General features: G+C 36.5%; 7 protein-coding genes across 12 annotated transcripts; 4 read left to right on the top strand and 3 right to left on the bottom strand.

Moving 5' to 3' along the window:
- Positions 1 to 10,579: 10,579 nt before the first annotated feature.
- LOC140009450 (inositol oxygenase 1-like) lies at positions 10,580 to 13,225 on the top strand. 4 transcript variants are annotated; one of them, XM_072054966.1, is made up of 11 exons: positions 10,580 to 10,728; positions 10,883 to 11,018; positions 11,213 to 11,294; positions 11,477 to 11,681; positions 11,844 to 11,903; positions 12,020 to 12,072; positions 12,220 to 12,342; positions 12,453 to 12,522; positions 12,641 to 12,719; positions 12,817 to 12,898; positions 13,003 to 13,225. In XM_072054966.1, the coding sequence occupies exons 1-11, from the start codon at positions 10,695 to 10,697 to the stop codon at positions 13,027 to 13,029; spliced, it is 951 nt and encodes a 316-aa protein (XP_071911067.1). In that variant the 5' UTR covers positions 10,580 to 10,694; the 3' UTR covers positions 13,030 to 13,225. The 4 variants fall into 4 exon arrangements, with proteins under 4 accessions (XP_071911067.1, XP_071911065.1, XP_071911063.1 ...); XM_072054964.1 differs by having other exon boundaries at positions 11,213 to 11,372; XM_072054962.1 differs by having other exon boundaries at positions 10,603 to 10,728; positions 10,880 to 11,018; positions 11,213 to 11,372.
- A 1,019-nt stretch (positions 13,226 to 14,244) lies between these two features.
- On the top strand, positions 14,245 to 32,738 carry LOC113691387 (uncharacterized). Of its 2 annotated transcripts, none has more exons than XM_072054960.1 (22): positions 14,245 to 15,478; positions 16,180 to 16,295; positions 17,797 to 18,005; positions 20,274 to 20,393; positions 21,366 to 21,494; positions 21,607 to 21,732; positions 24,320 to 24,375; positions 24,508 to 24,607; positions 24,870 to 24,987; positions 25,149 to 25,358; positions 26,481 to 26,808; positions 27,194 to 27,287; positions 27,760 to 27,868; positions 28,134 to 28,405; positions 28,542 to 28,669; positions 28,864 to 29,098; positions 30,283 to 30,471; positions 30,596 to 30,885; positions 30,979 to 31,162; positions 31,292 to 31,534; positions 32,110 to 32,201; positions 32,295 to 32,738. In XM_072054960.1, exons 1-22 carry the CDS (start codon positions 14,628 to 14,630, stop codon positions 32,440 to 32,442), a joined length of 4,347 nt encoding a protein of 1,448 aa, XP_071911061.1. In that variant the 5' UTR covers positions 14,245 to 14,627; the 3' UTR covers positions 32,443 to 32,738. The 2 variants fall into 2 exon arrangements, with proteins under 2 accessions (XP_071911061.1, XP_071911062.1); XM_072054961.1 differs by having other exon boundaries at positions 15,272 to 15,483; positions 16,175 to 16,295.
- Positions 32,739 to 35,817: 3,079 nt separating this feature from the next.
- Positions 35,818 to 39,793, top strand: LOC113697555 (glutathione hydrolase 3). The gene is made up of 7 exons (XM_027217232.2): positions 35,818 to 36,079; positions 36,922 to 37,262; positions 37,485 to 38,003; positions 38,306 to 38,541; positions 38,629 to 38,893; positions 39,059 to 39,196; positions 39,284 to 39,793. Exons 1-7 carry the CDS (start codon positions 35,965 to 35,967, stop codon positions 39,554 to 39,556), a joined length of 1,887 nt encoding a protein of 628 aa, XP_027073033.1. The 5' UTR covers positions 35,818 to 35,964; the 3' UTR covers positions 39,557 to 39,793.
- Positions 39,794 to 39,847: 54 nt separating this feature from the next.
- LOC140003966 (AP-4 complex subunit sigma) lies at positions 39,848 to 42,296 on the bottom strand. The gene is made up of 4 exons (XM_072054959.1): positions 41,985 to 42,296; positions 41,223 to 41,309; positions 40,345 to 40,413; positions 39,848 to 40,229 (listed from the first exon to the last, which is right to left on the bottom strand). Exons 1-4 carry the CDS (start codon positions 42,123 to 42,125, stop codon positions 40,095 to 40,097), a joined length of 432 nt encoding a protein of 143 aa, XP_071911060.1. The 5' UTR covers positions 42,126 to 42,296; the 3' UTR covers positions 39,848 to 40,094.
- Positions 42,297 to 43,166: 870 nt separating this feature from the next.
- Positions 43,167 to 48,519, bottom strand: LOC113694528 (ATP-dependent 6-phosphofructokinase 3). Its single transcript, XM_027213358.2, has 13 exons — positions 47,925 to 48,519; positions 47,055 to 47,101; positions 46,909 to 46,948; positions 46,470 to 46,532; positions 46,243 to 46,380; positions 45,989 to 46,147; positions 45,857 to 45,910; positions 45,633 to 45,701; positions 45,381 to 45,510; positions 44,742 to 45,007; positions 44,493 to 44,541; positions 44,241 to 44,395; positions 43,167 to 43,593 (listed from the first exon to the last, which is right to left on the bottom strand). Exons 1-13 carry the CDS (start codon positions 48,159 to 48,161, stop codon positions 43,408 to 43,410), a joined length of 1,593 nt encoding a protein of 530 aa, XP_027069159.1. The 5' UTR covers positions 48,162 to 48,519; the 3' UTR covers positions 43,167 to 43,407.
- Positions 48,520 to 54,856: 6,337 nt separating this feature from the next.
- Positions 54,857 to 57,783, bottom strand: LOC113694566 (nudix hydrolase 8). Of its 2 annotated transcripts, none has more exons than XM_072054958.1 (9): positions 57,532 to 57,783; positions 57,156 to 57,406; positions 56,545 to 56,610; positions 56,298 to 56,435; positions 56,065 to 56,139; positions 55,918 to 55,968; positions 55,768 to 55,802; positions 55,555 to 55,663; positions 54,857 to 55,376 (listed from the first exon to the last, which is right to left on the bottom strand). In XM_072054958.1, exons 1-9 carry the CDS (start codon positions 57,641 to 57,643, stop codon positions 55,239 to 55,241), a joined length of 975 nt encoding a protein of 324 aa, XP_071911059.1. In that variant the 5' UTR covers positions 57,644 to 57,783; the 3' UTR covers positions 54,857 to 55,238. The 2 variants fall into 2 exon arrangements, with proteins under 2 accessions (XP_071911059.1, XP_027069203.1); XM_027213402.2 differs by having other exon boundaries at positions 54,857 to 55,419; positions 57,532 to 57,779.
- A 1,928-nt stretch (positions 57,784 to 59,711) lies between these two features.
- LOC113697025 (mitochondrial-processing peptidase subunit alpha-like) lies at positions 59,712 to 65,398 on the top strand. Its single transcript, XM_027216443.2, has 13 exons — positions 59,712 to 60,039; positions 60,859 to 61,098; positions 61,200 to 61,496; positions 61,582 to 61,749; positions 61,890 to 62,057; positions 62,160 to 62,240; positions 62,422 to 62,488; positions 62,816 to 62,913; positions 63,686 to 63,758; positions 63,897 to 63,967; positions 64,082 to 64,131; positions 64,890 to 65,002; positions 65,093 to 65,398. The coding sequence occupies exons 1-13, from the start codon at positions 60,001 to 60,003 to the stop codon at positions 65,137 to 65,139; spliced, it is 1,512 nt and encodes a 503-aa protein (XP_027072244.1). The 5' UTR covers positions 59,712 to 60,000; the 3' UTR covers positions 65,140 to 65,398.
- The last annotated feature ends 3,500 nt before the right edge of the window (positions 65,399 to 68,898 follow it).

The following is a 68,898-nucleotide window of genomic DNA, read 5'->3' as shown; positions in this document are numbered from 1 at the left end:
GAGGCACGCTTACTCCTCTATCATGAGTGGCATTTTCTGCTTGTTGACGGGGCATGTGGTAGCTATCAGTGACAAAATATGAAGGCGACATTTGATTTCTACTGACCTTGTTTGGCAGATCTCTCATTTCATGTGTCGGGCTTGGTTCGGAAGTAGCGAAGGAAATTGGCGTCGGTCCAACTATTAAAACCTCTTGAATAATTTTGGGTTCCATTCTTACAGTTTTGTTAGACTGTCTTAATTAGGTTGGTAAATTCTTAAAGAATCACTTCTATTGAACCTTTCAAAGCAAAAATAGAATCCAACGTCGTGGAGTTTCAAGAAAGAAAGGTCTGGAATTCTCTTTCTATATATGCAACAACATGTTGACCTTGGACCTGAGGTGTTACTACTATTTACAAGAGTGTGTTTGAATAGTAAAATTATTCTAAATAACATTTCTATTAGCATCATAAGCATGATTTCAATTAATCATCTTTCACCTCACATATATTACATTTCAAAAAATACGATGATCTAACGGGATTCTATCAAAACATGTTCAACATGTTTCTTTTTCCTATAAAAAATAAATCTGAAACTTTAGATGCCAACAGGGATTCTATAACACTTTTGAAGAAAAAGTTGAGAAATTACGGTTGAATTGGCAAATCAAAAATTTTTTTTAACACCTGAAAATATCAATGCGCACAACATTATCGTCTCTCTGATCGATCAAAAGCAAAAGACTAGGGATGGTTTCCTAGCGGAGCTATATGCTTTGGGCAGAAGATTGGAACTGAAATAGCGCATTTCCCGTGAATTATCATTACATTGGAAGGATAAACTTTTCCGGCCTATCATGAGATTGCACGCGTTCAAACAAATTGAAGTGGCGTAGATGAGTTAACCATCATGTTTCTCTAAGTCGTGTCACATCACTTTTGACTCCCAGCACTCCCAATTATTTATTGGGTTAATTCCACTTTGTCCCCCCAAACTTTGGACGATTACCCACTTAAGTCCCTAAACTTCAAAATGGGACACTTAAGTCCCTAAACTTATAAATACCTCCCACTTAAGGAAAATTATTAACAAATCTTGAATGCCATTGGTGGTCGAAGTGTCCCATTTTATAAGGATTTAGGGATTTAAGTGTCCCATTTTATAAGTTTAGGGACTTAAGTGGGAGGTATTTATAAGTTTAGGGACTTAAGTGTCCCATTTTGAAGTTTAGGGACTTAAGTGAATAATCATCCAAAGTTTGGGGGGACAAAGTGGAATTAACCCTTATTTATTTGACGAGAAATTCTGGGGGGTTTTCTAATCCCTTTCCAAAATTCCGCTCTTGGGCTGAAATTATGCGCACCTCGCTCTAAGAAATTTGAATAGTTTAATCTAGAAATCGCTAGCTCTAAAAGCAAGTAAATGTTTGTTTGAAAACAAAAAATTACTATACTCTTTAGGGGACCCAATTTCTGTTAACAAATCTTCAATGTTTCACCATTTAAACACTCCAAATTGCTTGAGACTAGGGTAATTGCTGTTTAGACTTTGAATGTAGGAAAGAACCATATGTCGATGGCAACCATTTTAGAAAAAGAGTGATATACATAAACGAACCATATGTCATAGCAGAGTATTTTATTATTGCAATCAGACTATAGAAGATGAATAGATTATTTTCTCTTCTGCAGATCTTCCTTCTTGCGTGTTCTCCAGTGTGAAAATGATGGATAAGGTAAAATTTTAATAAACCACTGGGCCAATGGCTCAGTGGCCACCAGTGAGGGGCTTAAGTCCTTCCTTGGGCTGTAGGTGAGGGTTCAAACCTCACCTACAGCGAAAAAAATCTCACCTGCAGCGAAAAAATCTAAGGGTTGTGCCAGAGCACTCTCTTGGTCTAGTTGGGTCTGTATACCCTCTAGCCCCCTACCACAGCCTCCTTAGGCTCCCCCTCCCCCTAGATTAGAATAGAGTAGGTTATACAAAATGTATCGTTGCTGACAAAAAAAAAAAAAAGGTAAAATTTTAATAGAATTGTAAAGTCCGTTGCCTATGATGTGAATAATTTACGTTGGTTTGGCCCAAAAGTTTTCTTTTTTTTTTTTTTTGGTGGGGGGTTGGGGGGAGGGCTTGGCCCAAAAGTTGATTGTGAAGATAATGCTGGTCCAGAATGAAGGTCTAGCCGTCTAATGGAGCCTTAGAAGCAAATCGTTCTTGGAGCTGGAGGACACTGATTGGACTTAGTATACAAAGTTGATGACGCAGAAATCAGAAGCAATTGAATGAGAGACGCATGGGGATATTGATTGATGTTTGCCAATGTACCTTGAGCTGTTTCGGAGCCCATGACGCATCCAAATCCTTTTGCCGACATTGGAGCTCAATTATTAAAGCATGAAGCATCTTAGATGATTTATTTTTTAATTGTAGCTTTTTTTCTTTCTTTTATTGAGAGTACAGCTCGATCAGAGGATCATAGGACAATTGTCAACACATTTGTTTATACTTTTGTACTTATTTTTTTTGGATGTTATATATATATATATATATATATATATATATATATATATATATATGCGAAAAAAACTTGCACATCTTCTGGGCGCTCCAGGTGGAAAAAAAAAAACAAAAGGGCTTGTACTTATTTTGGACTTCCACGCTAAAAAAAAAAAAAAGAGGGCAAATTAAACGCCACTTGCACAACCCATTACTGAGAGCAACTAAGCCCATAAATATTTATTAAAAGCGTAATTACACATAATCGCAGTTGCCACATTGATTTCCTACCATGAAGCAGTTCTAAATGATTGACAGCTAAATATTTATTTATTTCTTACCATGCATCCATTAAAAGCCTCATTTGCTGATCTAAGAATTTGTCATTTGTATTTCTATAGTATCAAGATGCCAAGAATGCCCTTGGCCTTCTCATACATTAGGTACAGGAGGAAAACCCGGAAAAAAAAAAAAAGAAGAAGTCAAAGATAAGGTGTCTGATTACGTATACAAATTTGTAGCATTCTAAAGTATCCAACCTGTTCACGTGAAAAATGTGAAGTGTATATGTTATATGTTATATGTTGCGGTGCACCTGCACCTTACTTTAGACACGTTTTCTAAGAATGTCCATAAATTACGTGCAGAATTCATAGCTGACAATAATGTTAAATGTTGTTCTCTACACTAATTTATAGCTCCTGAATTGAATTGAAAAATCTCTACTTTTGGGTCTCCCTAATACTAGCATTTGCATGGGACATCCCAAGACAATAGAATCTATTCTAAATCTACACATACTCTATATTAAAGAGAGGCGAACTTTAAGAGATCAAAATTACGTGCAGAATTCATAGCTGACAATGTTAAATGTTGTTCTCTACACTAATTTATCAGCTCCTGAATTGAATTGAAAAATCTCTCCTTTTGGGTCTCCCTAATACTAGCATTTGCATGGGACATCCCAAGACAATAGAATCTATTCTAAATCTACTCATACTCTATATTAAAGAGAGGCGAACTTTAAGAGATCAAAATTACGTGCAGAATTCATAGCTGACAATGTTAAATGTTGTTCTCTACACTAATTTATCAGCTCCTGAGTTGAATTGAAAAATCTCTCCTTTTGGGTCTCCCTAATACTAGCATTTGCATGGGACATCCCAAGACAATAGAATCTATTCTAAATCTACTCATACTCTATATTAAAGAGAGGCGAACTTTAAGAGATCAAAATTACGTGCAGAATTCATAGCTGACAATGTTAAATGTTGTTCTCTACACTAATTTATCAGCTCCTGAATTGAATTGAAAAATCTCTCCTTTTGGGTCTCCCTAATACTAGCATTTGCATGGGACATCCCAAGACAATAGAATCTATTCTAAATCTACTCATACTCTATATTAAAGAGAGGCGAACTTTAAGAGATCAAAATTACGTGCAGAATTCATAGCTGACAATGTTAAATGTTGTTCTCTACACTAATTTATCAGCTCCTGAATTGAATTGAAAAATCTCTCCTTTTGGGTCTCCCTAATACTAGCATTTGCATGGGACATCCCAAGACAATAGAATCTATTTTAAATCTACTCATACTCTATATTAAAGAGAGGCGAACTTTAAGAGATCAAAGGAGAATCCGAAAAGGACTGAACCATCACCGATCTAGTCAAGTGCCTATATATCCGTTGATGAAATATCCAGAAAAGCCTAAGACTTTGTTTGGATTGTATTTTTCTGGACTTTTTGTAGAAAAATTACTGTAGCGATTTGATATTTATGAGGTAAAAAGATGATTGGAAAATGTGTTCATGAAAAACGTAACAATTTTTTTTTGAAAAATTACAATCCAAACACACCCTAAATTTTTAATATGCAGGTCAAAAATTTTCTTAGTGGCAAATTACTTGGATGAATGTTCTAGCTTGTTGAGCGCTATTTTACACACATACACAGACACGCACACAAAGAGAGAGAGAGGGAGGGAGAGAGAGCCACTGACACTTGTGACGTGTTCTTTGTACTAGTAGATGAGTTGCATCGTGGTAGTCATGCTCTTTACAAACCACGGAGCTACCACCACCAAAGTTGGTGGGAAGGGAGGTCAGGGTATCAAATCCTGCCTCCCACCATTGGCCAAAAAAATGTGGCAATGGCTTCCTTCGAATGCGTAGTGCACTTGTTTGGATCGATAAGTTGTTCAGTCCCTTTCAATTTTTTCTCGACCTTTGCAAGTCCTCTCTTCTCTGTAGCATAGAATAATTGTAGGTCTATCATATCGACAAAAAAAAAAAAAATCATGCTCTTTACAGCTTGTCAAATTCACTTCACCACCAAACTGCTATTACACATGTTAGAAAGTTGACGAAAACAAAGTGCACGACGCAGCAGCTCACGCTGAAAGCGCAAAGGAAACCTTTATGGTAGGAACCTGCCTATGGTAGGAATGCCGGCAGAGAGCGACACGTGTTGGGGGCAAAATGGTCCAAACGGAGACGTTAAATTGTTGGAGAGCGCGTGCATAGGGAATCAAGTAGAAGCGTGTACGGATGGAAGCAAACAGCAGACTGACTTCCGTACTATGTTATTGCAAGTCTTTCCTTTGTACCAAATATTTGGTGACCCCACTTCTTCCCCATAGCGTCTGAAGTAAGCTTCAACTTTGCCTTTCCATTATTGAAGTTCGGCTTCCACTATGGACCCGAATACCGGATGACACAATGTAACTACATTCATTTTATATTCATTTTTACATTACATATGCATGTCATTCTTTTTAGTGGTTGCACCTTATATTCGTGAACTATCTGCAGAAAAAAAATAAAATTTTAGACTATACTAAATTTGTTATACCAAATATGTTATTCTTATTATTGTATTATTTGTTACGCCACTTTTCTCATTTTGTTAGGTCTACATTAATGCAAGTTTAATTCTTATTATGTCTCGTGTATCAGAAAATACATATTATCTTATTGACGTTGATACGTCCAATAGATAATCAAATTGATGCTAAAATTTTAGAATGAATAAGTTGCTTTTGCATAACGGTTGTAAAGGTTTCTTGAGACTTTATGAATTATTCTTCTTGCGTTTGCAAAAACAATTGCAGAAGATTTTTTGTAGTGGAAACGGAGTTAAAACTTGCTATAAGTTACTTTCCTGTATTTCAATTTTATCCTAAAGGGTAATTTGCTGTTCAACCTAATTTTATTTCAATTTTATCCAACTAGTAAATTAACTTATGAAAAATAGTGAAGTGGATAATTTATGGAGGCAAGTCGTAAATAGCGACTGTTTTATTAGAAAACGGGCTTATTTTCTTTTTTTTTTCGAAAAGAAAATTTGTTTTTGGAAAAATGAGTGTTAAAATAAATTTTCTTTTAATCCGATCAATAAATTTTTTCTAGACATCCATACAAAAATTTATTTATCGGATAAAATAAAAATAAACCTGTTTTTGAATACAACACTAGCTCTTTATGGCTTTCCGCCATTATAAGAATAGAGTACACATTTTTCCATAAAAAAATTTATGGATAAAATAAAATTCTGCATAAACCCATTTTCCAATAAAACACTACCTCTTTATGACTTTCCTCCATTATAAGAACACAGTGCCCGTTTTTCTCATAAAAAATTTTATTTATCGGATCAAATAAAAATAAACCCGTTTTTCAATAAAACACTAGCTCTTTATGACTTTTTTCCATTATAAGAACAGCGTACCCATTTTTCTATAAATAAAACATTTTATTTATCGACTAAACTAAAAATAAACACATTTTTCTATAAAATACTAGCTCTTCCTGACTTTCCTCCATTATAAGAATAGAGTACCCATTTTTGCATACAAAAATTGTATTTATCGGATAAAATAAAAATAGATCCTTTTTGAATAAAACACTAGCTCTTTATGACATTCCTCCATTATAAGAACAGAGTACCCATTTTTCATAAACTAATTTATTTATTTGATAAAATAAAAATAAATCTATTTTTCAAAATAAGCACCAGCTACTTATAGCTTTCCTCCATAAATTATCTATTTTCTTAAGTTAATTTATTAGTTGGATATAATCAGAAAAAAATTAGGTTCAACAGAAAATTACCCTTTACGATAAGATTGAAATACAGGAAAGTAACCTATAGCAAGTTTTAACTCCATTTCCAATACAAAAAATCTTCTGAAATTCTTTTTGCAAACGCAAGACACCTAATTCATAAAGTCTCAAGAAACCTTTACAACCGTTATGCAAAAGCAACTTATTCATTCTAAATTTTTACCATCAATTTGATTATCTGTTGCACGTATCCACCTGAATAGGATATTTTGTATTTTTTGGGACACGAGACATAATAACAATTATACTTGTATTAATGTAGACCCAACAAAATGAGAGAAATAGCGTAACAATTAATACACTAATAAGAATAACAGAGTTGGTATAACAAAATTAGTATAATCCAGAATTTTTTTTTTCTGCAGATAGTTCATGAATATGAGATTGAACCACTAAAAAAAAGACATCTATATCTATCTATATATATATAAATTTGAGAAAGAATTTTTAGCAACAAGCCTTCACACGTCTTCCCACTACCAATTCTATTTTTCTAGCATTTCACATTTAATTTAATTTATAAAATATATTTCTCTTAACTTCCACATCTACTCTTCACATTTGAAATTGTTAGTTACTTTTTAAAATCATTTCATTTCAAATTGTTGGTTAATGTGCATGTTATCTTATTTGTACTTCAACCTATCACGTTTTCGATTACCTTGCGTTATTTATGATTCTACTCAAATTAAAACTTCTATAAGACCATAACAAGAGATAACAAATATGACATCCTTTCATGCTTTCTTATTAATTTAAATAAGTAAGATTATTTACACTATATTTTTGTTATTCACACTTCAATAATCATTTTGATCATATAGTTTTCATTAATTAGACTATATGATAAAACAAATGGTGGAATTACAAATAATAAAAAATGGAGTGCAAATAACATTTTTCTAAGTAAGAAGTGCCTTCCATGCCTTTCTAATTTAAATAAGTAAGAAGTGGCTCCACTTATATAGGAATTTGGTTTGAAATTTATTAGTGGGAAGGTAAATAAAGAGAAAACATTACCAAACTTAGTAAAAGTAAAAAAGTAAAAAATAAAATTTTATCTTTTAACTTAGTAATCCTAACTAAAATAGCAAAATTATACAGAAAACAAAAGGAAATAATATCGTGGATTTAAAAAATAAAGAATGGTACCATTCATGAAATCTTTTTTTTTTTTTTTTTTTTTTAAGGCGTGTCCCGCAGGGAGTGGACCCCGCAGACTATTCACCACCCTCAACAACTTGCTGGCAGCAAGGTTCGAACCAGGGACCTGAAGCCCCATCTTCAGCAACCTCAACCACCAGACCAAGCCCCTGAGGGCCCATTCATGAAATCTAAATTATGAAATCACTAAATAAAAAAAAAAGTACTACTGGCCTTTTAACGTGGGAAATTTTTTTTTGATAAATATGATAATAACAACACCAATTCTACCAAAAATTTTAAAAAAAGTAACATTATAGTTTAAGAAAAAAATATAGAACATTCGACCCTAAAATACTACTTAATTTGTATATATCTAACCCAAATTTGACCTTGATTAGATTTGAATAAGAATGTAAAACCCAAACGCTAAGGATAACTTTTGGTATCATTAATTATTTTATGTATTCTTATTACCATCTTCATATGTAAGTATGTATTTGCTATGTTAAATAAAAGTTATCTTTAATTAGTTGGCAATATCTAGGCAGACAATTGAAATTATATGAATACAATAGTCTTTCAAAACAATTGACTATTGTATTCATATAATAGGCAATATTCGAACCTGTGCTTTTACCTTGCAGCCGCGGACAACATGTTAACGTTGCATCTCCACGCGCGATTCCACGGCTTAACGTCTCCGTTTGCAATCCATCCACCTGCAACACGTGTCGGCCTCTGGAGGCCTTCCTACCATAGACACGGTCAACGGGTTCCTACCATAAAGGTGTCCGCAAAAGCACAAAAGATTGAAAACAATGATAATTGATACGATGCACCGTGTCGCATCAAGATTGAGATCCTCAGCTGTTGCAGAGTGAACTACAGAAGAGAAACTCAATCCGTAGTATCATGATTAATTTGGTTATTACCAGAAATACCAGGGAAATAAAAAGATTTTATATTAGTACAGGGTTTATACATATTTTCGTCTTGATAGTAATTAAAAGCTTCGTAGATCGTTTTGTATATTTGCTTTTCTCATGCCGATTTTGAGTTTTGATTTTGTTTTATTGAAAAAGTTAGTTTACACTGGCTAAGTAAAAGATGCACCACAAATGAATGCCAATCATAAATTTAGTTTACTTAAATTAATTGATTAAATTATCTTGTAATGCATGATAAGCCTTTTATGTCTTACAAAGAATTTGTAACATTACCTAACCTATATTTTATGCGAAATTAGATATAAATGAAAAATAAAAAGCATCGAAAATTTGTGGATTACACTCAGTTTTTTCACATAATAAAAGTCTAACAAAAAGAAACTCAAAAACTTTCAAAAGGATGAATTCATTAGAACTTTTTTAATAGTTTGCTAAAAAAAAATTTGTGAACATTTATTTACCAAACGAGGTCACAACCATTATATATTGCACGAAGGCAACATTCTTTGCCTTCAAAATTATATTCTTGTTGATATCTATAAGGGATTGGTACTTGATTGACGAGACATTCAACATTTCTTGACTTATATTGGCTAAATAAGACACCAAAAAAAGAAGAAAACGTGGCTATATGTTCACTAGATGAGTTAATAAGATGGGTTTTTGTCCCTCTAAATAGTGGAGAAAAAAAAAAGAAAGAGAAACAAAGGACGAAAAGTTGATTTGCTTCCTAATTAACATTAGAGAACTAGATTTAATAACTTCACAAAAAAAAAAAACACAAAAATAGAGATCTCATTTGGAAAAAGTGTAAAAGTTAGGCAAAACAATTTCATACGTTAAAGATGAGTTGAAATATATACCAAAAGAAAATAACCAATTGATTCTAGATTATTTCCTTAAAAAAAGAAAAAGAACTATAGATTAAAATAATTAGATAACCAATATTGCATCTTAAAATTAAATTGCTAGATAAGAATATAGCTAATTTTATCCACTAGGAATGAAGCATTGCCCCCCTTCCATTTGATGATGATTGAACAAGTTAATTGGGAAAACCAACTTTTTGTATTTAAGAAAAAAAAAATGAAAATCTGTGAGTTGCGATAATGATCAAAATAAGTTGTTGGTTTTTATAGTCATTGGGAGTCAATTAAATTGCTCCATGTAGAAATGCGTTATTACAAAATTTTCTGTATATGGAGTAATATACTAATATTTATTGTTACGTGTTATTACAGCACGAGCAAATTCTCAGTAAATGATGCTATATAATTAATGTTTATTATTACATGTTACAAAGCTATTAAGGGAAGAGTTTTAATTCATAGTTTTTGTTTGCTAACTTTGTGAATCCTCAAGGTACAGTTGTGTGTCGGTTATTAAAAGTAGGACGCTGGGTGCAGGCCGGCTGAATTGAATAATGCAATTTGCTGGACGGATTGACTTTTGTATCAGTCGAGCGATGACGTGTCGAGTTTGTGGACGTCGATAACGCGTACTTTGGGGTCAAAATGATGATGTAGATGACACCAAGTTGCAATTTCCCAGCTCAGTCAGACGAGCGGTAGCCATTCCCATTTCCCACCAAAAAAACAAGTCCAAACATCGTAGGAGATGACTGGGTTCCGCGTCACTCGGCCCCGTATTTGCAGCAGATTAGATTTAATATCCACGTATCCCTGACTCATCCTCCGTTTGTTCTCTCTTCAAGATAAACGAGGTCAGGTTGCACCAGAAGTTTGCCCGATTTGGCGGGATAGAAGCCTAATAAAATAGCTGGAACAACAAAAATTTCCAGTCAAGGACTCCGAGTGGTTTTTCAGTTAAGGACTCCAAACACTCCAATTCCCAAGCAAGGACATTTTTTTGTCCGACTGTATAAATACGTTCATTCCTCCGCCCTCGTCATGCATCCCAGTGATTTCCATTCTTCACTCTTTTCTTCTCTTTTTCTCGTGATTGTGCTCATATTATTCAATTGTTGGTGGGAATATGACGATCCTCATTGAGCAGCAGCCTGACCTCGGTATTTCTTTCTTTCTTTCTTTTTTTTTTTCTGGGTTGTTCAGTCTAATTCTTGATTTCCTGTGCTTTCTCAATAATCCTTCATGCCATTGGAGGCCTATTAATTATACCGCCAGCATTTGCTTTTCTCATCCTTAAATAATTAAAACCAGCAGGTTTCCCAGTGGGTGAAAAGAATATCCCTCGCGATACCATTAATGAACTTGTATTGGATGGAGGATTCGTTATGCCCAAAACGACCTCAGACGGATTTGAAGCTCCAGAAATCAACTCCTTTGGTCACTCCTTTAGGTTTGTACTTGCAGCGTCAGTCGATGTTGTTTGTACCTCGAAGATCACAGTATAAATTTGCTTCTTGATATTGTTTTCTCTGGAGACTAAAACAACTGCTCCTCTCTGGAGTCTGGATCACATATATTCAAAAATTTTTTTTTTTTATTATCAAAACACAAATTTAATTTCGTGGCATGCCGATATGTTTGCAGGGACTATAATGCAGAAAGTGAAAGGCAGAAAACGGTGGAGGAATTCTACCGCGTCAACCACATTAACCAGACCTACGACTTTGTAAGCATTAGTACCATTCCGCGTATACTGTCAATAATCCACGAAGTGAAAATCAAGTCGGGATTATTAATAATTAATGTACGTAGGAGACTTCAGAGGATGAGATTTTCAGGTATTATTATTATTATTTATTATGAAGGGAAGATTAGTAGTAGTAATAAGTCTGCATGGAAATGCGGCAGGTGAAGAGGATGAGGGAAGGGTATGCGAAGTTGGATAAAGCAGAAATGAGCATATGGGAGTGCTGTGAACTTCTCAATGATGTTGTTGATGACAGCGATCCTGATTTGGATGAGCCCCAAATTGAACATTTGCTGCAGACTGCGGAGGCTATCAGAAAAGATTACCCTAATGAGGATTGGTTGCATTTGACGGGACTTATTCACGGTATATGCCTACTTATTATATTCGGATCCTCCTCTCAAATGATACAGTGCGATGTTTTGTCATTGACTTATTCACTACAACTTCTCTTGATCTCTATCTTAATACTGCAAAATCTATAATTAAGTTTTTTTTTTTTTTGTGGTTTCCCTTCGACAACAACAGATCTTGGAAAAGTTCTTCTGCATCCCACCTTTGGAGAGCTCCCGCAGTGGGCTGTTGTCGGTGAGTGCCGTCTGAATCTGAATAATCATCATCATCAGCGTTACGATTTATAATTTTCAGCCGTAAATTTCTATAAGCACAATGCTCTAAGTACATTTGCCTTCAACACTTTCCAGGTGACACGTTTCCTCTTGGTTGTGCTTTCGATGAATCCATCGTCCACCACAAGGTACTCTTCTAAAATTGAAGCTTGGCTTAATTTGGGCAGTTTTATAATGAACATGCCGTGCCATTTATTGTTAGGTAACTTATGAATTGGATCATAAACAAATGGAAAATAATCACTTTTTTTTTTCTCTTTTCTAATTTTTTGCAGTATTTCAAGGACAATCCCGATCACAGCAACCCTTCCTACAGCACCAAGAACGGGATTTATGAAGAGGGATGTGGATTGGAAAACGTGGTTATGTCTTGGGGCCACGATGATTACATGTATTTGGTATGCTTGATCAAATCATCTTCGGAGCTTGAGACCTTTTTCTTGGTTTATTTTCTTTGGCATCTTATGGTTAACGAAGTTCTTATTTATTTATGAATATATATATGCAGGTCGCTAAGGAAAACGGAACAACATTGCCGCCGGCAGCTCTTTTTACCATCCGCTATCACTCTTTTTACCGTAAGCAGTCTTTTTTCAATTTACACTGAAAATTCTACACATTTTCTTAATTAGGTAGGGTGGTTAGATCGATGGAGGTTCGGTTTTATTTCTTCATTGAGCTGTGAATGTTCTGCAGCACTGCACAGGGCAGGAGCATACACGCACTTGATGAATGAGGAGGATCATGAGAGCTTGAAGTGGCTCAAAGTTTTCAAGTAAATATCCCCTTTTCCTCTCTATACAATGGGATCTTGATTTCTTCGTACGACAAAATCATATAATTAACCCCATCTGGTACTATGTTTTGTGCAGCAAGTATGACCTTTACAGCAAAAGCAAAGTCCGGATTGATGTCGAAAAGGTGAAGCCATATTACCTCTCCCTCATTGAAAAGGTGGGTGCCTGATAAAACAACAGTTTCTTCAGCTGATGCTATAGCAGTTTCTGTGTTTTGCTTGCGTTGATGCTCTTAACATCGAAACTTTTGATTGTGCGCAGTACTTCCCAGCAAAACTCAGGTGGTGAACAGATCGATGTAGGATATCAACTGCAAGAAAAACAGTGGGAGCAGGAGATTGGATGATGGATTCTGTATCGAGAAGATGTGCAGAAACCTTCTCAGATTATTTTACCATTCATTTGAAAATTTGTGTACAACTCGCTTTCTTGTATTTTTTCCACCATTAATGAAATCGCAGCATTTACAATTTTAGCTTTTTTATTCTTTTTAAAGCTTTAAATCTTCAGCATTTGGCAAATTAATGGGTGATTAAGCAACAGCATTTTTTAATAAAAGCTTCATTCATCAAGACCAGCCATTATTGATAAGAGTTTAAAAGTCAAGTAAATATGATAACCTGATTACCTACTTCGTTTATTTAAAATATGCAAAGGGCAAATGGGAAGGCAATCTAAAGCTAGCTACAGGGGAAACTTGTCATTGCGGTTGTATAATAGTCGCAACTTTTAGTTTGTTCCTTTTATTTGGGGCACGGGACTACAGTATAAACTTAGAAAGTCAATATTAATAGTACTACATAATTTTTAATGCTGACAATCTGACTTTCCATGACAACTTCCAACATCCTTTTTGCCGCAAAGTGTTTGGATAGGGTATTATTTGAAATATTATTTGGAACAATTACTGTAACACTTTTTGTGATGTGATGTATGTGAGATAAAAAAGTGGTTGGTAATATAAAAAGGTGGATTGAAAAATGTGTTTACGATGCAAGCGAAATAATCTTTGGGATAAGTTGACTATCCAAACGTTTTTTAAATTCAAAAATATCAATTTTATAGATCATTGTCACAAAAACGTACAACTTATTTAAAAACTTTGATTGAGATTCTTTACGATCACAGTTTGGTAAAAGAGAGAACATTTCATGATATGAAATAAATACATTGACATTCGATTGTTGGAATTGAGTTTTAGGCATAAATTTTAATATGTCTTAATATCTACTTTTGTTGTTTATGCGTCTATGTTTATTGTATCATTATCTACATTACATGCAAAAAACTGATAACATAGTGGCAATTACACATGCCTTCGCAAACACGAACATACAACTGACTTAATTAGTAAAAACATTAATCAAATGCAATTATGCATGATCTCACTCTCAAACTTTCCCTCGTAGGGTTTGGAATCTTCCATTGAAGAGGAAAAAAAAAAAAAAATCAAATCTAGGGCACGGTTCAGATTTTAGAATGCGATCGTTCCCGCCCCAAACTTGTAAGTAAATGGAGTGGTAGAAATGTGGTAAGATCCATGGCAAACTGGGCCGCAAACAATCCAAACTGTAGCGGGTCGGTTTTACTCCGACCGGGCAAACTGCAGGAATCCAAAAGAAATCAAGCGAAGCGCACAAGCAGGACCTCTTTCAATTTTCAAAGCCTCTCTCTCTGCTGTGTCCACCGATTCCGAACTCGTCGCCTTCTCTCCACCCATCGTCCTTTCTCTGCCATTCGTCTTTCTCCACCACCATTCAACATTCATCCATCCCCTCTCAATTCCACCTCCCAGAGACGATTTTCTATAGACATACTGCTGCTTCATAAAGCTGCATGCATATAAAATACATGCATAACGTTCATGCGCATTGTACCTCTCTTTTATGCACCTTCTTGTTTTCCGACGATTGTTCGAAATGCCGCCGCCATTTTTTCGCCGTTTAACATTTCTCCTAACTTTTCACCTTACAATTTTGAACCCTAGCTTTCCTTCCGCATCCGCTTCTCCCTCCGATTTCTCGATTATCGATTACGACGCAGCCTCCGACTTATTTCACCGCGATTATTCCCCACCGACGCCTGCACCGCCTCACCCTCCCCCGCTATCATGCGAAGATCTTAAAGGTATCGGCTCACTCAACACCACCTGCCAGCTTAATTATAGCTTGAACTTCACCAATGATATTTATGTTCCTGGAGATGGCAATTTATTCATTCTTCAAGGGGTAGTTCTAGCTTGCCCCAGCTCAGGTTGCTCGATTGTGGTTAATATAACCGGAGAATTTAGATTAAACCCAAGCGCTAAGATTGTAGCTGGTTCCGTTTATATTGAGGCCGGAAATGCTACTTTATTTACTGGATCGGTGATTAATTCAACCGCATTGGGAGGTGAGCCATCCATAATCACAGGGACTCCGACTGAGGCTCAGGGTGCCGGTGGGGGATATGGAGGGAGAGGGGCAAGTTGTGTGATGGATAATAAGAAGTTACCTGAGGATGTATGGGGAGGGGATGCGTATGGGTGGGACTGGTTGATGGAGCCGTGGAGTTATGGGAGTAAAGGAGGTACTACTAGTAAGGAGGATGATTACGGAGGGAAAGGTGGAGGGAGGATTTGGATACAAGTGAAGGATAGTGTGGATGTTAGCGGAGTTCTATTAGCGGATGGAGGAGATGGTGGGACTAAAGGAGGAGGAGGTTCTGGTGGCAGCATTTACGTCAAGACTCGGAAAATGTAACGTAATTCTTCTTCCTTTCCTGTTCCCCCAAAATCATTTTTTGGGTGTTGACTAATGTAATTCTTCTCCACTTTTTTGTACATAGATGGTGTTGGATTTTTGTTGTTGTTGGGGCTTGGGGGTTGGGGGGGGGGGGGTTTACACTTCCCCTTACCTTAGCACTTGCCACGTCTAAGTAGGTTCATCTTGATACTTGGAGTAGTAGTCAACATTTTTGTTTTGAGAAAAGTCCGAGAACAAGAAAGGGCAAATATTTGTATCATTTGCAAATTTGTAATATGTTGGGTAGCATTAGTTGCACATGGGAGGGCTATCATGGTGAAATCTTGCCAAGTTATCTACGTATGGATCACTCCAATATGGTTCCACTTGTTAGGGTCACTGAGATGAGTGACCCAAGTTGGTTCGCCCGGCCACTTCAGTACTGAAAATCTAGCTTGAAAACATTCAACTGCACAATTTTCTAGTAAAATTTTGATCAATATGCAAAAGCTGGCTCTAGAGCTCGAATTTGACAAACCTCATGGTGAATTAGGTTTATTGAGTTCTTAAGCTTCATTGTTGTCACAGTCGGACTACTTCAAGGATTGGAACTCCCTAGCCCTTTGTTTTTGTAGTTTGAGCATGATTTAAATTTGGTTGTGGACATGGTTGCTTGGAACATATTATGATTCTAACTGTGTACCGTGAAGAGCAGGACAGGAAGTGGAAGAATAAGTGCTTCTGGAGGTAATGGATTTGCTGGGGGAGGAGGGGGAAGAGTTTCCGTCAATGCTGTTAGCCGGCATGATGACCCTACATTGCTGGTTCACGGTAGGTGTTAATAGTATTTGGTTGTTTTTGCTATTCGTTTAACATCTGTACCTATACATAATTGCTTACTGGGGCAATCTATGGTTAGATTGAGCGGGATATCTTTCTTATAGTAGCTGTTTTTAATCCCCACCAGGTTATGGGTCAAAATGGTTGTCAAACATCTACTTTAGACTCGGGAATCAGGGACAAACGCATCTGAACGATTTTCTGCTCATCTGATGACTTTTTCTTTTAGTCGTTCCTTACACTAGTCTATTTATTGCCAAATTGTTTTCTTTTGATTGTTCTTTGCAGCCCTCTGATATTTACTTCTTTCCTTCTCCTGATCCATGATTACATACAAAGGGAGATGTAAAATTCTCCTGACATATCATTTGATCCACTTCTTATAGTTCTCTGCTTCATGGAAGTTTGTCTTACCATGAACAAAAAGATGGATCTTCAATTTATCTGTCTTCGACTCTCTTTGGGTATACACATACATTCTCAACATGCTTTGATGAAGCCTTATGCTAACTTTCTATACATAAGTATTTTTGCATTCAGCTTCATCCTGCGTGCAAGTTTAAACTGCAGGTTATCATTTCCTTCCGATCTTCCTTACACTTTTCCTACGATCATTAGGTATTCATGAGTTGTCTTATAATTGCATTCATTAACTACTGTTGAATGCTTCCAAATTATCTTAACCTAATTTATCTTGGTTGTTCTGGTTACTCATTCCTGATTTTTGGGACATCAAGCCATCTCAACTTACCTTGTGCTATTATAGAGATGCATCAAGCATGTTAGGATTTCAACACATGGCATAGTTGGACAAGTACAATGGAAGTGGAATAACAACAGAGATTTCAGTTGAAAGCATGACGTGATTAGATAATTTGTTTTAGTGGAGCATATAATGAATATTTCCTGATAATCAGATAAGCTTGTTGAAAAGATTAATACAAAATTATGAAACCATGAACAAGCACTGTTGGTTAAGTGGGGTATCTTTGTTATTATTACTTTTTACCTTTTCCATAAGTCTCTCTGTGTTAAATAGGATATCTGATATCTTAAGTGAGTTACGTACTTAATGATTGTTTCTTTGGTTTTCACGCGTACTTGTACTAGACCATAATCTACCAATAAGTCCAAAGATGTTTATTCTGTGTATCTGTGTGTTGGCAAAGACACCATTTGGCTATATAAATTCGTTTCCTTCTTTAAGGGCTGTATCATGCATAGATTATTTCATTACATCTCTTCTTCAGTAAGCTCCCTGCTTAGACCTGTCTATTTTAGTGCAGTGAGTGACGTAACTTCCTTTTTTCTTTTTTTAATATTTTAATATTCTGCTAGTAATCAATTCTCCCTGAATGTGTTGCATGCAAAAAGTCTTTGTCATCAGCCTTAGGAATTCATGCATTGCATGTTTACTTACTAAAAATGCTTCATAGAGCAAGGTCGATACTTAAACCTGAATAATTTTGTCACAATTCACTCATTTTTGCAGGGGGAAGAAGTTTTGGCTGTCCAACAAACGCTGGTGCTGCTGGGACATTTTATGATGCTGTCCCTCGAAGACTAATGATCAACAATCAAAATATGTCAACGGATACTGACACGCTTCTTTTAGCATTTCCAAATCAGCCACTTTGGACAAATGTTTATATTCTGAATCGCGCTCGGGCTACAGTTCCTTTGCTTTGGAGTCGTGTACAGGTCATTGAGTAGTCAATAATTCGTTTGCCTCATAATCTCTTTCCTGTTATTTGCATTCTTTCCCATAGTGAATTATTATTTGATGCATATGTGTATTTGATTCAGGGATGTATCCTCATTCCTTTTGCGTCGGTCATTATTTTTGAAACTTCATGAGCCAAACTTATTCTAGTTGGAGCTGCAAGTTAATAATTAAAATATCAACACTGAATGCAAATGCTTAGAGCAATCATGATGCATATGTACGCCTGTAGGGTTTGTTTAGATAGTTGCAGATTACATGGTAAGAGTAATCTGTTGAATGAAGAACTTTTTGTGGTTTGCAGTTTGCTAAAATTTTTGGGGAAATTTCTTTCTCTTTAAGCTCATGAGAGTACACTAGACATAGTAGGTTTATGAGAGTACACTAGACATGGTAGGTTACCTTAATCTAAGGACGAAATTTGGAGCACAAAGTTGTGGTTTATGGAGGCAGGTATTACATTTTAGTGTCAAATGGTATAAGATTGTGAATAAAAATATGTCTGTTAATAATGCTTTTCCAGTTCTGGAGTCAAAGAACAGTTGCGCCTAGAATTTACTCTTAATTAAGTTGTATTTCGTTTTACCTTCTTTTCCTTCTGTTCTATTTTTTATCTATCCTCATTTATTCTGTCTGGCGGAAAAGGAAAAGGAAAAGGAAAAAAAAAAAAGAAATTCTCTTTTCTTTCATCATCTTCTGCACCCTGAACCTCAAAGAAGAAAAGGATCCTTGTACCTATCAGTTGTCAATGGAACGAATTGCCATAAATCGTCTTGTTAATATAATCCTGCTTTATTTCTTTTGGATAAAATTTTATTTTCGCCCCTGTAGCAAAGGATCCTAAACCGTGGTCACCTTATGGTTGAAACAAGTGTACCTTTTACGCTCTTGTCCATTACGCCAACCACACATCGTTAGATTTTCTAGTAAAGTTGATTGTCAAAGTTTTCAAATGAAAACTAACAGGTTAGATGGCAAATGTGCCTTTGAACTTTTTATGAGGCCTTTGAGTTTCTTTTAAGTGCTTCTATTTTTTGTTTTGCTGTCTTTTGCACATCCTTCTTGTTGTTGCTGTTGTTGTTAAGGATTGTAAACTTTGCCATCTTATGGTTCGAAAGTGCACCTTTTACACTCTTGTTAAATATGCAAATGGAAGACCATTAGATTTTCTGGTAAAGTGAACTGTTAAACTTTTTGAATTAACTAACTGGTAAAATGACATATGTACTTTTTCAGAATCCTTTGTGGTTCTTTGAAGTTGTTCTATTTTTGCCTTTTCCTTTCTTTGATACATTCTTTTGCTTCATCCTCCCGCTTTCTCTTTCCAGAAATCCATCTTTTCAGCGTTCTCAGGTTGCAGGAAAAGTTCCATCAGCCATTGATCACCGCAATGACTTCCAACAAGCATCTTTCTGTCTGGATTATGTAGCCTTTTCCTATAATCCAAAGCTGCCAGGGTGAATTCTGATTGCTTAGAAAATCATTTGGGCAATGTACATCAAAGGCTAAAACCAAAGCATGAAACGTTAATTGCTTTTTCAGCCATTGCCCCACCTTTGTAATTTGAGTGGCAGTGATGTGGAGAAGAGAAGTGATTGAAAGTAGGATATTGAGTTAACTCTTTGACTTTTCATATCTAATTTCATCAATTCTAGTACCTGGAATTGTAGTAACTGGAATTGCACTAGTTTATATCCGGAGAATTCCTTTGTCATCACTTAGCAGCCTTTCCGTTTGCCTATATGTCAAATAAAACAGAAAATTTTCTGAAAAGCAGCTAAAGCACACTAAAATGCACCTTCAAGGGGCAACACATGCCATTTGTGTTATACATCAATTGGCATGGCGGCACTCCATGAATGCTAATACAAAAACATTGCCGCTCAGACATCCAAACACCAACATGCCACAAAATGCCTCAAACTCTTGTCAAATTGTGGATTTGAGTGTGAGCTGGGCGCTTCAGAGTAGGTTATCTTTGAGGTGATCAGAGACAAGGTTGGTCGGTCAATAAGTGAGAATTGAGACCATTGAGTGAAAATATGACATTTTTTAAATCAAAATGATCATCTGGCCAAACTTAGTCTTTTGGACCTTAAGTAGTGAGACGAATCTGTGAACTATCTTTTTTGGAGTAACAACTTATTCATTGTGGTTTTTCTTGATTTATTTGCTCATAAGTGTTGACTTTACTTAAAACCATTTATTTGCATTTACATTGTTTAAGACTGCACGCTTTTGTATAGGTTCAAGGACAACTTAGTTTGTCATGTGGCGCAGCTTTAACCTTTGGACTTGTACATTATGCCTTATCAGAGTTTGAGTTGATGGCAGAAGAACTTTTGATGAGTGACTCGGTGATTAAGGCAAGTGATATCATTATTTTCTTCTTTGAAGCATAAATTTATAGTTCATTTCGGTTGAGGTCTCAGATGACTACTAGGTCAGTGCTTGAAAATACAAATACGTCATTCTTTCAGCCAAAATTGGAGTTTATTATTAAGTGAAGTGTCAAGGTCCCAGTTATGGGGATCACTTACTTCTGCAGAGATTTTCTTTCTCAGGTTGAGTAGAAGTAATTGCTATTTCAATTGACAATGCAGTGTGATTGTACCTCTTTTTTAACTCTATGACTTCAGTACTATTTTTGTGCCTAAAAGATTTGGAGTCCTGACAAAAAATAAACTATGGTCATTAATCTAATTTAGACACCTCATAATATCTACTTGCATGCATAATCTCAATGCAGTTGTCAGAGCTTGTGGCATATAACATGATTATCTTTTCTGCTTTTTCTTCCTTAGAAGTTAGAGAGAAGTTTAGTATTTTGGAAGAATCTTTTTTGAAATTCTTTTGTATTTAGGGTCCCGAGTGAAGAATCATCTTAGTTCATGCTCAATGGTTGCAGTCAGATCAAAAAGCTTGGTCATTTATGTTGCCAGTTCAGGCATCTTAATGACTTTTATAGAAATCTCTATGTTGTGGTTGTCTATGTATATGGATTATGCAAAACAGTGATCACGGGCACACCCGATGCATGTACACTTGGTGAAAAATGACACTCAGTTTTCATGCAATAAGAGTCGTGCTGAATATCTTCAAGTTCATGGTGTTGTTGCTTTGTGTTCTTGCACCATTTTACCATTCTGTCCTAACTAATCATTCTGAATAATTCTGCAAAGTAGAACTGCTTAGTACACTGTTAATGGTTGGACATGTGTGCTCTTCCTTAATATATATTATATAGGTGATTTGTTATTTATCCTTTTTAGGTGTATTTTGTAAATTTTTCTTAAGCCCTATTTCTTGTCCTTCACTTTCATTTTTGGTTATCATAGATCTATGGGGCATTGCGAATGTCTGTCAAAATTTACTTGATGTTGAACTCCAAAATGCTTATAAATGGTGATGGAGATGCAATTGTTGCAACATCTTTGCTTGAAGCCAGCAATTTGGTGGTACTTAAGGTAAATTTCTACCAATTTTTTTTAATTAATTTTTTTAATTTTCACCTTAAATAAAAAATTGTTTGCGTCCACCTTTAATTTCTTGTGTTCGATAAAACTTATTAACTACCAGGGATCATCTATGATACATTCGAATGCAAATTTGGGAGTCCATGGACAGGGTTCATTGAACTTAACTGGACCAGGAGATCTTATTGAAGCCCAGCACTTGGTTTTGTCACTGTTTTACAGCATAAGTGTAAGGATCTTGATAATTATTCCATTCTTCTGGGAGGCTGTAACTAAACTAGTCTCCTGTGTTTATAGCAGCATGGTTTAACTTTGCTTTTAGCAATTTTTGATTATGAACATTCTCTTAATCATATTTCTTTTCCTATTCAAGTTTGCATATTGACTAACCCCCATGGGTATTCGTCCAGAAAATGTATTCAAAAAGTGTTTAATTTAATTAATCTGAGCTGCTATTATTTTTCATCAGTTTCTAACTATCTGCCAGATTTATGTTTAATTTGACTACTGGCTCTCTATATATGCACCTTTCACGCTTCAACATTTTGAAATAAGCAAAATCTGAACATGCCATGAGGGTTAACTGACCAATCAAAAAATTCTTGTTTATATTTGATTTTCTCTTATTTTGTCATAAGTGACATGTCCTTTTTTGGAAGACTTTGACTTATTTTGTCATAAGTGACGTGTCCTTTTGTGGAAAATTTTTCTCTTATTTTGTCATAAGCTATCTGTCCTTTTTTTGGAACTTAGGATACTTCACCGATTTTGGTTTCAGAGATTATTTTTACATAAAGCGCATATCAAATAATTTTGAGCTTTTACTATCAATATGTCCTCATATATAACCTAAGCATTGGGTACATTGTTTTTGAAGAACTGGCTTTTGTTGGAAGATGTTTTGTCCTGCATTTGACCCAAGATCTTTGCCTTCTGCTTTTTATTCTTTTTGTGGAAAGTGATGCAATTTGAAGTTTTCTAAATGGGCAAAAAGCATATCTGTTGAGGCTTGTTGTAGTTTATGGATGAGTGACTCTCATGCTGTTGAAAAGGGTTTTCAAACATACCTTTGTGATTGCTGACACTTGCTTCCACTTGTTGATAGGTCTTTGAACTTTAGTTTCCAAAATGTTGTTACTATGCAGTTTTTTTTTTGTTTTAATAAATTTAAATCAGTAGAAGTACATTTGCACACTTCTTGGTTTTTCCTGTAGCTAATCTGTTGGCATTTTTCTATTGGCTGGTCAGAAATTTTTTTCTTCAAGTTGTGGAAACTAATTCCATTAGAGATTCTTTTTTTTGCAGATTAGAAGCACAGCTTGATTCATCTTTTATGTCTTCTTAGTTTAACCTATTTGAGATTATTTGAGAGTTCAGTTTGGTTAGATTTAATTAGTTCCTGCTTTATTTGGACCCCAATAACTAACTAGTTTTTTCTGTGATGTCAAACAAATAAAATAAAAGCAATTTTCAATGCGTTCATTAGTTCAAATTCTTGGGATAAGTGAAAGCTCAGAAACCTCCCATTCTTGTAGTAGCCACTGCTTTGGTCCTACTCCTTGCTAATTCTCAGCCCCATAATCTCCGGACATTTATAATCTTAGAAATATAAACAGATAATATCACGCTTTACTTTGAACCTTGAGGCCCAAAGATAAAATTTTGGTGAAACATTTACTATTCCTAATTTACACTAAAAACCTCATTTTACTGTGCGTCAAATCCTACGTTATATGGCCCAGTGACTGGCTGAATTGGTTAGGCCCTGTACCTTATCTCTGGAACTTGTATTCTGCCTTGTCAAGTATTGCTTTCTAAGTATGCTATCTTATTAAGAACTTAATATCAACTATTGCTTTCTAGGCGTGCTATCTCATTAAGAACTTAATGTTTCTATTCTTTCCTTCCACAAATAGGTTGTTTGTATGTTTTCAGTTCACCATATGAGTTACCTTGTCCTCTTCTAACAAGACAGCTTTTTCCAAAAATAAAGTGGCTGTCGGATTGCGAATAATAATTGGAGTTTGAGGGTTACTGAAAAACTGAAACATTTAAGTAGGGGAAGAGTTGAAGGGAAGAAATCACTAAAAAGTAATTATATGCTGGATTAGTTAATTGCCATGTGTTCTATCCCAGTTTGAACTGGCATTGTTGTTATATGCGAAGTGGGAAAAACATGGTATGTCCACCTTGGATTCCAAATCATGTTCTTCCCATAATACAACTCTCCCAGGTGTACAATACTTAAAATTGAGATAATTACTTGTAGTTTGTTTGTCTAGATCGCTAAGAGCAATATTTTATAAAAGGAAACTTAAAACTTCTTCTCCAAAGGATTTAAAATAATGAGAAATTTGCAAACGGTAGTATGGGAGGACCTAATGTAAGACTGGGTGAAGTTAAAATGGACATAGTCAATCATGATTGGACCTTATAGTTTTTCTTGCTTGTCTTGTGTTCTTGAAAAAGCCTCAGAGCTGAAAAATGTTGAAATGTTGAGTGGAATTTAAGTTTAGGAAGGAGTAGGAGATCAGGACATCTCTGTCATCTCTTTATAGGATTGTGGTATCAATCATTAGTAGCATGTGTCTAAACTATTGTAAAGACTCCATGTTTTTCTTTGTGCCTATTATTTGTTGACAAATGATGTACCTTGTGATGATGTTCTCCAATCCATAGGTCATTTTAGGCATTTACGAGGTATGAAATGTGTCCATGCTGCATATATAGGCATTATTCTAAATTTAGAATGTTATGCTGTCGAATATCATTTGTGGGACGTAGCCTTATGTAAATCTCTCTCTTATCATGTGAAGGTTGGGCCTGGATCTGTTCTAAGAGGGCCCATGCAAAATGCAAGTAAAAGTTATATGTAAGTGCAGATTTCATTGTACTTGACCTCTCTTTCTGTGGCTCCTCCCCCTCTTCTCCTTTTATATTTTTCTCTTCTCATCTGCAACTTTTCTGTAATGGTTTGAGATGCTTGTTAATTCCTTGTTTTCAGGGCTTCAAACCTTCAGTGTCATCTACGGGATTGCCCTGTGGAATTGCTTCATCCACCTGAGGATTGCAATGTGAATGCATCTTTGTCCTTCACTCTTCAGGTATTTAAAAGATTCAACACTCAAAACCAGAGTATATTTAGAAGTAGAGAAATATTATTTTAATGAGACTGAGCCTTGGGTAAGGCTCATGAAAGATTGAAGAGCAAAGGGTCTCCCAAGGAGCCTTATTAACTTGTGCCTGAGTGAAGCCTATTCTATACATTAGTTTGAAGATTCGATTTGCTTGGTCTAGGGAGGTGTTGCGACTTTTAAGCTTTTTGCATATTTTTAGACTAAAGTTCATAGTAAGTTGCTTGTGCAGATATGTCGTGTCGAAGATGTAATTGTTGAAGGCCTTGTAGAAGGATCCATTATTCACTTTCACTGGGTCAGAACAGTAGTTGTAAAACCCTCAGGAGAAATAAGTGCATCTGGGCTGGGTATGCCTTGTCTGCCAGTCTCTCACTTTATTTTTTGTTACTGTCTCTGCTTCAAGATTTCTTCATTTTTTCTCTAATGAAATTACAAGATTCTTGAAACAAGCTGCAAGTGATTTATCGTGGAATTGTATGAAGCATGTTCCCTTGATTGGAATATGCAGGCTGTATTGGTGGCTTGGGAAGAGGTGAAGTTTTGCCCAGTGGTCTAAGTAGTGGAGCAGGACATGGTGGTAGGGGTGGGGATACATTCTATGATGGCAGTTACATTGCTGGTGGTAGTGTTTATGGTGATGCTGATTTGCCTTGTCAACTTGGTAGTGGAAGTGGAAATGATAGTTTACCTGATGCAGCTGCTGGTGGTGGTATCATTGGTAAGCTTTTTGAAAGAAATAAATTTTGAAGAATATATTTAGAATGGTAGATTACACTGAACCACTGGAAAAATGACCTTATCTCAATTTGCTTGTTTAAACGATTTATTACATCAGTTGCCTCCTTAAACGGTTAATCTGAGTCAAACTAGTTTTACTTGTACTTTACAATTTGATCAAGAATATTCCTAACACGCAACACCTCTTTCACATTTCAAATCTTGTATATCTTTTAGGTGCATGTTTGATTACGTGATCTTTGTCATCAACCCACATTATCTGGAGGTATTTGATTGTATGGAATAGCTCAGATGGGCGATTGATGCAATTGACATTTCAAGGGTACAACATGTTATAAGAGAATAGTTTGACGGAGCAAAGTGTAGTTTACCTTTAAAAAAAAAAAATCTGGAGTTGTGTCATAATTCTTTCAGAACAAGGCTTTATTATGATTCCAGGATCATACTTAGCGTCTGGCTCAGGTGTTTATGGTTTAAAAATTATAGGAAATCAAAATTTCAATGACTTGCTTTCAAAACTTGCTTGTTGGCTTGAACTTCTTAGGATCTGAATGTTGCTGTTATTGCTTCCTTATTATCAGTTACGGAACTAGCTGAGATCTGTGGCTGAAATTATAGATGAGAATCTTCATAGTGTTGTTTGTTTTTCATCATCAGATGCATTTTTAACACATTTAGACCGTCAAAAAGAATATTTCACATTTGCATTTTTTTAATTGAGAGGGACTAGTGGAAGGTCCAGTTGTATCGTCTCACTCTCTCTATCTGAGCTTAGTGCTTTTTGTTTTTTTTGTTTTTTTAGTTCTGAATATTACATGCGATATGTTAAACTTGATTGATTGCCCTTTCAGCATTGATCCTTTTCTTTTCCATCTTAATGTCTCAAGGTATTGCCTCACTTTATACAGTTAAAAAGTTTTGTTAAGAAGACCACAGGTGGTTTTTTGTCACTCACTAGTTACACTTTTTAATAGATTCACATATAATATTCTTTATTATTTTTGCAAACTGATGTAGAATTCTGGCCATTGACATGCCATGCTCAGGTTACTTAGATTGAACGCATCTTGATAATCCTTTGATTCTCGCTTTCTTGTGTCAGTTATGGGTTCACTGGAGCATTCGTTGTCACTTTTGTCTGTCTATGGTTCACTTCAAGCAAATGGAGAGAACAAGGCAAAATATAGTAGAAAGCTAGAGGGTGAGACCATTTCAGAAGCAGGTGGTGGGGGTGGATCCGGAGGAACCATTCTTCTATTTCTTCATAATTTGGCACTTGGTGATTCCTCTGCCATTTCAGTTGTTGGGGGATTGGGCAGTAGTAATGGTGGTGGTGGAGGTGGTGGAAGGGTTCACTTTCATTGGTCAGACATGTCCATGGGAGATGAATATCTGCCCGCAGCTATTGTAAAAGGAACCATCAATATTGGGTTTGTTTTGAACCCTTCATGCTCCTTTGATTACTGTTTTATTAACATTTAACCCTTGGATTTTTTTAGTACGATTTGTTATTTCCACCTGAATTTGATTTGAGGGATTTCTAAAGGGAGCTTGAACCTTTGGAAAATTAATCTAAGAACTTCAAGTTTAACTATTCTTTTCAGCATAAGATTATAGGTCTTTGAACTTAAGTCTTTTTTCCAAGTTTTCAAATACCAGAGTTCAGTGGATTCTTTTGATGTAGTTTTCAACTGGCATTGGGTGTTAAAAAAAAAAAGGAGTAAAGGGTGTATCTTCCAATATTCTGGAGGAAATTCTTTTGTCTTCTACTGTGCTCGCTACTAACGGGGTGCATGTCTGATGATGGAATTGCAGAGGAGGATTTGGTCGAGGTATGGGTCAAAATGGGGAAAATGGAACAGTCAGTGGAAAAGCATGCCCAAAAGGGCTGTATGGGATATTTTGTCAGGTTCGTTGCTGCTTTTGCTAAACTTGGTTCTCTTGGGTGCTTAGAGAACAATGAAATTTTGAACACCTAAAGTTGGATTCTGCACAAAGTACACTTTCAACTATAATAGGAAACTCTTTGAAATACACTTTCAACTTCAATGAGTGGCTCTGTCAAATACACTCTCACATTTTCTAGATAATTCTTGGTAAGCCTTTTGACACTTACAATTGGAATTAATTTTCATATCTTATGGCTCCTCATGTTCATTCAAACTGTCAAGGTGATCATCTTTGTGCTGTTTATCTAATGCATAAATCAAGTTGCTTTTTGATGCCTAAACTTACCCACCATCTTTGAGCACTTATTTCTTGCCTTGTAGTCATGATGGACATCCCACATCTTCGATTTCAGCCCTAACTAGTTTTACTGTATTGGTGTTTCTTTTGGTTTATTCTGTAAAGCTGCATTTTCAATTTTTAAAATGGTACAGGAATGCCCAATTGGAACATACAAGAATGTAAGTGGATCTGATCAAGCCCTTTGTCATAAATGCCCATTTCATGAGCTTCCACGACGTGCTACATATGTTGCTGTTCGAGGTATTATTATTGGTGTTCCATTTGCTTGCAATGCAATCATGCAACCTTTCTTCCCTTTTTCTCCTTCAATTGAAGATTCCCTGGCCTGTCTGCATTCGTTGACTCGAAGATGTGTAATACAATATAGTTTAACATTCTGTCTTTTAGTTTTGACATTTTTAGTATTATGATGTAAATTTTGAAACATGATATGCATTAGTGAACTCATTGAACTACTTTTTTTACATGGCTGTACATACTTCTTATGACTTTCACTTTTATACAGGAGGTGTTACTGAAACGCCTTGCCCATACATGTGTGTCTCGGATAGATATCACATGCCAAACTGTTATACAGCCCTTGAAGACTTGATGTATGCTTTTGGTGGACCATGGTTATTCGGTTTTATCCTCCTAAGTCTCCTTGTTCTGTTAGCTCTCGTTTTAAGCATAGCTAGGATGAAATTTGTCTGCGCAGATGAATTACCAGACCGTGTGCCTACTCGCCGGGCCTCACCAATTGATCGCTCATTCCCCTTCTTAGAGTCACTGAATGAGGTTGGGTTTGCTTTAATATTGCTGTCCTCATTTCAGATGCTTCTTCTGTTTCAATTGCATTCATGCTTAACTTGTACATAATTTGCCATCTTCATCATTTGGGTATCCTAAGCATGATAAATGTTTGTTGTCTTAGGTTTTAGAAACCAATCGAACTGAGGAGTCACAAAGTCATGTGCACAGAATGTATTTCATGGGAGCCAACACTTTTTGGGAACCCTGGCATCTTCATCATTCGCCACCTAAGGAAGTAATAGAAATTGTGTAAGTTTTCTATCATTGTTCCTCCCAGAGTATAAATGCTATACATTTTTTTCTTCGACTTTCTGTGTTTAGCTCAAATCCTTTGAAGCTGGAAGTTTTGCTGAAGCTGATGTGGATAGTTGCTAGCTGAATGTATCGTTTCTTTAAATTATTGGAATGAATTGAATCCTTCTGCTATGGCTTTTATTTTGCAGATATGAGGATGCCTTTAACAGATTTGTGGATGAAATCAACTGTTTAGCTTATTACCATTGGTGGGAAGGTTCAGTTTATAGCATTTTTTCTGTTTTTATGTACCCGCTTGCCTGGTCATGGCTTCAGTTCTGCCGGAAGAAAAAGATACAACAACTACGTGAATTTGTTCGATCAGAATATGATCATGCTTGCTTGCGCTCTTGCCGTTCACGTGCTTTGTATGAAGGACTGAAGGTTCATCAAAACCACTTCTTCCTCATTGACAATTTGTGAATATCAATTAGCTTGTTGGTCTATGAACTTGCATTGATTTCAGGTCTTAGTTACAATAGTTGCATTGATTTTGGAAGTTTGTCTTTCACTCCTGAATAAGTACATCAAAGATGAGGGTGACATGGGAGTTACCGATGAAGGATTTCAATCATATTCTTAAGCAAGACTATTGTTATTGTATCCTCATAGAGTTCCAACTTTGAAAATTCTGTTGCGGCTGGGAAAGGTGGGGTTGTTAGGAGTTGAATTACGAGTTTTAGCACATTTCATTATTGGAAAAAGATATTGAAATTTTATTAGTTATTCAGAAAATTTTTTTCCCTCCAGAAATTTTCCTCGTATTGAAAGAAGTGTGAAAAAGGTGAGAGAACGGCAATGGAGAATTTAAAATGCTTAAACCCTGGAATCCTTTGCTATGACTTGATCACTGATACTGTGAGCAGATCAAGAACTAGATATTTGTCTGGCAAAAGCATAAAAACTGGAAGTTTTGGAACTACTGCTATGGTGGAACAGCAGGTAGCATTATGCATAGCACCAGCCAAGAATGTGCCATTTTGGTGCTATGGAACGAGATGCTGCATTATGGCGTAGTCACAGCCATTTAAGTGTTTCACAGTCACCTTTGAATTAACTTTGGCTAAGGATGCTAGGGCTTCAACAGGAAAAATTCATGAGAAACCATGTCCAACACAGACTAGTGGTTTTATTATGTAATTCAATGGGCTTCTTGAGCTCATTGTTGATTGCATCATACCTTTTGTTCTTAAAATTGCTTATTGGGTCTGTTTGATGCATTTAATTATGTACAGCCATAAAACGACCGGTTTCTATGGTTAGGGGTATAGTGCTTTCTTTTCCTTTTTTTTCGTTGAGAATGACTTCCCCCTTTCTTGCCAACCAAATAGTTCTTTTAATCTGTCACTGGCTCTGTACTTAAGCACAGGCCTTTTAGTGCCATAAGAAAAGATCACACTAATGTAGCTGGGCTAAATGTCAATGTTTTCTCCCAAACCTATATTTCCAATATAGATAACGTAAAAGCTAATTTTAATAGCATTGATCTTCCTTTATTTACAAATTTCTTCTCTCTCATAGCCTATGTATTTTCTTGAGGAGTTGATGATCAGTCTCTCCTCTTGTAGGTTGCTGCAACTTCTGATCTAATGCTTGCATATGTGGATTTTTTCCTTGGCGGTGATGAAAAAAGGGATGACCTCCCTCCTCGTCTTCATCAGAGATTTCCAATGTCTGTTGTTTTTGGGGGAGATGGATCTTATATGGCTCCTTTTTCTCTTCAGAGTGATAACATTCTTACTTGCCTAATAAGCCAGGTTACTCTCAGGTGCTGATTACCATGATTGCTACTAGGGTTCTGTTGAATCAAATTGTATCCCTTTCTTTTCTGCTTGTGGTTCTGCTGAAGGCCCACTGACTGTTCTTAGCTCCACATTGCAGTCAGTTCCACCTACAATATGGTACCGACTAGTGGCTGGTCTAAATGCCCAGTTGCGTCTAGTTCGCCGTGGTCATTTCAGGGCCACTTTTAATCCAGTTATCTGTTGGCTAGAGACACATGCAAATCCCACATTGAAATCCCATGGTGTGCGTGTTGATCTGGCTTGCTTCCAACCTTCAGCTTCTGGTTATCGCCAGTTTGGACTTCTTGTATGCGCTATTGAAAGTGAAGCTTTAAGATCTGCAGTTGATAGACCAGATAAACATAGCTTACTTGAGAAACAGTCAAGGTAACAAACTCATATATATATATATATATATTCAAATATCATTGATACCTGAAATTGAGGTCCCTAACTTCTCCTTTTTGTTTAACTGTGCAGCTTGCCGGGTACTCGTTGGAGGAAAGCACTGGATCTTGTGAGAGTCAATGAACCTGCAATATCACATAAAAGGATATCTGAAGAAATTTTGATCACCAAGAACCTTCGGATGCTTAATGAGAAGATGACTATTAGTTTTCCTTTCTACTATATAATTCGCAATACAAAACCCATAGGACATCAGGCATGATTTTACCTGCCCAACCATCTTTTATGAAACTTTTCTGATTTAGGAGCTCTCTCTCTCTCTGAGCACATGCATGTCTCTGAGCATAAATAAGGCTGTCTTTCTCACTTGTTTGAATTATTGCAGGATCTTGTCGGTTTGGTAACATCAGTGCTTCTTCTAGGAGATGTTAGCTTAGTCTTGCTTACTCTGCTTCAGCTATACTCCAGTTCAGTGTTGGACTTCTTTTTGGTCTTGTTTATTCTTCCTCTCGGCATTCTTCTTCCATTCCCAGCAGGAATCAATGCATTATTCAGTCATGGACCTAGGCGCTCAGCAGGTTTCATGCGTGGATATGCACTATGGAATATTACCTCAGTGATAAATGTTGTAAGTAGCATTGTACCGATTGCCTCCCCCTAAAGAAAAAATCTCTGCCTTTTTCCCATTATTTGACCTGTATTCACTTTGAGTGTGTGTTAATTGATGAACTTGGTACCATAATTTTTCCTGAAACTCTCGATTCTCGAATACACCCATATGAACTATTCATTCATAAGACCTATGACTACTACTATTTATACATGTCCTTTCGATCTTTTTCTTGAACATTTAAACTGGTCTGAAGTTAGAAAAGGTTTAAGCACTAGCATTATGCAAGTGCACGGTATGTGTAATCCTTATCTAAATTTGACTTGCATAATTTAAATACGGATCTTTTCCTTAATTGATTACTGCCGCGGATGCTGAAAGAAACTTACACTTGACACCATGCAGCTTGGCCTCTCTAGATTCTTGAAAGAAATCCACACTTCACTTTTTCTTGTTCATTGAGATTATGGGAGAGGTCGTCAAAGTTCAAATCTTCTGTGTCAAATGTATTTGTCTGCCGTTTCATGATAAGGTTCCACTTGTCTATGCTCCTTAAATATGATGCTTATTGTCTTTTTTGTGGTTGATATCAGGTGGTTGCATTTGTATGCGGATTTGTCCATTTTAAGACCCAATCCTCATCAAATAAAAAGCATTGGAACATTCAATCCTGGAATTTTACCCTGTAAGGATCTCTTGTTTCTGAAGTTGCAATCAGCAACTGAATGGCTTATGTCTCTGTTATTAGCAGAATTTAACCTGTGTTGTGCTGTTGCAGGGATGAAAGTGGATGGTGGATGCTTCCTTCTGGACTGCTCCTGTGTAAAATATTCCAGGCGCGGCTGATTAATTATCATGTGGCAAACCTTGAGGTCCAAGATCGGACATTGTACAGTAATGACCCTGATGCATTCTGGAGGTCGTGAACCTGTGTCTCAGAGCTGGCTGCCCAATATGTCTTCCCCGTTTCTAACTGTTTTTTGCCTTTGTATCCTTCATTAAATGTGATCTAATGGACTGGCCAGTAGTGTACAGGACTGCAAAGTATGGGGTACTCTTTAGTAGTAGGTAGTTTTTGAATATAGATAATGAGGGCGTGCATCAATTTTTCGTTCTGCAGTCTGTTTTGCGAGTTGTACCAATGTAGATATGTACGTTATACGTGTACTGGTTCGGGCATTCTCATAGACAAAAAAGAAAACATCGAATATGGCATTGTCAAGTGTGCAGCTTTTTGTTTTTCCTTTCGGCTGAAGCTAAGGAATGTAAATGATTGGAGCATCCATTAAGCCGATTAACTCAATTTTGTCTATTTGGCAAAGTGGAATTTGACGATGCAGATCGGATTTACAGTTGCATTGCCATTCACTTGGAATTGTTAGTTATTGAGCCTCGGATAGCTTGGATCGTGTAGCTTGGGCAATATAAACAAAGGCAAAAAATTTCAGCGGTCACTAAACTATTGGTCGGATCATATTTTGGCCATCAAACTATTTTTCATCAGTAATTAATTACTAAATAACTTAATTATTAAATCGTTGATCATTTGGTGATAATTACTTTTAATCTGTGAAATTAGCAATACAAGTGGCAAAACATGAAAGCAATTTTGTTCAATAACTATGCAACCGATTTTCTAAATTGGGATATTTGGAATGGGTGGAATTGGCAAGACAACTCTCGCCCAAAAGGTATATGGGGACTGCTCCGTCTGCCGCCATTTTGATTGCTTTGCTTGGGCTCCAATGGGTAAGGACTTCCGCACCAGAAAAATTTTGGAGGATTTGCTGCTGCAACATGTCTGCCGGGCCAGGGAATGACATGGCCCCATTTTCAGACTTGGACTTGGCTCAGAAGCATTACTAGTTCATGCAGTCCAAGAGAGTCTTGATTGTTTTGGATGATGTCTGCTCTGCCGATGCTTGGTAGTGCCTCTACATTGCACTTTCGTCCCGAGAACCAACTGCCAGCAGAGTGCTGCTCACCACTCGGGACAACGGATTTGCGGACAAGATTGCTTCTTCATCAGCCGACAACAAAGGATTCGTTCACCGGATGAGGTTTCTTAACCCAGGCTGGGAGCTTCTCCACAAGACGGCTTTTAGAGGTCGCTCTTCTTCTGGCAAAGGCGTCATTTCTAGAAAAAATCTTACCTCTCTTAAAGGGCATATCACATATCTTCTTGCTGGTTCCAATTTGTCCATGAGGTCTTCATTGTTGCTGTTAATCCGCAGGAGCATCTAGGTATAGGTTTAGGAGAGCTCCTCGATGTTCTTTGTATTCTTTTTCAGCTTCTTTGATTTGTGGCTGAAGATTTAGGGCTCCCAATTGAGTCTCTGTTTTTCCCTCCACATTATGTTCCATTCGGTGATTGTTTGAGGAAAGAAATTAAGAGGAGAATACGGTCAAGTAGTTGCTGGACTTTGCCACGTGTATTATTAATTTTTCAGAGTAAAAGTAATTATCTATCAAATGATTACAAATTTACTGATTAAATTGTTTAGTGATCAATTATTGACGAAATATAATTTGATGGTCAAAACATGATCGGACCAATAGTTTAGTGATCGCTGAGATTTTTTGTCCTATAAACAATTAAACTATCCTTCTTTCTAAAACACAATTAAATTTGAAAGTAATGGTAATTCTTGGGATGACGTGTGTACGTACCAGCGAGTAATACTTCTGCATTATTGGTGGGTAGCGAGTTTGTTTGAGAAGATAAAAAGGGGAGGATACAAATCTAGCAATTGAAATGAAGAAAATGGGCGAGAATTCTGAGTTCTGAGGTCGAATAGTGTTAACTAGGTGGCCCATCTGGTGAGGGAACTCATCTAATGTTCTGTTTCTACAATAAGTTGTACTGTTCAAGTGCTTGTCCTTTTTATATATTTTTTTAATTTTTATCAGTAACGATAACAGTTTGTATAATCTATTCTAACCTAATCTAAGAAGAGGGCAGGGAGAAGTCACAATTAGTGGTTGGTGGGAGGCAAGGATTGAACCCTTAATCTCCCACCTCGATCAAGACTTTAAAGACATTTTGGTGACCAACGGCCCCTTGGACTGTTGATTGTTCAAGTGTTTGTCGCTTAGCAAGAATTTTAGAAACATATAAATTTGATTTAGAATAATTTTATATACATTGACAGTGTATACGTTATCACTGTTAGATCAGTGTATATTCTATCACTGTTAAATCTATGTCACGTACGTAAAAATTGAATTTTAAATTTAATTGTGTATAGTTGTCATTCATTTAACACTGACAATACATTCACTATCGAAAGATTAATTTTTTAATTTAGGGCAAATCTTATATATAATAATAATGCATGAATATTAGTGTAGCACTATATGAAGTGTAAAGCTCTCCACTATCCAAACTATTATTATTGAAATTTTAATGCCTTTTAAGCAACGGTGGAGGACTGCACACCCAAAAAAAAAAAAAAATCGAACTCATGTGCCGTACATAACTATTATTTTGTCATCACGTGATCTATAAATAATTTCAGATACCTCATCCAAATCAACACTGAGAAGTTTCCCATTGGAGAAAAGTCCAAACAACATCACAGAACTAAACCAAATTTGATTCGAACTAATTGGTTAGGTTTGATCAAGTTTGCATTACCTGAAAGTAGCAATAAATGTACGTGTCCTGGCGGAAAAAAATGCCTCGATGTCTGACTCAAAATGTGTACATGTATAGCACCTGAATGTCTCTGTCACTTTTGACCCACGCGCTGTTGATTTTTATTACCGCAAGAATCAGTTGCCTTGCTTCTTTGTAATTAGATCAACATTTGCAATGGCTGAGAGAACCCAAAGTCGTAATTTTCATCCGATTGAGAAGAATAAAAAGACGTGATGATGTCCGACCGATGTTCATCGACGCAAGAATAAAATAATACTAACCAAGAAAGATTAAATGTGTACTCTACGTAACAAAAAGAAGAAGAAAACGAAAGGGCGGGCTCGCACACGTAAGCACACACAACTTATAGCTTCACTCACAGAACAAACTAAATTTTCAAGTTTCAACCTCGAGGGCCAGTTAAAGAAGTCAAAGGCACAAAATCCCTGGCAAATGGGTCTAGACTAGAGCATGAAGCCCCTGGCGGCGGAGAGAGTGGCGCGTGAGAGTATAAAATTAAAAGTGGTGCAGATATTTTCCGGGATTCCACCAGATTCCCATCTTATTCAGCTCACCAGCGTCCTTAATAAATGGAGCTGACATTTTATGCTCTACATACAATTTATACAGCAACACAACAAGAAAGGAAGCGTAGTGCCAACTCAGCCTCCCTCCACACGACACAACCCACCAACAGCAACAGCAATCCCACTCCTAAACTTACAAAAGCAAAGACCCACCTTACAGCTTTAATCAATTAATAAAAGCACTCTGTTTTGGTCATTACCTTCCAGCTGGAGAAGCAGCAATGAGGCAGCAGCACAGCCTGGAAGCTCCATTATTGGTTGAGAGTGGAAATTCCATCAGGAAGAGATACTGGAGAACAGTTCTGTCTTTTTTGCTTGCTCTTATTGGCTTAACATGTGAGTGTCGATTCTATCCAATTTGATGCTAAAACTTGACGTTTTCATTGGACTCTTAATTGGATTTTTCTTGATATACCTTAGTTCTGGATGGCCTGTGTACTCTGCAAGACACACTAAAACTAGAACAGGGGGGCCATGATCAGTCATTGAATTCCCCGGTGGGATGGGTTGGGGACATGGGTAGCTTTGTCATCGTCACCAGGGACGCTAATCTTCTGTGATGAGTAACAGAAGAATCGTCCCTGATATTAATAATTCAAGATTCTCGTAATCATTTTGTTTTAATTGTTTGCCACATGAAGCCCTCTTCAGACGCCTGGCCTTAGTTAATTTTACCGTCTATTGGTGCTCTTGTTCTGGTTACTCTTATCATATGGTAATCCATCATACTTAAAATCGAGTAATACTATAACTGGATAGCTTTTGAATAATCTGTTATTGTTCTTTTTGGGAGAAATTATCTCTTGTATTGGCAAAGGCTAATCCATCCAAGAGGAGGGGTTATGTGATCAAGGTGCGCCTATTCGAGTTGAATTCTTTGCATGGTATTCATGATTGCTAACAATAACTGGGCAAACACATGGCCGGACTGGATTCTGAAAAGAACCTTGTGCTAAAGTTGTCTGGCTGCTACAGGTTTTAAAGTGATTTAGTTTTTACCCCACATAGCCATTTTTACTAGACTGCACTATGAATTGCTACAGACATATAAGTTTGTATGTTTTGCTATCACCTTTATCCGTTGAATCTACAGTGTTAGATACATGAATTTCCTGTTTCTTTATAGTACTCCTGCATATTTGGATGTTTCACCATTTAGCTTCTCTGTATGCATGTAGGTGTTGGTTTGATACTGCGAGGCAATTCAAGTTTTTGGGTAGTAGTGAGAGATGGAAACGAATTTAATGAGAGACTGCAGTTTGGAAACACTGAAATTGTTGAGTCTCAGCAAGCAGTTGTTGCAGCTGATGATGGCCGTTGCTCAGAAATTGGAGTTTCAGTACTTGCAGAAGGTGGGCATGCTGTTGATGCTGCAGTTGCAACTGCACTTTGCCTTGGAGTTGTCAATCCAACGGCCAGCGGGATAGGAGGCGGAGGTTTCATGGTTGTTCATTCTTCAACAACATCAGAATCCCAAGCATTTGACATGAGGGAGACTGCTCCGTTAGCTGCTTCCCAGGTACATATTTCTCTCCACTTTTACAGGATAATTTACCTAGTTCATACTATAATTTTTTTATATGATACGGACTATTGCAATGTATACTAGTTTTATACCTCATAGTCTAGGTTGGATTCATTTGACTGCGGTATTGTTTTTTGGGCAATCTATTCTTTGAAAACTTTGGATCTTAGTGGTTGAGCTTTCTTAATTTGTTCAATTTTGGAAATATATTATCAGGACATGTATGACACTGATGTTAATGCAAAATATAATGGAGCACTGTCAATGGGAGTTCCTGGTGAGCTAGCTGGTTTACACGAGGCTTGGCTTAAATTTGGGCGGTTGCCGTGGAAAACTTTGTTTCAACCCGCCATCAAACTTGCCAAAGAAGGGTTTGTGGTTGCTCCATACCTTGGATCATACCTTGCTCGTAAAATGAATATAATACTAACTGATCCTGGCTTAAAACAAGTGTATGCACCAAATGGCAAATTGCTGAAAGCTGGTGAAATATGCTACAATGTGGAACTTGGCCGCAGCCTAGAGGCAGTAGCACAACAAGGTCCTGAGGCCTTCTACAATGGAACAATCGGTGAAAAGCTGATTGAGGATGTGCAAAAAGCAGGTGGAATTTTGAAAATGGAGGATTTAAGGAACTACAGAGTGGATGTTACTGGTGCAGTTTCTGTCAACACAATGGGCTACACGATCTTAGGAATGCCACCTCCATCAAGTGGGACGCTGGGAATGTCTCTGGTATGCTTTCTCTTTCTATTAATTGGACGATACGCAGACTCAGATTTGTATAGCTCAACAGTCAATGAATTCATATCGGTTGAACAAGTCGTTTTTGGTGGAACATTTTGACTGTTGCGTTGGTTCCCCTGAAAAGAACATAGTCCTAACCTTTTGCCTTGAGATTTTGACATTTAGTTCAGAAACTTCTGATTAATTTACTACCTGCATGCTGTGGCAAGACTGCATTTTAGTTTGGATGAGTGGCAAAACATAGTCCATTTTTTGTTACCTAAATGTGTCTGCAATTGGTGAAATTTTAGGTGCTGAACATCTTAGACAGTTATGCTAGTTCAAATGCAGCAGAGGGTCCTTTGGGTCTTCATCGTCTGATTGAAGCTTTAAAACACATGCTTGCTATCCGCATGGACCTGGGTGACCCCGACTTCGTAAATATCAGTAAAACCGCATCTGACATGCTCTCCCCTGAATTCGCTAAGAAAATACAGCAACTGATATTCGACAACACCACTTTCCCTCCTGAATACTACATGCACAGGTTGAAAGAGCTATATTGGATCCTTGAATATCAGATTGTACATTCTCACTTCAAATTGCTAACTTGTAGCCATCATACTATTTCCAGGTGGAGCCAGCTTAGAGATCATGGAACCAGCCACTTCTGTATTGTTGATGCAGACCGAAATGCTGTATCAATGACGACCACAGTGAATTATCCCTTTGGTGCTGGGGTGCTATCTCCTTCGACTGGCATCGTGCTTAACAATGAAATGGGAGATTTCAGCGTACCTACAGAGATATCTTCCGATAGGCTCCCTCCTGCTCCAGCCAACTTTATTAGACCAAACAAGAGACCATTATCTTCAATGACCCCTATAATCGTTCTCAAGGTAGAAGAACGTTCTATGCTGAATTATGTTTTTCATTCCACTTGCTGCTTATCATTTCTGTGATTACAAAAAAGCATTACAGAGACATAGCAATGGTCTGTCTCAGCGTTTCTATGTCAACTGATTTCATTACTAAACAATTCTTTTATGGATAATTGTCATCAGCATAATCAGCTAGCTGGAGTGATCGGAGGAAGTGGAGGATCAGACATAATTCCGGCTGTGGTCCAAGTGTTCATTAACCATTTTATTCTGGGAATGGAGCCTCTAGCTGCTGTTCAGAGTCCAAGAGTTTACCACAAGGTCGAATTGATTGGCTTACTACGAAAAATTAATTTACTAAATAACCTGCTGCCGATCATACGTTAATTTATTCTTGGTTTTCTACAGTTAATCCCGAATGTCGTTTTGTACGAGAACTGGACAGTTTTGGATGGGGATCACATCGAACTCTCAAGTGAGAATAGGCACTTCTTGGAAGAAAGGGGTCACCAGCTACAGGGTAGATCAGGCGGAGCAATCTGCCAATTTATAGTTCAAACCCTTCAAAGGCCAAGGGATGGGGGTCGGAAATTTGGGAAAATGGCGAACAATGAGGTAGTTCATGGAATTCTTACAGCTGTTAGTGACCCTAGGAAAGACGGAAGGCCTGCAGCCATCTGATATTCTCACTCGGTTAAAACCAAAAAAACTGTACAAATATGGCTGAGGGCTTAATCCTATTTCTGCAGCTTGCTGCGTTGTAAATTAGGCAATGATTCCTTATATATCATTCAGCAACAGCTAGCTATGGCAACTATGATTATTTTGAAAAAGAGAGAAAAAAAGTCGAGTGTAGAATTGAATGTGTTTCTTTAAAAGTGCATAAAGAAATGGTGAAAGTTTCAGAGTTTGGTACAAGGCTCGGCAGTGCATACTGTTATTGACGCCTAACTTCTGGTTGAAATCTCAAACTTACCAAAAATAAATGTCCAACTCCAATTTATTTCTGTAACACCAATTACAGGATGACACACTACAAGCCTCTAACCAGCTCACCCTCCCATGTTCACTTCATGGATTAGAACTCGATGACATCTACAAAACAATCAATTGCGTCTCTAATATAGATAACGACTGAACAAGTGGATAACAACAAAAAAAAAAAAAGAAGGAAATTACACAAACTCTTCGTTATAGCTGCAACATCTTTAAAAACGAGTTATGAAGCTTTTTCCAACAGCTGTATTGGGCCCAAAATGTTAGACTTGCTAGTCTCAACGATACACCCGTTCATAACCATTTCCTCCAACATAAAGTGTGCTTTCTCCAGATGGAACATGATATCCAGCTCACACTGCAATTACATGAAAGAGTTCATTCAAAGCGAAGGTAACCAAAATAAAGAGAAATTTGCCAGAGAAACTTATTGAGATAAATTGAATCATCAGTTTTTTAGTTTCAAAACTCACCACATTACCAAAATGCCGATCCATGGTTTCAACCAACAGGTGTATGAACTCTAAAATTGCAAGTTCATTCTGCAAGAGTAAAGATTAAGGAAAAGAATGAAAAACAATACTCAGAAAAGGTTCCATAACAATACGGCAATCTCAGGGCATGTGAACTAGGAAAGACAAAAACCTATTCCATATTCACACGAAGGGATTCACAGATTTGTTCAAAACAATAGCATGAAAACCTATTCTACTACTGTACCCCATCTGAACTACCTACACACCACTGGACTTTTCAAGTAAAGGATGATAAAATTCCCTTCAATGAAATCGAAACAACCCCTGACACACTATACAGCGGATATTTCAGGTGCTTTTCTTGTAGGGCAGACACAAGACATGCATCTAAGCAATTAACTAGTCAAATAGAGATGCATGACGATAACATTCCACAAGCAAAGAAAACAAGATAATTGGAAGTAAATCACCTTGTCTAGAGTTAGCCAACAATGCACTATGTAACATCCCAAGTAGAGGCATGCACGTTGACACTAAGAGTTGAATTTTGATGTGATATGAAGTTTTAAGAATGAGAAAGACTAATAATAAACACCTTCTAGGACCCTCTCAAAGTTAACTAAGCACCAGATCTTGCAAAACAAGTGCTAAGGTCAGGTACCCCTTTCAAGGTAAAGCAAAATGCAAATGCAGACAATGACAATAGCACTGCCCAAGCTGAAACAAAGTATTATCATGCCCATAAAGAAGATTGTAGCCATCATCATGTAGGTTGACAGATCATTCAAAACAAGAAGTTCTATTAAGAATCTGAGGTACATGAGATTAATGTCAACGAGAACCATTATACATGTTAAAGAGATAGAATAGCTTACTTCTTCATTATCAACTCCGACCAGAAAAAACAGGGATGCATATCGCCGGTAAACAATCTTGTAGTTCCGATGCTCAACAAATGAACACTGTAATCAATTAACAAAGTAGGGACCAAAATGACTCAAAGATTCAGATAGCGTTAAAACTAGCAAAAATAAACAACAATTCTGTGATAAAAAAGAGGGGGTCTGGAAGGGGGAGGGTATTTGGGCAGTCCACCAAATGATGAACATTACAAATGGCACTAAAAGCTATATTCAGTTTGGCCAGAAAAACATCAGATTCTATTAGCTGCTCTTGATCTAAAGGGGAATGGAGTGGAGACAGCTGATTTTCCAATGATGAAAGAGCCAAGCTTGCAGGTGAAATCAGTAAAAGAAGCAATCACAAAATCTATAAAGTACTCCGTAAGCTGATATCAGAAAAAGGCGTGGACTTTACAATCGAGAGAAGATTACAAGCACAGGAGAGAGGAATCAGAAAAAGGATCAACATTTTCATCTTCTCTAGCAGACAAACAGTAATGAAAAACAAAAAGAAAGAAGAAGAAACTGGGTGTATCCCCGAAGAAACACACAGATGATTGCATCATTAACAAATTATTAATGGAATTCCAGAAGACAGATTTTAAAGGCAGAAAGGAATCATCGTCGAGAATTTGAGCCAAAGGACACCCCATTAAAAAGTCATCGAAGAAATCAATTATAATAATGCATAAATCAAAGAGAGAGAGAGAGAGAGAGAGAGAGAAGGCGGGGAACCTGTTGCTCAGTGCGAGCGAGGCATTTGCGGACGATTTCGCCTTCAAGGGCACGTCTTTCTTCAATGGTGAGGTACTCGTAGTACTGGGCTAGCCTTGTCTGCCCTTGCTTGTTCACCATCAGTATGAATCTTATCCCCATTCTTATTATTATTATTCAGTAAAAGCTAATTTAAATCTCAACAAAAAGATGATGAGAAGAGGAAGAAAACGGGAAGTTGGCTGGCGGATGGAACCGGAACCCGCCGCAGGCTTCTTCTTTAATTTGATTGATTGCTCTCCGTCGGGTCTTTGCCTTTGGATGCTTCAGAATTTGGACTCTGTGTCGGTCCGAAGTCCCTTTTACTTTACTGTTGCTTGTCATGTTACTTTTGCCCTTTTTTTTTTTTTTTGTGGGGGCCGCCCGCGGGGAGGCGGGGGGGGGGGGGGGGGGGTGGGTGGGTTTGGGGTGCTCAGTACTCACTTCAATGAAACGGAAATTTTGAAATTTTTTTTTTAAAAAAGAGGGATGAACATAAATGTGGGTTAGTGTTCATAAATTATCAAAATATTTTTGTTCTAAGTAAAATTACAAATTTATCTTTATGTGCACGTATTAGCATACATTTGTATATGCACATTACTGACATTAGAGTATATATATATTTATATATACATATGTATGTATGTATGTATATGCATGTGTGTTCATATATGCATGCATATATCGTTTAAATTTGTATATTTGGATGAACACATATACTCATCAAGATATACACATTATTTTTATTCGTTAAGGTGTATGTTTTCATTCCATAGAATGCAAAATATTACGAGAGTAATTTAATCATTTAGCAATAAATTTATTAGTTATATTAATTCGTGAATGGTAACCATCTCTCATTTATAAATTTTACAAAACTTACCACATTACTGATAAATTTTTAATCTTTCGATTCCCTCTTTCGAAATTTTTCCTAACAAAACCATTTTTTTTTTTTAAAAAAAAACCCCAATTACTCCAATTCATGGCACAATTCACGCTTTTATTTTATTTTATTGTTTGTGTGTGTGCGCGCGCGCGTGGATGTAGAACTTATGCTTAAAGGTCAAATATACAATCCGTATATTTTGTTGCTTAAAAGTCAACTGGATTCTAGTCTCACGATTAGCCAAGCCCAAATAAAGCATCTGCTCGATAAAATGAGAAAGAAAACGAATATATAATAATTATGTGTTGTTGCCATTTTTATTTATGGCACAAAATTACATTCCGCTAGCACACCTCCAATAGGCAATAGGGAGGATCTCAATTTGGGTGGGTTTGTTTGGAACCACCTAATACCAATTAGTCACTGAACTGAATGGTTATAAAGCCAAGTGCAATACAACTTCTGCCGTACAAACCGAAACACCTATATCGCGCGCATCAGGTTCGGTGCAGCTCAACATGCGACCTTCTTCCTGTTTATGGGATTCTCATCCAGCAACCGAGGAACTACTTCTTCCTTGTCTTTCTTGGCATTTTCTATTATATCTCTTGTCAAGAAGCTTGGTTGATTCGTTGATGAAAGAAGTCTAGCCCACATCCTATCCGTTATCACAACCTTGTGCTGTCTCTCATTGATTCGCTGCAGATTCCATCCAGAGGAGGCAGCAGTTTATCGTCATTTATAAACACAAGTAAGATCAAATCAAATCATAAAGAAACACGGTAGTCAAAAGCTATCAGCATCCTATAACTAAAAGAGTTTGTTCTGCATCGGTGCACAAAAGAGCAGCTCAGTATTCGTGTATGGTTCTCAGCATTCATGCACGTCTTTTTTTATTTTTGGTTAATGTGTCGTATGTCATGCTCATCTTCTAAAGACACAATCCACTTCACGCTAATCTTCATTGAATGAAACTATTGGAATCCAACAAATAAGGTCCTCATTCAACAAAAAAAGCCTTGTAAATAGTTACTGAATCAGACATGAGGAAAGCTAAAGTGGTGTCTATGCACGCACGTCTAGGCCTGTGGTTTGGAGAACAGACAGATTTCAAGGATTAAAAAGCAAAACCATATTCAGGGGCTTGCAGCATCCAGATTTGCAGTGCTGCTTTGCGCCACTGTTTGTATAACTACATCTATGATGATAAGATGGATTTTAGAGGATAAGCAAACATATGTAACAGGTGTCAAATCACTATATATGGACAACTAAAATGTTTTTAACCTGAGCCTAATGATTATTTATTTGAATCATGAGCATTTTAATGCAACAATATGACTTACATGGAATGGTATGTAACAGTGCCTGCCGTTGACAGGCCCTACTGTGAAGCCTGTGTACCCTGCCATTGCTCCATGAACAGCACTTTGAGCCAGAAGAGTGCAGTAAACGTTGTCTGATGCATTGCTAGGAATGGCTCGGATCATATATGTGGGATCTGTCGCAGATCCAGCGAAGTACTTGGTCAGACTTCAGAGCAGAATATACTAGTAGTAATTTTTATCATATATAAGGGGAAATTTCAAGGTACCAACCTATATATTTGAGATTAATTGCCATCTTCTGTTCTTTAGCAAAATGATTCTGCAAGAGAGAGCCATGACTTTCTCAGCTCAGTCAAACTAATTTACACAGCACAAACGATGATTAATGCACCAACATAATTTACTACTTTAGTTTTAAAGAGCCCCTGATTACAATCAAAACCTTAATTCCTAGTTATGAGAACTATATTGCTAAATGCAGCAAATAATCAGTTCAGAACTATGCATCAGAAGCCATACCTTGATGCTTTGAGATATCCACAATCCAACATCTTGTAAAAGCTTATTTCCAGAAGCATCCTGCTGATCAGTAGATTGCAGACTCTGAGAGAGTAGCTCTTGCCCTGCACCTTCTGCTGTCACAATTACCATGTGCCCTTGCTCTTTGAGTCGTTTCTCAATGTATTCATAAAGTCCACCAGGACCGTCAAGATAAAATGGTGATTCGGGAATCAAGCAGCAATCGACATCTCGACTAGCAAGAGTCGCATGCATCGCAATGAACCCTGCATTAAAGACCATTGAGAATGTTACACAAGCAATTTCACAGAGCATAACATGATGTGCTGTTGGGAAAATATGATGATCCTTCTGGAAATATAAACAGTTAAGATTATCTGATGGCAAACCGTGAAGAAACGGTGAATGTTCGGAGGGAAAACCAAATGATGCCCCAACCCCAATTAGTACCATATGTGTTACAAAACATGTACTCCAACTTTGCATATTACACTACACTGCAGCTAATTATCATTTGCACACTGAGGTCTTGACTAAGGACCTTTTCTTGCATTTTCTAATGCAAGATTGTTTGGCAAAAGAGTACAGATTATTTGATGTATTCGCCAAACAAACATCGAATTCTGGTATGAAGCTTACCGCTGTTCCGTCCCATTAACTTCACAACACCAATGCCATTCTCAACACTTGTTGCTTCCACATGTGCAGCATTAATAGCACGTTGAGCTTCCTCCACAGTAGAATCAAAACCAAAAGATTTGTCAATAACCTGCAAAAAGGAAGACAAAATTCTGAGTGCTGATAAACTGGTAATCAGCTGGAATTTATAAAGTCAGCGGCAATGTGTAGAAGGACGCTGATACAGCCACTCTTAACCTACAAACAAATTACCGGAATGTCATTATCAATGGTTTTCGGGACACCGACAACCGCAACTTTAAGACCTCGTTTTCTGATTTCCTGAGGAATGGACGACGGTATAAGTTGTAAAAGATCTAATTTACTAAAGGATTGAGAAAAGGAAGAGCGACACCTGAAGGATAGCAGCCATTCTTGAGTCACACAGATCAGAGGCTAGGAAAAACCAAATTCACCATCACATTAATTAGACATACCTCAAAAATAACACTAGCCCCCTTTTGCGTCCCATCTCCTCCAATAATATATACCTACATCAATGACAGCATGGGTTCTAGGATCAGGCAACAGATGCAAAATAAAAGCTCAGGCATATTTATTGTTCATACCTGATTGATTCCACGGTCCTGAATGCTGTCAACTATCTTTTTGGTGACATGGCCTCCGCGTGATGTTCCAAGAACTGTCCCACCACGTTTGTGGATATCATTTACAACCTTAGGTGTCAAGGATATTGTATTGCGGGAATAGAAACCCCGGTATCCTCCCTACAAATCCATCAATCTCATTTACAGTTGATACCACCGCAGAGAATAAATTGGTCAGCTTTTATAAAAACTGCTGCACAGAAGAATCCACTCACATCTATTCCCAGGACTCTATTTACACCATACATGTAGTTCAAGCCACAAACTATTTCTCTGATCACTGTGTTGAGTCCAGGGCATAAACCTCCACATGTAACGATACATGCACGTACTTCATCAGACTCGAAATGAACCTGGAAGCATTGTTGAAAAATCTTGGTTATCTACAACAAATTGGTCCTTATTTACGACAAATTTCACTCATGTCGAATATATAACATACTTTTTGGCGAGGACCTGCTCGTCGAAAATGTATCCCTCTTGGACCAGTTGCATGAACAACAACCTGCAGAAGAAATGATCAGGGAATATTAGACATGACAAGGACATTTGAATTGTAAAAACTTTGATACGCATGCTCATTGCCCATTGCTCATCTCCAAAACGGCACATTATCCTTCTACCTCAAAAAAATAAAAAACTAGCCCGCATGGCTGATCTTTGAGAATCTTTTTCGGTTCAAAGCAATTGGGTGGAGGCACTGCCTGGCGCCTTCTGGAGATGGAGGCACCAACTTCTATAAACACAAAGCGGTTTAGACTAATCTTTGCCTCCCCAAAACTCATTTAACGGAAGCAAAAAATGGTCAATCCTCATCAGCCGCAAGGGTTGAATTTATTGCTCTTACAAATTGAAAAGTGGAAGCTCAAAAACAGACTAACCTTTTGTGGAACGGTGTCATCAGCATTGACAAAGTACTGTCTGTAATCAGATATGGTAATCGTCAATATATGCAAGGTCCAGTCTTCTATGTAACTAAACAAAATTAACTGCTGAAGTTTTGTAATTGAGACTTGAAATTACTTACCTCACAGCTGAATATGCAGGATTATCTTGCAAGGGATTGGTATAAGTCTGCCAACAATAAGGACAAGGATTGAATGATTAGAGCAGCCTTTCTAGCAAAGAAAGGATGACAATTCAATAAAGACAAAACCCGCCTTTCATTTATCCTCCAGAAAACCGGCAAAAAGATAATCTTACTTACCCTCCCCCCCCCCCCCCCTCCCAAAAAAAAAAAAAAGGACACCAGCAAATAAGACGAAACAAAAGTACTTCTCTGCCTTGAACAAAAGGTTTGCTTTACTCTTCCTTGATCTACAGATGGATGAGTTTTTTATTTGCCTCGGAAACAAAGAAAAAGAGATTAGAAAAGAACAGAACATTTTAGTACTTCTCTGGTTCTGTCTACTGTAAATTAGCTTAATTACAAAGCAGCGCAAGCACTATCACTAAAGCAAAATTTTGTCTAAAGGAAAAGAAATAATTGAAAAATGGGACAAGCATCGTAAACAGGCCCTCGTAATTATGAAACAGAAGAACTACGCTATAAAGGTCAAAAACATTACTCAATATGCAGGGGAAACAGAAGCAGCTTTTTTAATAAACATATATCTCCCAAAAAGTTGGAATATCGAAAATCATTGGGAAAAAAAAATTAATAGTTAGAACTAAATTTTCAGGTTACTGAAGAGACAAGCTTGCACAAATTTCTTCAACCTTTTCCTGTTGCTTTTTGCATATTGAGATGGTAGAAGAACATTGAAAAAAAAAAAAAAATGGACCGATCAAACAGAAAATTCAACACACTCAAAAGCCTTCAACACCATATTTCCACAAAAACCAACGATCACCTTATCAAATTTATAGAGAAAGGGTGAGGGAGAAGCATAATTACAGGAAGATCAGGAATATAGTCAGATAAATGAGGAACATCTTCAAGAACATAACCGGCTTCTCCAGTCACGATTTTAGGCTGTGAATTATTGGTTGCTCCCATCGACAACTTCTTTTCAGTAACTTGAAAAGATGTAAACCCGTTTGGAAGATGAGTGTTATGAGTATGATCAGGCAACTTCAAGAAAGCTAACTTGCTAGAAGAGACACCGCCACCACCATTACAAACTGCCTCCATTCAAGTTTTGGAACAACCCAAGAAAAAGAAATGATATGATATAGCAGTAAAAGTGATTTTTGGTAAATGGATTGAATTCAGACATTGATCTTGTGTAAGGAAGGTTATTATATACTAGGAGTATTATGGCATGGTATGTGTGGGGTTGACTATTATTACTCCAACTCCACAAGTTAAAAGCATGAAGCCTTGCCCAAGTAATCTATTTAGGTATGGTTTTGAACACGGATTTTGTGTACATAACATAGAGCTTGTGCTTTTGGATCGACTGAAACAGGTGGCAGAATTGCCTAGTTATTTTCAGTAGGTGTACATCCTATTCACAAGAAAGTAGGAAGCCAGAGAAAGGGAAAGGAGGAAGGTGACTGGGAGGCTTCCATCCCTCAAAAAAAAAATAAAAAATAAAAGGAGGCTTCCAAACTGGGATTCAAGAATTAGGGACAAACATTTAAGGTGAAAAAAAAAAAAAGAAGGGTAGAAAACATGATTAAATGTCAATAGTAATGTTACAGAAACACATGTTGCTTCATGTTAACGGTAAGGGAGCACTGTGTGAGGATTGGTTCAACTCGTAAGAGAAGTTTTTTAAGATTCCCTTCGTCCAATTTTCCGTTTTCTTTCTTTCTTTCCTTTTTTTTCCAAGTGCTTGAGGTTGAAGACTCCCTCTGCTGGCTGCTAATGCCTGAGGAAAATTACCATCTTGTTATTTTCATTACGTAAAATATGCTAACTATTTTTTTGACTTGACTGGCGTGCCTTAGAAAAAAGAAAAATAGAAGGGTCCAATACACGGTGATTTGCTTTCTAGAAGTACAATTTGGACCTTGGACTTTTTCATTCAACTCCCTTTTCAAGCAGGAACTTGAGGCTAGATACCTTCTGGAATATAGAAGATTCCTTCACTATTCTAGAGATCCTGTTGAAGAAGAGTTGAACAAGTATTCTGATTTTATAATCTTGGTGGGGGGCCAAGGCACAATAACGACCATAGATAGTGATTAAACTAGGAGCTCTAAAACTTGATCCCACAGTACCATCACCATGAACTAATTCACATGATCAGTGATGTCAGGGTGTGCGAAATGGACGATGGATGTTTGATCCAATAGGGCTAAATTAAATAAGAGCTGATTATAAGAGAGGTTATCACCATTTGTAATTTTGTAAACCTGCAAAACATATTTAATTTACTATTTATATTTACCTTTCGGAGTCAAACAAATAGGCGAGGTGACCATCCTTCCAACTGTGATTAATCCTTTTCAGGAATGGATAGTGCTGCAACTAAGGAATTAAGTCAACTTCAACATGCATGCTAAAGCTATATACCTCATAGTTGTAAGAGCAGGGGGTTTGAGTTTGGTTAACTTCACCAACTAACATTTTTTAAAAAAAAAAAAAATGATCGTAAATCAGAGGAGGCAGAAAGCTACATTAAGTAAAGAATTTCCCTATCGGGTGATGTAATTAGTTCTGACTTGTGACCGCAGAGAGTATTTACGTACTGGTTGTAATTATATATGCATCTTGGAAACTAGATCAAAGGTATAAGAACATGGTGGCTTTTAATAATATTATTGTATTAACATTATTGTGAAATCTTCCATATCAGTAGTAGTTGTTAACTTAAAAATATACTATTACTTTGGCGGTTTGGCCTCCCAAACATGATTATCCATGGTTCTTTTTTTTTTTTTTTTTTCTAAATTTCTCTTGATAAAAGTGTCATATACCTCACTAATAATTAGTTTCCTTTTAGTAAATATATAACAATTAGGGAGAAATTTTTTTTTAAATGCAAATGTCCTATAAAAAACTAATTTTTAGTTTCTTATTTATAATTCCATAATTATGATTACTATAGCAACTAAGGTAAACGCTATACAAATAGGAAATCAGAGACAAACAAAAGGAAATTCGACTAACTATAAAAATGGAGTCTAACATTCATATTGTAATTATACTCTGTCTTTATTATTAGGGATAATTTCAGAAACCTCCCCTGAGGTTTATGACATTTACACTGACCTCCCCTGTGGTTTGAACAATTACACTGACCCCCCCTGAGGTTACTAATCCTTTGCAAATTTAGTCCAAACGATTAAAATATTGTTTTAGGGAGTGAAATTAGAATTTTGTACCAAATTTGTCATTTGTACTACATGTCCAATGAATGACAAAGTACTACAAATCAATTAATAATTAATAAACTTTAAAGAGTATAGTTTATAGGCAAATACGCATTACCTATTTAAAGTACCGACTTTTTACGAAAATTTTACTTTCAAACATTTAATTTAATACAAATATTTACGCTTAAATACAGATTTGTATTTACTTTCAAATATTTAATTTTTGTTAAATACAAAATCTACCAATCTCTCTTCCGTAAAATATTAATATAACACTTTTTGAATTTTAGTTCCAAATATTTATGTATTTAACATAAATTAAATGATTCAGAATAAAATGTCCATAAAGAGCCAATACTTTACTCATGTAATGGATGAAAGCCATAAAGAATTAATACTTTAGGAGCCTTTTAAAAAAAAAATATTAATTTATATTAAATAAATAACCTATCGATTTCCTTTTTGCAAGAATATTACTGTAACATTTTTTGAATTTCAAATATTTACACTCAAATACAGATTAGCATTTGCTTTCAAATATTTAATTTTTGTTAAATACAAAACCTACCAATCTTTCTTCCGTAAAAATATTAATATAACACTTTTTCAATTTTAGTTACAAATATTTATGTATTTAACATAAATTAAATGATTCAGAATAAAATGTCCATAAAGAGCCAATACTTTACTCATGTAATGGATGAAAGCCATAAAGAATTAATACTTTATGGGCCATTTTTTTTAAAAAAATATTTAATTTATATTAAATAAATAACCTACCGATTTCCTTTTTGCAAGAATATTACTGTAACATTTTTTGAATTTTACTTACAAACATTGATATATTTATCATAAATTAAATGTTTGAAAGTAAAATACCCGTAAATAGCCGATACTTTAAATAGGTAATGTGTATTTGCCTATAAACTATACTCCTTAAAGTTTATTAATTATTAATTGATTTGTAGTACTTTGTCATTCATTAGACATGTAGTACAAAGGGCAAATTTGGTACAAAATTCTAATTTCACTCCCTAAAATAATATTTTAATCGTTTGGACTAAATTTGCAAAGGATTAGTAACCTCAGGGGGGGTCAGTGTAATTGTTCAAACCACAGGGGAGATTAGTGTAAATGTTATAAACCTCAAGGGAGGTTTCTGAAATTATCCCTATTATTAAAAACTTCTTATTCCTAATTATTGACAATTGAACTTGCATTTCACGGTTAGTATACTTTGTTTGCTATGTATGTACTATTAGCTATTGAGTAAATTGTATATACATTGATAGTATATACACTATCACCGTTAGATCCATAACACATGTGTAAAAGTTGAAGTTCAAATTTAAATTTTACGTAATTATCATTTATCAAATACTGTCAATATATACCGTAAGTATAAGAAAAATTAATCCTTAACTATAATGCCTTGACGGTTCTCTTCTCACCCCTAACCTAAAAGTCCTAGTCCGTCACTGGCTGCAGGTTTGAACTTGAACATTCTGATCTGTCCCCTCCCAAGAACAAAAAAAAAAAAAAGAATCTTTTTGATCTGTAGTATGAACAATCATACGTAGGTGAGTAACTAATTTTTGATTTTGGAGCACAAGTGGACGTGTTTCATACTTTGATTGAGACATTATTGTTCAAGAATGGCGTTCCTCTCTCGTTTTTTGGCATGGAAAAGGAAAACAACGGCTTTCAAGTTTCAACATGCTGCAGATATATCATATATATATATATATGGTCAAATCAACTCGATGACTTGTGGTTTACGCCAATTGTGTACTTTGAATTTTTTTTTTTTTTACAGGAAAAGGTAAAAAGACTAATGCTCCATTAATTAATTAGGGGTTAACTTGCTTAAATCTTCCACGTCCAAATAGTCATTAAATTCTACTGCGTGCGTTTTAATATTTGAAACAATCAAGTAATTCTTCACTGAAAAGTCTAAGGACGACTCAAATTTTCCAGGCCGTCTTGTGAGTTGTGAGAACTGAGAAGACGAATGCATGCGTGACGCGGAACGAGAGAAGTCGACGGCCCGCTGAAAGTCAAATACGCATTTAGTACCGTCTCGAACGTCTGACAAACAGCGCCCCAACCGCGCCACAGGATAATTTCAGAAACCTCAGGGAGGTTTCTAATAATTTCACTGGTCTCTCTTAAGATTTGCAAAATAACACTAATCTCCCCTAACAGAATTGTGAGTCCAATTACTTACATCACATAGGAAAAAAGATTGCTTATACATCCTTCTCATTGGAAACTAATATATGATAATTAAGTAATTAGGATACTAATTAATTGTTAGTAACTAATTAACGAAAATAGCTGTTAAAATTTTATTTAATGATGAGCAGTAACCTGTAATTAGTGAATGGTGCCAATTGATATACCAAATGTTTGTTCATTTTGTCAGAAATTGATACACCAAACAGTAATTTGTCTGGATTTTTTCACTATATAAAAAAAAAATCTTTACAATTGTCTTACGATTGTACTTGCAATATTTGTTCTTATTGTTAAAGAATGTAGGTGAATTTCATAATTTTCCCCCATAGCTTGACAAGACCATGGTTTCTACACTTAAACTTCACCTTCAGCTTGTGAAATCCACACAAATCAACTAGTTTTTCACCTCAATTTTTGCTGCTTCAAATGAAAATGAGATTCGTTTTAATGTTTCTTGTTGCCTTTGTGTACAAAATGGCAAAGACTTGAAAAAATAACTGTTGTAATCCAATACACTACCCATTGGCCTAGCTTTGAAAGAAAGTCAGTTGCTGTTTATTTTTGGTTCTTTGCTATTTACACTTATCTTCTCTCACTTTTATTAATATATGTTTTATGTTTCTTTACAATACAACTTGTATACAAGTATAAAGGGAATTTATGGAATAAAAGTTTCATCTCTCTTTTTAATGGTACTTTTTTCTAATTTGAACTAATTTTGTTACCAAAACTTTAACTCAAGGGAAGTTAGTGTAATTTTACAAATCTCAAAAAAGATGAGTGAAATTATCAAAAATCTCGGAGTAGGTTTCTAAAATTATCGCATTAATTAATGAGAACCAAACCCAAAAAATGAAATGCCTTCTCATTTTTCACTGTTGTTTAAGTTCACGTGTGGAGCCAGATGCTATCAGAATTGGCATATGGTAACAAATTCACCATCCCTCCCTCTTCCCAGCAAATCTGCCTAATACTTGAATCAACTCAAATCAATTCATCTGGCTCCTATTTAATCTGTGTAACCATTAAAAAAAAAAAGAAAAAGAAAAAGAAAAAGAAGAAGAAGCAAAATCCACGTGACTGGAAGGAAAAAGCCCGTGAAAAATCGATGAATCATTTTCGGGAGTTAATAGGTTGCAATTGCAAAGCAGGCCGTGGGCATGGCCAATATTGAAAGAGAGGCCAAGAGCCACAGATAAGGTGGATTGATGATGGATATGATTAGGTGACAAATGCACATGGATTTCATGTCTTGCTACTCTTTGAGTAACCAATCAAAAAGCCCAAGCTCCAAACCCGCAATGAAATGTCACCCCACCAATTTTTGATCACCTATTTTTTTTCGGTACAAGCGACCTTTCCAATTTGGTTAGTGCGTATTCCTGCACGGCATTGTACGCCAACGTTGGATGCTCGGTTCACGCTTCAGATGATCTTCTTCTTGGCCAGCTGACAATTGGGGCCACAAAAATCAGGATGGAACCAAAAATTTTAATCCGAGAGTGCGAAATACATATGTATTTGTTCAAATTAATATAATATTTTTTGAAACATTTTTGGAGGGAACAAATAACTAAAAATACATAAATTTTTTTTTTCAAAATTCTCAATATTTTAAGGTGAAAAAAAAAATGAAGATTTAGAACTTGGGAAGCCGGTAGCTCGGTTCCGTCCTTCGGAGCAATCCGTCTTCACTTGCTTTGCTTTTTATGCTTCTTGCTAAATGGAAATAAATCTCCAAAAACAATAAATAACTAAAAAGGAAATTGTTCAGAGCATAGTATTGTTTTTCTGCTACTAATATTCTCATGTTGGGAGGAAAGGGTTGTTGTCCATTGAACTTGCTTCCTAGCTAGAATAAAAAATGTATAACTTGGTCAATTATCATATGTTTTTTTTTTTTTTTTTTTATTTCTTTATATGAGCAACACTCTTCCAGTTTTCAAACATAATGCATGTATACTTTTCCGACATTTGATTAGCAGACTTGATAGCAAATCACGACTCCTTGGTCATAATTAGCTGGACGCCATTTTTTAATGAAGACAATGACTATATAAAAAGATGGAGTCACAATCTAGTGAAAGGTATGTATGTATATAAGCTTTTACTTATCTTGTTAATAGCATGCATACGAAACTCACTAATGCCAAAGAACCCTTTATTTATTTATTTTAAAAAAAATTAGTCGTGACTCCTCACTTACTTTCTTGATGACTCGAACAAATAATTAAGAAGCGTCGTACCAACTCCACTACTCTGGTTTGTTAGCTTTTTATTTCTTTATTCCTTAGCAGTTTTTTTTTCCTTCACCAAAAGACAGTATTCGTGCAATTATATTAGCTATAAGAGCAGGTGAAACACAGGGATGCACATTCTCCATCATGATTGGACAGGATTTTGCTGCAAAGAGAGAGAGAGAGTGTTTAGCAAGTACAAAAGCAGGCTGGGCTGGCCTCCTTTGCTTGGAACACGGTATCGAATTCGTTACTGGTATTTCTTTCTCGGCTCGCTTTAAATCTCCGCTCTACGGTCGAAGCAAGGCTGCCCCCAGCTGCCATAATCATGTGCTTAGGAATCTTAATTGTTGTAAACGAAGAACACAAAATTCTGATAATTAAGAAAGTTGAGCAATCTTTGTGCTCATCTTCGCAGGTGCATAAAGCTTCCATTGGATGATCAAATATGCTGGGAAACTGGTTTCAGGTCACGTTCGAGTTATTGAAGTACAAGACAGACAGTTTTCCATCAAATTTGGAGATGAGCTGATGTGCTGTAAAACCCCTGTAGCGATTTTCATAAGTTGCCATGCATATCTCGATGACCTTTCTTGACATCTCGTCCTCTGCGTAAAAGCGTTGGGCTAAGAGTTCTTCAGCAGTTATCCACTGTAATATAAGAAAAAACATGGCCATGGGATCCAAACCATGCAAACAGACCAATCAAGTCAATCGACCATGCAACTCGATCGTTAACTTAATTTGTACAACTTGTTTGGTTTGAAATCGACAAAAGATGTTCACCTTTGCGTCCTGAATCTCCTTTTCGTCTATTGTGATCTCTGAGGACAATGGCTTAAGCATGCACGCGAAGAGCAAGTCGGACTTCTCAAAAGCCACGCGGTGGACGTGTCTGCCGGGTTGACGTTTAGAAACCATAAGCCTCCAGAAAATCCGAGTAGAAGAGAAGTGTAATGTAATGGTACTGGTAAGATGACATTTGCTTAAAGCACTAACCTAAACGCCACCATTTCAAGGAACATTGTATCAACCTGCGAATGAGAACGGAAGCATTTCACTGGTCAGGAGAAAGTATTGGAAAACATTAGTATGCAATTTGATTGCAGCAGTCGAGAGTGAATAGTAAATATTGGTGAAGGTTCTTACTCCAGTTTCTTCTTTCACTTCTCTTGTAGCACCAGAGAATATTTCTTCAGACTGAAATGGGTAAAGGAAACCGGATGAGTGATTCCTTTGCCGAAAGAAGAACTGAGCATTGTTAGAGAGACGGGAGAAAGGAATCAGAGAATATACCTTATTTATATAGCCAGTGGGCAGCTTCCATACTCCCACGCAACTACAGGAGCTTTTCTCTTTAACCACGAGGATCTAATGAAAAAAAATGCTATAATCATTACAATTGTAGAGCGAATTACCTAATTAAAAAGATGTGCTGATAATTCAGAAAGCAGAATCAATTGGCATGACGACCCCCACAGGAAATCCCTCCCTAGACGACCCCCAACTCATGACCCCAGAATGTGTACCTCTCTGTTATCGTTAATCACAAATCCTGCAATGCCTATTTGATGTGAAGGGCTTGTTGGGAGCATGCATGGCTCGTCAGGGATCCAGTAAGTTAGCATCATGTAACCAGGTTCAGCATGGTGGTAATCAAAACCTTCCTGCAAATTGAAGTTATGTCAGAATAAAATTCACCCGAGGCATACAATTGTCAGTATTGATAATAAGAGATAGCAGTAATGAAATCAGAAGCATATGCCAAACAGCAACCTGAATAGCTATTGGAACAAGATCGGACTGCTCATGGAATAGTTTGAGCCATATTCCTTTTTTCCCCTGCATAATGATAGTGTACAAGTCAACCACTGAAGCTTGTATTCTGAGTTTCGGGGATTTTCATACTATGTATGCTGAACACAATTTATGCATCGTCCCTACTCCTAGGGCAAACATCAACACTGGATAATTACCAATAATGTGACAATATGCAGTAAAGTATTAATTCTATGATCTTTGAAACTGTTATACTTTAGAATCCACACTTAAGTTAAAGAGGTAATGGGCTGTGGATTTCTCAATTAATCTCTTGAGGATGACCGTCTTTATTCAACAAAGCCAAAACCATGTTTCAGTGCCTTATAGCTCATTCGTTAACTTATTGCATCATCAGAAAACTGGACATAAACTTCACTAAACTTCAGCAATATTGAATGTTGGGTAGTGGCAAACTGCAAGTTCGGTAATTGCCATCCACTAATGACTGGAGATCAAACAAAGATGCACATAGTTGTTTGTAAATTATGTAAGAATACTCGAGTACCTGACTCCTGAGTTTTTTTCTTTTTTTAAATGAAGTACTGGAATTAAGTTTCTAATAATACCTTTGCCTTCCAGTTGGACAAGGAAGCGCGAAGAGCTGCTGCAAAAGCATTTGCACTGGAGGGCAAGCTTGCTGAATCAATAACAATTCCATTGTAGTCATCATCCCATGCATCTAGCAGTTCTGCTGGCATGCTTGGGGACAATGTATTTGACGAGAAAACATGAATTCCTCCTTTCTTTGGCATTGGAGAGGAACATAGTTTAGCCTTCTGTGTTTTTGATTTGGAGGGAATGCACGTCCAAGATAAACCTTTACAAAGTGTGAAATTTTTTTTAAAAAAAATCATTAATATACCAAGATTATAAGGGGATAAGCTTGCATGGCTTAAAACAAATATCAAATCAACTTGGAAAACAATAATCTTCATTACTCACTGCTAAATAGGTCGATGGCATTGCTATCTCTAGTATGGGCAATCCCTTGAGTCTCTTGAAAATGCTGGCCACTGAACACTGGCCATTGACAAATTGCTGCTTGTGCTGCCATTTCTTTTGGTTAGAAGTCCACCATTCATTCAACTTGTGACAATTTAAAACCCCCTTGTTTTACGAGTATAAATAGCAATTAAAATGCCATACCACATAAAGGTCAGCAGAATAAAATGAGAATTTGAGAAGGAATAGCTTCCTGCAGGACAAGTAGACGATATTGAAAAAGAAATCCAGGGCTTGCAGTGCTATGTGGTGGCCGTTTGCCGTGAAATACAACAAACTATATATAGGCTTTATGCCTTGCCATGCAACTAAAGCATAAAGTAGCTCCTTCTTTTTTTCTGGCCCAGTGGGCATCAAGAAATTCTGGAACTAGTTAATCAAGTGAAAGTTCCAAATTTCTGCTAGTTATCCAATATCCTACCAAACAAGGGATAAGAATATTCTCCCAATTGAATGCGTAGACCTCCAGGAGGTGGTATTGTTGATGTTCTTATAAGCATTTATGGAATCTAATGTATATTTCTACGTGATGTAGCAGAGAAATAAGAGGCCCATGTTTTGGAATAAAACAATTTGCTTCAAAACAGTGGAATTATTCTTGTTCCCTGTTGACTGATTCTGTAGAGCAGCCATTATTCCTTCAATCTTCACCTTGACAATTCAATTACCTGCAACCAAACGATCAAGGCCATCAAAATCAACACCACGAATATTTAAAAGGATATAAACTGCACATATATATATATATATATATATATATATATATATATATGTCGTCAATGATATAAACTGATGAAGTTCCGGTTCCTATATAATTATATGCATCTGTTTTCTACTTAGTATAGCGTTCCAAACTTCCACAAAAAGATTTGGGAGGTAGAAGACACAGCAAGAATCTACGATCACACTAATACGCGAAGCTCTCGACATCATCAAATTTTTTCAAATAATATTTCACTTGCATCATAAACACATTTTTTAACTCATCCTTTTATATTTCTAATCATATTTTTATTTCACATGCATCGCATTACAAAAAGTGTTACAATAATTATTCTAAATAATATTTCAAAGAATATTTTATCCAAACAAACTAAATATTATTATTATTATTATAAATTTGCCACTCCGCATCCGTTGGACATTTCTTTGAGAATACTACTAACATTTAAGCAGTCTAAAAAACTAAAATCCACGCTTGACCAAATGAAAAATCATTGCATAGGCTAATTCCTCTAGTGGGAGCTAAATGGTAAAGAAGGCTTATAACTTCTCAATTTCTCATTCATACGTATTATTTCATATGCCTTTGAGAATTAACCTTAAAACAAAAACATAAAAACTTTAAAAATAAAAAGAGCATGCTGGTAATTTGAGACTACCTCTGTCGCAATCACACTAATTGCTGTATTTTTTATTCCATATTTCAATCATGAATTTGGTTAGCTACCGTAACTTCACGCCGTTAGTAATCCTAGGCCCATTTAGCTTGCACAAGTCATCGTATCTTTTGGGGAAAAAAAAGAAAAAGAAAAAGGTTATTCCGCATAACGTGCAGTCGGGGAGCTGGGATTGCGTGTTGGGGAATTTTTTGAAGTGACAACATCTGTACCATCTATTGGGTCAATCTTTGAAAAAAGAAAAGGACCTACCACCACCTAAAATAGATTCGGAGATCGGAATGCTTGTCGGATGTCCACCTTGTCCAATGCAAGTACGGAGATCCTAGAGTCCACAGAAAAGCCCAGCCATATTTTGGATGCCAAGCCCAGCCATACTTGATCCAGAGTTTGGAAAATGGGATTTACGACAACGATGATCTAGTGTTTCGATCACAATATTTGGGTGGATAGTTTTAATTGAGATGTACTATACCTAAGGAATGATGAGATTGATGAGTCCAGAAGCCGTCGGATGTTAACTTTTTTTTTACAAAAAATGGTCGGAAGTTAACTTCAATAAAGTTGTTGCGGACGTCATTTTGCACCCGGTGGCATGAAAACATTTTTCAGCGGAAATAATTTTGCCAAACATTAGAAATTCTGGAAAATATTTTTAGTCCAAACAAACAAACGGGGTCACTTAAAGTTCTAGGTCGTATCTCGCTGCTACTGTAGGGTAGCCTTAAATCAGCGGTCGAGATTTGATCTCGGCAACGACATTACAGGAGCCTTACAAAACATAAACTCTCACGTGCGAGGATTCATCTGGTCGCACTCGCACGTATCAATGCTGGTCATTCGCCGTCCTCACTCGGCTTTCTGTTTCTGCAGCTAATCCCGAAGCCCAAACCCTCCGCGGCCTTCACTCACATACAAAATCTACCAGCGACTACTACTACACAGAAATCACACTCGTCGGAGACTATTGTTTCTTCGGTGCTGCTGCATCCGTCGCCTCCAACAAATCATGTATCGGACCGCTGCTTCACGCCTAAGAGCTCTCAAGGTTTGCCCTATTTACCTTTGTCCGCTGGGGGGGGGGGGCGGGTTTTATTGCCATATTTTATTTATTACTTGATTTTTTTGAAATGGAAATTAGCTCACTGCATGAGTTTTTTTAACTATTGTATGGCCTCAACTTTATTGGATCGGATTGATGTTATTGACTGATTCGTTATGCTTTTTTTTTTCACCCTGAACTAATTTCTGGGTCTTTCTATGGAATGTGATTTTGTCGAATTAATATGCTGATGCTGTGTGTGTGTGTGTTTGGGTTGGTTAGGGAAATGATTGTTTTTCTCTTATAAAAGCTTCGCTCAGTCAAAAAGGATTATCAATTCGTTGAATAGTTGGAAGATATAATGAAGGGATTTGTACTGTGTCGTAACGTGTGAAGCTTTGAAATTTTGTCCACATTGATTCCTCATTAAAAACTACAATACTTGGGTCTTTTGTATAATTTGGGACTTTTTTGGCATCCTTTGGAGATGGGTTTAAATCCTTTTGTTGTTGAGCTGGAATTGTATAATACCTTGAAATTGTTTTATAGAAGAGTTAGTTTGAGATGATATTTAGTGTCCCTAAATTGCATTGCTAGGATTAGAGATTTACACGATAGAAGTTGGTATTTCTATGGGAGAAGGATTCGTAAGTGGAATATTGGCTCAATAGTTGGCCAAATACTGAGGAGTGAATGGTATTTCTGGGTGTTGCAAAATGTTACTTTGTGCAGTTACTCATTAAAGATGTTTTAGCTGTCATGTTGTGATATTAGAGACTTACTGTCTGAAAACATGTGGTCTTTGGGTGTTGAATTATGTGATAGGGCCGGACGGGCAATGGAGCATTGAAAAGATTTGCTAGTTCTGCTGCTGTTGCAACCCAATCATCCTCAGGGGGTTTCTTTAATTGGCTGACTGGAGAAAAATCTTCTTCACTTCCATCTCTGGACTTCCCACTCAAAGATGTTACCATCCCACCTCCGGTCCCTGATTATGTTGAACCAGGGAAGACCAAGATAACAACTCTTCCAAATGGTCTTAGAATAGCCTCAGAAACATCAGCTGTATGAATCATGAAAACCAATTTCCTCCTGCTTGGAAAAGACACCTTTTCGGAATGTAAAGTAGCTATTGATTTTTTTTCCCTCTCTTTTGCTTGTAACAGAACCCTGCTGCCTCCATTGGGTTGTATGTTGATTGTGGCTCAATCTATGAAGCACCTACTTCGTATGGTGCGACACATCTTCTGGAACGCATGGCCTTTAAGAGCACAAAAAACCGAAGCCACTTGCGTGTTGTACGAGAAGTTGAGGCAATTGGCGGCAATGTGACAGCCGCAGCCTCTAGGGAGCAAATGGTTTACACATATGATGCTTTAAAAACACATCTTCCAGAAATGGTAGAACTTCTAGTTGACAGTGTGAGGAACCCTGCTTTCCTGGATTGGGAAGTTAAAGAGCAGGTACTACAATTTTTGCATGGTTTATCCGCTATGTCCTATATTTTTTTGCAATTTAGGGTTTTTAGTGGCAAATTTCATTTTTCAGATTGAGAAGGTGAAAGAAGAAATCATTGAGTACTCCAAAAACCCCCAACATTTGCTTTTGGAGGCAATTCACTCCACAGGCTATTCTGGTCCATATGGACATCCACTTATGGCATCAGAATTTGCTGTGGAAAGATTGAACAGTACAGTGCTGGAGGAGTTTGTTGCTGTGAGTTTGCAGAAATCTTTATATTTTTATGCCCTACATTTCCACATTTTCTCCTTAGTGCTTTTCCTCATTTTTGTGCCATATCTGTTGCAATCGTTTTTCCAGTCATTTCTGCTCCTAATTGGTTTTTGGCTTTACAGGAAAACTATACTGCTCCTCGTATCGTCCTTGCAGCATCAGGTGTTGAACATGATGAGCTATTGAAATTTGCGGAACCACTTCTCTCTGACATGCCTAAACTTCACCGCTCGGAGGAGCCAAAGCCTGTATATGTAGGAGGTGATTATCGTCGTCATGCGGATGAAGGGGTGTGTCATTGTCTGCCATACATCTGGTTAAATTCAACAATCTCATGAAGCTTTTGTTATCTTGAATGTCTTGATGATCTATGCTTTCATTGTTTTAAACAGACTACTCATTTTGCTCTTGCCTTTGAATTACCTGGGGGATGGCTGAAGGAAAAGGAAGCAATGACTTTGACAGTGCTTCAGGTACTTCTAGTTTAATAATAATGCAATAACTTGTTGGCTTTTTCTTTAACCTTGTATTATCAAGTATAACTTCATAATGGTTTCCCTTTTTTCCACTACCGTAGTTCTTTTACATTTTTTTTTGTTCTTTCTCTATCTGGAATTTATGTTTGGAGGATTTGGTTATTGGATTGCCCTGTAGTTGCTTATGGGAGGAGGTGGATCCTTCTCAGCTGGTGGTCCAGGGAAAGGGATGTACTCAAGACTATGTAAGTTGTTTGGGTCCTGATGTGCTACCTTCTTGAGTATAAACCTGAACATCACATTGGGTGGTGGATTTACAAAAGGTTTTGGCATCATTTGTTGTTTAAATATTGTTTATCTTGTTAAGGATCTCATGTCATCTAGCTTAGTCTGTACCCTTCTTGCATGGTTTGCTGTATCTGAATGCTTAGGTTATATGTGGGCATTGTTGTCTACCTTCCTAAAAAAGATTGTGTGAAAATTGAGTTCCTCTTTTTATTTATCAAAAATGGAGAAAAAGGATATATTCTTATTTGACACCTTACTGATTTTTGTATGGTGTTGGGGTGCAGATCTTCGTGTTCTGAATGAGTATCCACAGATGCAGATGTTTAGTGCATTCAGTTCCATTTACAACAGCACTGGTTTATTTGGAATTCAAGCAACCACTGTGAGTGTTTGTTTAAGTTTATGAGCATATTACTTGGTGCAGGAGTGCATATGCTTTCCTTTCATTTAAACATGTCACTGACTTTATTATTCGTCTTGGCATTTTAATCATCTATGTTTGTTATGATTAACGCCTAGGCTTTTGTTTTTCTGGCTTTGTTGGAAAAGTTGCTTGTCCTAATGCTTCGAGTGACTCTTTCTCCTGGAGTTATTGCATTCTTGTCTCCAGTCATTGTTTGCTAGTTGGAGTCTTGAGTCTGGCATATCGAAGTAGTTTAGTAGTTGTTGATAAGATATTATTCTATATGTTTTTTTGTTGCAGCTGAGGGTAAGGGATGCGAATTTTAGAATTAGATTATAGAAAGGGAGATAATGCTCTTGATGAGGTTGAAGTAGATATCAAGATTAGATTTATTGCTGAATTGAAGGGTCTAGTTATTTTTGTTTTTTGTAGTTTGGAATAATACATAGTTCTATTGATGTAAATTTAAAAGGCTAAAGTATTTTATGGCTTATTTAGTTACTTTGGTGTCCAAATCATGCTGCTAGGATGCCTTGTTGCAAATAAATTAAGTTTTATTTACTTTATTAATGTTTATGCCACTACCTTTTTTAGAATTGACGTTCTCAGTGGATATGCTGATGAGCTAACTGATTGAATCTGGATATAGATAATGTTATCCAGAAATGTCTGTATATGCTTTTTCTTGTTCAAATGTGTTAAACCTTGGACGTGTGCTGTGGAATTTTGATTGAACTTGTTTTTGGTTCAGAGTTCTGATTTTGTGACAAAAGCTGTAGATGTTGCGGTAAAAGAACTTATTGCAGTTGCAAGCCCTGGAGAAGGTTTGCCCTCATTTCATGGCCTAAATTTGTTTCTCGATTTGAAACTGATGATCCCCTCATCCCGATTCTTTTGCTTATTTAGCACATTTTACTTAAAACTGGAGAAGAGGTGAGCTCTTTTATTTATCTTTGATGCAGTTGATCAGGGACAGCTCGATCGTGCCAAACAGGCAACAAAGTCTGCCATTTTGATGAACCTCGAATCAAGAGTATGCAAATTTTCTTTTTCCTGCATTTTCTTGTGGTGGTTTTGAAGAATTGTGGTTTCTGCTATAATTTACTGATGGAATATCAGACTAAATGATGTTATGGTGATTTTACAGATGGTTACATCAGAAGATATTGGTAAACAAATTTCAACATACGGAGAGAGGTAAGCCCAGTAATCCTTTCCCTTTCTGTTCTTGTATATGTTTCAGAAAAGCCAACAATAGCAATTGCGAGACCTTAACTAGCAGAAATTAGTGTGAAATTAGAATTTTATGTGCAAAGTTAGTCCACATTGTTTCTATTTCTCAATTACTTGGGCTCTACTGGATGATTGCACTTCTTGGTCTCCTTTGCCCTGTCATAGATAGTATAATGAGGTACCATGTTTGTTAATCCTTTTTAACCTAGCCTTCTTGGATTGTAATACTACTGTATGAGAGTTAAAATATGAGTTTTTGAGGAGTGCCTGTAGTACTAACCTGTGGAAAGAGTATACTCGAGAGTAAACTTGGTACTTGAGGCCTATTTATATAATTTGGTATTTTAGTCAGTTTGTGCTTCTGAAGCATCTTACCTGTCGGTTTATATAATTTGGCCAACATCCATTATATCTGCTCTTTTTGACAAGAACAACTGGGTAGAGGATGTGCTATAAAGACATCTGAACAAAGTTTGAAAATTCTTTCCAACTTCAAGATGCTCTCTTATCATCATTGTTATGTAGAATGGCTTTTCTGCAAGAGCTGCTGTTGTTGGGCTAGCTCTATGTGAAACCGGTCTTGTTAGGCCTTCTAATCCTTGCTTCCACCAAGAACACTGCCTATGCGGAACACCGTCCTTGTTTAACAGACCTTTTGCTTTATTGGCTTTCCTTTTGATTTTTTTTTCCCTTTAACAATTACATTCCCCTTTCTTTTGTAGGAAACCTGTGGAGCAGTTCTTGAAGACCATAGACGAAATTAAAGTACAAGACATCGTCTCTGTTGCTCAGAAACTTATTACTTCTCCTCTTACGCTGGCATCACATGGGGATGGTAAAGCCAATATCTTTTTTCTTTAGCTACATCAGCAATTCGTGGTCATATTTCATGGTTTTCCTGATGTTCTTTTCCCGTAATTGGCAGTTGTATATTTCCCAAGTTATGATGCTGTCAGCCGAAGGTTCCATTAGGAATGAATCATTTCTTTTACAGTCCCGCAGACGCCAGGCTGCATTTTTCAAGAATTTGAGCTGCCTTGTGGCCTCTAGTGTTGATAATAATGAATTTCGCAACGCTTAATGTGAACATAATATGGAAAGCTGAGCCATTTGACGCTTGATGTATCCTTAGGCCATTTTTTTTTTTGGGGGGTTCGGAAAGTTTTAAATTTATTGAACAAATTTATTTTGTCGACTTCTAATCATTTTCAAACACAGAAGTTCTTATCTTTCCCTTGGGATCGGCTTGCTCTATTTTCTCTTTTATTCCCCCGCCTCTCTCTGAAGCTAGATATGTTAGGCTTGTGAAGTGGCTACTTCATCAGTTTTAGGAGGAAGTTGATGATATATTTTTGGAAGTAGTTTTGCATGAACGTTTTGAAGAGGGGGATGGTGATGAACCATATACCTGCGTGTGTGTGGTTTTTGGCTTCTCATTCCAAACGACTATTATATTAGTAGGTTGACCCTTGAAAGCTCAATATCGACGCCAATGATCTCTGTTACCGTATACAACCAAATTGTCTTTCTAGCCCAAGTGAAAAAGGAGAAATTGAAAATAAACAATCAGTATATCCCTTTGGCGTTTTGTTATTCTAGTCTTTTCCTGTCAGAGACCCCGTCAATGCTTGTTTATATGTATGAAGGAGACTTCACGGATAAACAAAATCATGAATTGAAATAGAGACTTTTACATTGTGATATGAAAATGAACAGTGGCCCTGAATCTTCAACAAAAACATCAAATAAAAAAAAAAAAAAAACCAGAGAACTGATGAATCTCTGAGACCCTAAGCCGTGAGGAGGTGTGTATGGGTAGACTTTCTTATCCGTGAAGGATCAGACGAGAAATCTTTATTCTGATAACGAAAGAAAGAAGAAAATTATACCTACAATCACCAATTTAAAGGCACATACAACAACATTCTCAACTGCAAGGTCAAAGTCAGTGATCACTCTCAATTTAGCAGTATATATATATATTCTACAAATCCTGGGGTCTGAGAGAAACTGACACCATTACATATTCTTCTTCGACATGCTTCAATATTCAAACATCAACTCTATGAGCATATATAGCAAATCCCACATGATAAAGTATTACTACTGTGGATTGATTCAGCCAAAAAAAAAACCCAACTGTAGTCTGTCGTGCCTTGGAGGTGGAGGAGTAAGACTAAAGGCCTTGTTAAACTATCACAACTCTCGCAGCAGAAGAAGAATTGAGCAAAAATCGGAGGACAACAGTAGATGAACCTAACACGACTAAGTTATGCATCCAATTCGAATAGAATCAAAAAAGTTAAATTGGTCGTAACCAACCTCACCTCACATTAAAAACGAAAAAAAAAAAAAATCTTGCCAAGTCCTAACTAATTCTGGGTTTTCTTCCTTGCTTTGGCCTTCATCCACCTTCCTTAGACAAACTTGTGAGTTCCGGACAAGCTGCAAGATGTATCATCATACCATATATATGGCCAATTAAAATTTCACAACTTCCCTTTTGTCCATCTTCTGCATTTTCTTATCTTCTTGCTTCTTGTGATTGCGCTCTTTCCAAAGCTCATTTCTCTATCCTACACACAATTACTAGTAATTCGTTAGCTAGCTAGTTAATTTATCCAGTCATCCAGTTTATATATTGAAAGTTTATATACTGACCAATTACAACGACAAGATTAATTCATCTCACAAAAACACATAAGTGGACTTTTTAAGTCATCCAGTTAGAAATTCTCGTCGCTCTACGAAATGATTTAAATGGAAAAAAAAAATTCCTATTTTGCTACATGCTAAAAAGCCTTAATTACCTTCTAACTATTGAAAGGAGAAAAAGAAATCTCGAGATCAAGTGTCAAACTAAAGTAAAGTCGTCCACAATTAGAAAAAAAAAATTTAATATGTAAAAGTAAGTAATGTATGTCTTTAAACACTTTTGGCTTAATGATGAGGGCGATGGCATGCCTGCTCATAACCAAATCATTAGAGGATGGCAAACAGGTCACATGGCCAAATACAAGTGGAGGCATAACCATATATTATATATATATATATATATATATATAGAGTGCGTGAACAATGCCAAGCAATTTTCTATCGCCATTATATATTGGGTTTGAGGTTCTTTTTTTTTTCGTCATTTTAATGGCTCAGTTTATTTTGTTTCTAATGTTAAAGAACGAAATATGAGTTAGTTGAAATACTTGGTGTTAACAAAATTCCCAGTAGATTAAAGAAGCAACACGTTCCTTTTTTTCCTTTTTTTTTTGGATTATATATATTTATATATACAGGAGGATAATCAATTCTTATAAAATTTTGGTACCCTCATTTCCGATGCATCAAGGTTTGTAAATTAACATTTACCTGATAATGAAGCAATTTTTTGAATTTTTTTTTTTTAAAAAAAGCTTTTTGGTATAGGAAGCATAGTGGGCTGCGGCGTTGCTTTTTCATTTTTCTTTTTCTCAAATCAAATCCTCACAGGATTGCACGTATCTTTGTTTTTAATTTCTTTATAGATTGACTCTCCATCTCTATCTTCTTTTTTTTTTTCAAACATACAAAGAAAAAGTTCACATACAGTTAAATTAGATTTAGTGGAAAAGATTTTGGTTTTCTCATCATTTCACTTATTCTATCTTCCCATGGCCATCTATCTGCATCACCACTTCACTTCTAAAAGAATAAAATAAAAGCAAGTACTTATATTATTAAGATCAGCAAGGAGAGGGATTTAAATTAGTGTTTGGATAGGGTATTATTTGAAATATTATTTGGAATAATTACTGTAGCACTTTTTGTGATGTGATGTATGTGAAATAAAAAGGTGGTTGGGAATATAAAAAGGTGAGTTGGAAAATGTGTTTATGATGCAAGCGAAATATTATTTGGGATAAGTTTTGTATCCAAACACTAGTAATTATTAAGTTTTTGTTGTCGCTTGAATAATCAAAAGATTTTCTTTCTTTATCTTTTCTGTCTATGTAAGTAATGAAAGTTGAGGTCCTCGTCCTGACCTGCTTCGGCCTCTAATTTCCTAACAACAGAAAAGCCACCTGAAATCAATTTTATGTCCCCAGGAGGATTACTAAGTTTTACCTTCAAATTTGGAAATCATTATTATTAATATTTTGCTACTTAATACAAATTCGATGAGATGTTGAATGCATGCTCAGAAAGCACATTCCTCACCACTTACAACAACGTCTCGGTTGGTCTTTTCAACATTATTGATTATGTAAAAATTACTACTTAACAAACACTAGTCTGAATTGGATGGGATGATCATCGATACATCAGCCCCAACAATTCGATCCATCATCTTTATTTATAATACAAAACAGAAAGAACCCAGTATACAGAACAGCGAATCGTACTGATAGATAATCTTTCTTTCTTTCTTTCTGTGCTTTTTAACAACAGAGAAACTTCTCAATCAGCAGGTGCCGTACGCTCGAAATTTGATGCATCTGGTGTTGTTTGCACAGAATGCCAAGATGATTGTGGCACATGCGGGAGTGTGGAGACACCGACACCCCACCACCAATCTCATATCATATAGTAAAATATATACAATTAATTATTCTAATTTACAAAGACACCATGGTGGGTCAGTCAGCAGTCAACTTGGCAGATAGTCTCACTCTCACCGGTTTCAGATCCTTCTTCCTTCTCCCTTTCCTTTCTTTGGGACAAAAAGACATGTACAGTCTAATTAAAGGATGCCCA

This window comes from Coffea arabica, chromosome 6e, assembly GCF_036785885.1.
Source record: "Coffea arabica cultivar ET-39 chromosome 6e, Coffea Arabica ET-39 HiFi, whole genome shotgun sequence".
Taxonomy (NCBI): Eukaryota; Viridiplantae; Streptophyta; class Magnoliopsida; order Gentianales; family Rubiaceae; genus Coffea; species Coffea arabica.
The sequence above is the reverse complement of the archived record's forward strand: the minus strand, read 5'-3'. Positions and strand labels throughout refer to the sequence as shown.

What these genes read in the sequence shown, in the direction of transcription:
- LOC140009450 (XM_072054962.1), top strand. Translation starts at nt 10,695, where the DNA reads ATGACGATCCTCATTGAGCAGCAGCCTGACCTCG. An exon ending in CCCGCAGTGGGCTGTTGTCG is followed by an intron (nt 11,904 to 12,019) that starts GTGAGTGCCGTC and finishes AACACTTTCCAG; the next exon opens with GTGACACGTTTCCTCTTGGT. An exon ending in AAGTGGCTCAAAGTTTTCAA is followed by an intron (nt 12,720 to 12,816) that starts GTAAATATCCCC and finishes TGTTTTGTGCAG; the next exon opens with CAAGTATGACCTTTACAGCA.
- LOC113691387 (XM_072054960.1), top strand. Translation starts at nt 14,628, where the DNA reads ATGCACCTTCTTGTTTTCCGACGATTGTTCGAAATGCCGCCGCCATTT. An exon ending in TGCTGGTGGTGGTATCATTG is followed by an intron (nt 25,359 to 26,480) that starts GTAAGCTTTTTG and finishes TTCTTGTGTCAG; the next exon opens with TTATGGGTTCACTGGAGCAT. An exon ending in CAATCCTGGAATTTTACCCT is followed by an intron (nt 32,202 to 32,294) that starts GTAAGGATCTCT and finishes GTGCTGTTGCAG; the next exon opens with GGATGAAAGTGGATGGTGGA.
- LOC113697555 (XM_027217232.2), top strand. Translation starts at nt 35,965, where the DNA reads ATGAGGCAGCAGCACAGCCTGGAAGCTCCATTATTGGTTGAGAGTGGA. An exon ending in CCCCTATAATCGTTCTCAAG is followed by an intron (nt 38,894 to 39,058) that starts GTAGAAGAACGT and finishes AATTGTCATCAG; the next exon opens with CATAATCAGCTAGCTGGAGT. An exon ending in GTCCAAGAGTTTACCACAAG is followed by an intron (nt 39,197 to 39,283) that starts GTCGAATTGATT and finishes GGTTTTCTACAG; the next exon opens with TTAATCCCGAATGTCGTTTT.
- LOC140003966 (XM_072054959.1), bottom strand. Translation starts at nt 42,125, where the DNA reads ATGGGGATAAGATTCATACTGATGGTGAACAAGCAAGGGCAGACAAGG. An exon ending in TCGCTCGCACTGAGCAACAG is followed by an intron (nt 41,310 to 41,984) that starts GTTCCCCGCCTT and finishes AATTGATTACAG; the next exon opens with TGTTCATTTGTTGAGCATCG. An exon ending in ATCGGCATTTTGGTAATGTG is followed by an intron (nt 40,230 to 40,344) that starts GTGAGTTTTGAA and finishes ATGTAATTGCAG; the next exon opens with TGTGAGCTGGATATCATGTT.
- LOC113694528 (XM_027213358.2), bottom strand. Translation starts at nt 48,161, where the DNA reads ATGGAGGCAGTTTGTAATGGTGGTGGCGGTGTCTCTTCTAGCAAGTTA. An exon ending in GAGCAGGTCCTCGCCAAAAA is followed by an intron (nt 46,381 to 46,469) that starts GTATGTTATATA and finishes CAATGCTTCCAG; the next exon opens with GTTCATTTCGAGTCTGATGA. An exon ending in GGGCTAGTGTTATTTTTGAG is followed by an intron (nt 45,702 to 45,856) that starts GTATGTCTAATT and finishes TCCATTCCTCAG; the next exon opens with GAAATCAGAAAACGAGGTCT.
- LOC113694566 (XM_027213402.2), bottom strand. Translation starts at nt 57,643, where the DNA reads ATGGCAGCACAAGCAGCAATTTGTCAATGGCCAGTGTTCAGTGGCCAG. An exon ending in TGCCATCGACCTATTTAGCA is followed by an intron (nt 57,407 to 57,531) that starts GTGAGTAATGAA and finishes CACTTTGTAAAG; the next exon opens with GTTTATCTTGGACGTGCATT. An exon ending in TGATTAACGATAACAGAGAG is followed by an intron (nt 56,140 to 56,297) that starts GTACACATTCTG and finishes TTTTTTCATTAG; the next exon opens with ATCCTCGTGGTTAAAGAGAA.
- LOC113697025 (XM_027216443.2), top strand. Translation starts at nt 60,001, where the DNA reads ATGTATCGGACCGCTGCTTCACGCCTAAGAGCTCTCAAG. An exon ending in TGCTGGAGGAGTTTGTTGCT is followed by an intron (nt 61,750 to 61,889) that starts GTGAGTTTGCAG and finishes TTGGCTTTACAG; the next exon opens with GAAAACTATACTGCTCCTCG. An exon ending in GTCGTCATGCGGATGAAGGG is followed by an intron (nt 62,058 to 62,159) that starts GTGTGTCATTGT and finishes TGTTTTAAACAG; the next exon opens with ACTACTCATTTTGCTCTTGC.